At 42.5% G+C, this 64340-nt stretch overlaps 2 protein-coding genes across 2 annotated transcripts; one reads left to right on the top strand and one right to left on the bottom strand.

Moving 5' to 3' along the window:
- Window positions 1-6462: 6462 nt before the first annotated feature.
- LOC132898921 (retinol dehydrogenase 7-like) lies at window positions 6463-26675 on the bottom strand. Its single transcript, XM_060940590.1, has 5 exons — window positions 26650-26675; window positions 17568-17882; window positions 7321-7579; window positions 7022-7185; window positions 6463-6916 (listed from the first exon to the last, which is right to left on the bottom strand). The coding sequence occupies exons 2-5, from the start codon at window positions 17878-17880 to the stop codon at window positions 6693-6695; spliced, it is 960 nt and encodes a 319-aa protein (XP_060796573.1). The 5' UTR covers window positions 17881-17882; window positions 26650-26675; the 3' UTR covers window positions 6463-6692.
- Window positions 26676-29251: 2576 nt separating this feature from the next.
- Window positions 29252-63296, top strand: rsph3 (radial spoke head 3). The gene is made up of 8 exons (XM_060940679.1): window positions 29252-29367; window positions 29550-29634; window positions 42727-42868; window positions 48648-48793; window positions 57194-57397; window positions 57660-57822; window positions 58113-58199; window positions 63235-63296. The coding sequence occupies exons 1-8, from the start codon at window positions 29252-29254 to the stop codon at window positions 63294-63296; spliced, it is 1005 nt and encodes a 334-aa protein (XP_060796662.1).
- Window positions 63297-64340: the final 1044 nt, after the last annotated feature.

Raw genomic sequence — 64340 nt, 5'->3', positions numbered from 1 at the left:
AGGCTGCTCCAGCCACTGTGGGACTCCTCGATGATGCCCATTTCGAGCATGGCCTCGAGTTCTTCCTGAACCACCTTTTTCTTGTGTTCGGGCAGTCTGTAAGGGTGGCTGCGCACTACTACCCCCGGGGGTGTCTCAATGTGGTGTTCTATGAGGTGGGTGCGGCTGGGCAGGGGTGAGAACACGCCAGAAAATTTTGTTTGCAACTGGGCTACCTCGGTGAGCTGGGTCGGGGAGAGGTGGTCTCCACAGGGGACCAGAGCGGTGGGCGATGTCAATTTTCCCTTTTGAACCTCTGGCCCCAGCTCCACCTTCTCTGGAACCACCGACACCAATGCCACGGGGACCTCCTCGTTCCAAAGTTTTAACAGATTGAGGTGGTAAATCTGTAACGCCCCACCCCTGTCCGTTTGCCTCACCTCATAATCGACGCCCTCGACTCGCCGTGTGACCTCAAAGCAAGGGCGCAGATAGCACGGGGGACGGGGGGGACATGTCCCCCCCAGATTTATAGTGACCCCCATCTGTCCCCCCCACCCACCGTCCCTACGTAAGGCGCCACACATAGGTAGAAAAAGTGAGGATTAATGTTCCGTTAGTTAGACTAATTTACACTGCAGCACAAAGTTGAAATGGCAGCAGCAGCAGCCTTGTCAGTGATCAATCCACATTTTCCCCTTCTTGAATCGGTGTAGGCTGGAGCAGATCCTTGCAGAGTTGGGAAAGCAAGGTGTTCATTTTCCACGTAATTCTCGGTTAATAACACTGCACAGCTCATCCATTTGATAGCAGCAGTGTTTCTGCTGCGACTAATGGTGCGTTCAGTTGTACTCGTAAGTTGGAAGTTTGAAGTCGGAAAAGCATTGAAATCCAGCATCTCCCAGCATAAACGTTGGGGTTTTCGTTTCATTTCATTAACTGGCCATTTTTTTCGAATTCCATGTTCCATGATGTCCCAGTTTTTAAACTGGGAAGCGCTCAGTTCTAAGGTTATGTTGCTCGGAGCTCCAAGTTCCGACTTCCAATGTAAATGTAACGCACCATCTCGACCCCGGGGTCCTAAGGGGAGCTGGGGACTTTGCCTGTCGCGGTAACCATAGTGATCATAAACAACTGTCTAATGACCAAGCTGGTGATCTTTCTGCCACATTAAGCCAGAGAAGAGGGGGAAAAAAATCACAGCGTTTGTTTCAAGAACCAAAAGATGTAAATATCCTATGCCTGTTGCCTTTCCCAGATGTGACAAATACTTGTTTTGTAATGTTGAGTAGCTAGTCTGATAATAATAAGAAGGAATTTGGACTTACCTGAAGTAGGCTAAATGTAAACTAACAGCATTCTAGGCTGTAGGTGAATATCTTTTAATGTTGTTATTTTTATGTATAATGTTATTTTAGTAAGCAGCAACTGTTAACTGAAATTATGAGATTCAAGATGTTAACATTGTCCTCCTGGCCTGCAGGCAATCCCTGGTGGGGTCAACAATGAAAAAACAAAAAACAATTAGCTACAGCGTTTTTTCAAAAACCGAGCAATGTTGACCAGGTAGGCCTTTGTCTACCAATGTTCATTCAGTTAGAAAACTCACAATTCGAATGTATATTGAAGCTTCAGTACACACACACACACACATTATATATATATATATATATATATATGCATTTACACAAAATGGAATCATTTGCTGACAGCTCATTCCCCCATAGTTCAAAAATCCTATCTGCGCCCCTGCCTCAAAGGGTCTTTGCCACTTGGCAATGCATTTGGAGCTCGACGTGGGCAACAACACGAGTACTTTATCTCCTGGTGTGAATTCCCTAAGGCGCGTGCCCCTGTCGTACAGATGGAGTACATATATTTATTTTGGAAATTGATGTGTTTATGGGCGGCATGGTGGTGTAGTGGTTAGCGCTGTCACCTCGCAGCAAGAAGGTCCGGGTTCGAGCCCCGTGGCCGGTGAGGGCCTTTCTGTGTGGAGTTTGCATGTTCTCCCCGTGTCCGTGTGGGTTTCCTCCGGGTGCTCCGGTTTCCCCCACAGTCCAAAGACATGCAGGTTAGGCTAACTGGTGACTCTAAATTGACCGTAGGTGAGAATGTGAGTGTGAATGGTTGTCTGTGTCTATGTGTCAGCCCTGCGATGACCTGGCGACTTGTCCAGGGTGTACCCCGCCTTTCGCCCGTAGTCAGCTGGGATAGGCTCCAGCTTGCCCGCGACCCTGTAGAACAGGATAAAGCGGCTAGAGATAATGAGATGAGATGATGTGTTTATCCCAAGATATTCAGTGTAAACCCCAAAAACTGACTATGCTATGCTGTTTTATGAATGGAATGAAAGTTTGGTATATTTTCTGTTACGTTGTTAAGAAATAAAACATTTATAAACTTATTCCATGCCTTTGAGTTCTATTTCATTAAAAGCAGATGCAATGAAGGATGTATAAATGCCATATACAATAGTATATAAGCACTACATAAGTGAGATATGAACTATATAAGTGCTATAAAATAGCTACATAAGTGTAATAGAAACGCTATAGAAGTGCTACAGAAGTGCTATATTTACGGTGATGAAAGCGCTACAGTATGTCTGACTGCTACAAAAGCACTACACAAGTGCAACGTTTGAGCGCTGAAAGTGGTTACACCTGTAGCTATTCTATAGCGCTATAAAAGCACTCATGAAAAGTGCTTTTATCTTGAGTTGTAAGTAATGTTGTGCACAAAGAGAAGCAGCTCAATCACTTCCACTTGACCTACCTCCACAAACTCTTCCGTATCAAGTGGCAGGACAAAATCTGAGACACGGAGGTCCTAAAATGGGTTGGACTTCCCAGCATTAACACTCTTCTGCAGAAAGCCCAAGCTAGATGGACAGACCATGGTGTCAGGATGCCAGACAGTTGACTGCCCAAACAGTTGTTGTATGGAGAGCTGTGCAAAGGCAAACGCTCATCTGGGGGACAGAAGAAACACTTCAAGGACAATCTCAAAGTGTCCCTCAAAACTCTAGAAATTGATTTCAACTCCTGGGAGTCACTTGCTCAGGATCGTCCAGTGGCACACGTGCAGCAGAGATGAAATGTATCGTTAAGGCCCAGAAGATACGAGCTGCATGGAAGGCTCAAACTATTGCCACTCCTACTACAGCACCTACTCACCTTCAAAGCCCGGATTGGCCTCATCAGTCACCACCGGTCCCATAACTGCTACCCACCAAATTGAAGTCATGGTCATCTTAGACCCTGAAGGACAAACATCATCACTACCAAATGGTTTGCTGAACGTGATATTAATGTGGTTGATTGGCCAGCCAACTCACCTGACCTGAACCCCAGAGAGAATCTGTGGGGTGCTGTTGAGAGGAAGATGAGAAACACCTGACCCAAAAATACAGACAAGCTGAAGGCTGCCATCAAAGCAACCTGTGCTTCAAGAACATCTCAGCAATGCCACAGGCTGATTACCTCCATGCCACCCCCCAATGATGCAGTAATTCATGGTAAAGGAACCCCAACCAAGTATTGAGTGTATAAATTAACATACTTTTCAGAGGTTGGACATTTCTGTATTGTAAATCCTTTTTTGATTGAGCTTATGAAATATTCTAATCATTTGAGATACTGGATTTCTGATTTTCATGTGCAATAAGGCAATCATCAACATTAAAACAAAACAGGCTAGAAATATTTCACTTTGTGTACTGAATATAGAACATATGAAAGTTTATCTTTTTGAATTGAATTACTAAAAAAAACCAAACTTTTTCATGATGTTCTAATTGTTTGAGATGCACTAGTATTTCCCACACCCAAGCAGTGGAGATAGAGTGTATGTGAAGATGTTGGCATGTTGCATGCTTAAGCTTGTTTGCAATATGTTTGAGAGATATCAGGTTATAAAAAATTCCAGAGGATGCAGTTATACAGTGAAGCTATATTAAAGATTCTGGGTCATATCCAAAAAGATGCTGGACTGAGAGTGGGAAACAAACTTCCATCTAAGCGTGTGAAATATTAGGCACAGAAAATGAAAGTTGAATTAGCAGCACAGACCTTGAGTAGATCTGTTGCAAAGTCTTTGTAGTTTATCTGGTGATTTCCACTTCAAGGATGTCTTACCCACAGTGACGTTTATACAGGTATTTAATTTTATTTCTATTCATAGCTGAAGTGACCTTTTTAGTTGAAAGCAGTAACAATTTGTGAAAGAAAATGAAAGCTATTTAGGTGTACATTTGGCAGATACCTTAAACAGTGCTTAACCAGTTTAAACAGCCATCCATCTATCCATACTACTTATCCATTAGGGTCACAGGGGAAGCTGAGGCCCTGTCCACACGGCAACGGATTCAGGTGACTCCGATACAATTGCTTATTGTTTAGGCCTGGCATCCACACGGCACCAGCGTTTTGGGTGCCCAAAACGCAATCTTTTTGAGAACGGGTTCCAGAGTGGAAAGATCTGGCAACGTTGCCATTGCGAAGTCGTCTGGATGAGTAGAACGGATTTGTTTACGATGATGTCACAACCACATGACTGTGAGTGCTTCACACCGGGTAGAAGTGTAACGAACTCGATGTGAGTTGTCAACAAATCCTATAACTTGGTTCATGAAACGCACTTACAAAATATTTTCACTGTGAATATTTATTGTGTAATGGTGCAAAGTGAGAGAGAGAGAGAGAGAGAGAGAGAGAAAATAGCCCTTAGGGCAGAGTCAATCCCGCCAGCAAAAATAGGGAAAAAAAGGAGCGATCTCACCTCTTCAGATGTTGGTTTAAGTCCTACAATGCATTCCTCAAAAAGGGCGTAGAACAACAAATTAATCCATCAACGTGTAGCTTTCAATTTATTCCGGACCATTAAAGACGCCGCCTTCCGCGTAGAATCATACGTCATCCTCGCCGCCATATTGGATAGGTCAAAGTGGAGAATAAAGATGCCTCATTCATGTGCTGCATTTAACTGTACCAACAGGTTTACCGTCCAAACGAGATCACATGGGATTACCTTTCACAGGTGAGACTGGAAAAATACTTTTCATTGTATTTGGTCATTATAACGTAATTTTACGAACAGATTTTCCTGACTTTGTGGCTAATATGAAGTCTCGCGCATAATAGTTTATGCGCATGCGTCCTTACTTCTTCTATTGTTCTGGTGTCTCCGAAGGGACCGTCTTACAGCGCCCCTAGAGGTGTGGCATGTGTATTGCATCATTTTCAGCAAGCGTTGCGTTGCCATATGGACCTGATATTTTACTGATCGTTGCCCATTTGGATGCGATATATTTTTAAATAACATCTCGTTGCCGTTGTCGTGTGGATGTAGCCTGAAGCTAATCCCCTGGGCAGTTTGCCAATCCATTGCAGGGTTAACACTGAAACAACCAACCATTCACACCTATGGGCAATTTAGAGTAGCCAGTTGACCTAATCCTGTAAGAGGAAACCCACGCAGGCAGAGGCAGAACAGGCAAACCCCACACAGTAGGCCGTGAGGTTCAAACCCAGACTTTGCTTCTTGCTGCAAGGCAACAGTGCTAACCACTGCACCACTGTGTCACCCCCATTGAAACATCTCATCTCATCTCGTTATCTCTAGCCGCTTTATCCTGTTCTACAGGGTCGCAGGCAAGCTGGAGCCTATCCCAGCTGACTACGGGCGAAAGGCGGGGTACACCCTGGACAAGTCGCCAGGTCATCACAGGGCTGACACATAGACACAGACAACCATTCACACTCACATTCACACCTACGGTCAATTTAGAGTCACCAGTTAACCTAACCTGCATGTCTTTGGACTGTGGGGGAAACCGGAGCACCTGGAGGAAACCCACGCGGACACGGGGAGAACATGCAAACTCCGCACAGAAAGGCCCTCACCGGCCACAGGGCTCGAACCCGGACCTTCTTGCTGTGAGACGACAGCGCTAACCACTACACCACCGTGCTGCCCCCCCCATTGAAACATCTCATCTCCTCTCATTATCTCTACCCGCTTTATCCTTCTACAGGGTCGCGGGCAAGCTGGAGCCTATCCCAGCTGACTACGGGCGAAAGGCGGGGTACACCCTGGACAAGTCGCCAGGTCATCACAGGGCCGACACATAGACACAGACAACCATTCACACTCACATTCACACCTACGGTCAATTTAGAGTCACCAGTTAACCTAACCTGCATGTCTTTGGACTGTGGGGGAAACCGGAGCACCCGGAGGAAACCCACACGGACACGGGGAGAACATGCAAACTCCGCACAGAAAGGCCCTCACCGGCCACGGGGCTCGAACCCGGACCTTCTTGCTGTGAGGCGACAGCGCTAACCACTACATGCCGCCCCCCATTGAAACATGAGAAATTGAATTTTTTTTATACACACTTCTTTTTTTGTCCTTCAAACTTCAAGTATCACTCTAATGCATTTTTCAAGATCAAACAATTCACAAAATTTGTAAAGCTTATAAATGAAAAATCTTTATTTCAATCAGATGGTCGAGAAGTTCTTTGATGTGCTGAACAGCAGGAACCCCCATCCCCCAAAAGCAAGGGCCCTAAACTGGCAGGAGACTACAGTTCCTACTGGCGAGCAATGGCTACCTTACGAACCTGAAGACAGTATATAGTAGACAATATACTACTCTACAAATCCAGTGGGTCTTTACAGCTATTAATATTGATTAGCATCAGTCTAATCCACCATTTTGTCAGGTTTGACAGCGTATTTAAGGAACACGTAGTCAGAAATACAGGTGGGGGCATAAGAAAGTGGTAGCCAGATAAACTTGGCATCCCAGCCAGGGGAGTAACGGGTGCGAGGGTGCACGGCTGAGACAGCATGCTCCATACAGCTCACAACCTTCATCAAGTCATCGTCTGTTATCTTGGACAACTTCTCTCTCAGCACCATTTCCACTGGACAGCACAGAAAAAAACAAAACAGACGTGAATATTTAATTACACACAATGTAAAACCATCTCCTAGCTATTGAATACCAAACTTGTCACATGCAAATATACCTCTGCTTATGTAGTTGTCTCCATAGCTGTCTTTTAGCTCCTTTGGCAATCTTTCCCAAAGCATTTTAATATGTTTGAGTATCAGAACTGTGTCCGTCACACTGGTCTTAAAGAAACCTGGCTCAATACACAGGACTTTCACTCCGAATGGGTGCATACATAGCCTGAATAACAGAAAAAGTATTTGCATTCAGGAAAGTGGTCATAGGATCTCCATATAATAATGTTATTCAAAGCTTATTGCAAACAAAAAATGTTTTTCATGTACTTGAAAAATACCAAAGTCTCATTGTCCCTACCTGAGGCTGTCATTAAATGATTCCACACCATATTTGGACACACAATAAGGTCCTCCAAGTGGAGTGATCCTGCCAAACACACTAGCCACATTAACCACACGTCCCCTAGCTTTCTTAATGAGAGGAAGGACACTCAGGGTCACACCGATGATTCCGTCCAGGTTGACAGACAGCATGGACTTGTAGTCTTCCAGGGTCAACCAGTCACAGGGACCCGAGGGAACAGAGACCCCTGCATTATTGACCACAGCCCATAGACCTGCCAAACAAGGGAAAGTTTTAGTGCATTTATGGAAATTTTGCACTTTCACAGTAACAAGATCTTTCACAAGCTTCCTCATTTTCTTCATTTCATCTCTACAGATCATTTGTCACCTGATGACAAATGTGTTGCAGGACATGATTTCAGACTGCAAAACTTGTCTGACAACAGATAATTTAAAATCTTCCACTTGCAAGTAACATCACTGTCAGCTGGTCCGAAACAAGTTGATGTACAGTCATGTGAAAAAGAAAGTACACCCTCTTTCAAGTCTAGGTTTTAAGTGTCAGGACATAATAAAAAAAAATCATCTGGTCATTACCAGGTCTTAAAATTAGGTAACTACAACCTGAGATGACCAATAACACATGACCTGTCATTATTTATTCAGCACAAAGTAAGCCAAAAATGCAGTAGCAGTGTATGAAAAATTAAGTACACCCTTACTGCTTCCATAAAAATTATGAAGGCAGTTAGCAGCCAGGTGTTGCTGATCAAATGTATTTGATTAACTGATCATCAGCAAGTGTGGCCACCTCTTAAAAAGCAGAAGTTTTGGCAGTTTGCTGGTCTGGAGCACTCAGGTGTATGTTAACACAATGCCAAGGAGGAAAGACATCAGCAATGATCTTAGAGAAGCAATTGTTGCTGCACATCAATCTGGGAAGGGTTATAAGGCCATTTCCAAACAATTTGAAATCCATCATTCTACTGTGAGAAAGATTATTCAGAAGTGGAAAACATTCAAGACAGTTGCCAATCTTCCCAGGTGTGGACGTCCCAGGAAATTTACTCCAAGGTCAGACCGTGCAATGCTCAGAGAAATTGCAAAAAACCCAAGAACTGCATCTAGGACTCTACAGGCCACAGTTAGCATGTTAAATGTTAAAGTTCATGACAGTACAATTAGAAAAAGACTGCGCAAGTATGGCTTGTTTGGAAGGGTTGCCCGAAGAAAGCCTCTTCTATCTAAAAAGAACATGGCAGCATGGCTTAGGGTTGTAAAGATGCATCTGAACAAGCCACAAGCCATCTGGAACAATGTCCTTTGAACAGATGAGACCAAGGTGAAAATGTTTGGCCATAATGCACAGCACCATGTTTGGTGAAAACCAAACACAGCATATCAGCACAAACACCTACAACCATCAAGCATAGTGGTGGAGGGGTGATGATTTGGGCTTGTTTTGCAGCCACAGGGCCTGGGCACCCAGTGGCGCAAAAACGGGGTATGATCTATATGCGGTGCATATGGGCGCTCCGCCAGGGGGGGCGCCAAAACAAGGGAGGGACAAAAAATTATCATGCTATGTTTTAAAACTACTCTTGTGCTTTTAACTCTTGGCTATGCTCAAAATATTCTGCTTAAAATAGTAAAGAAACGTCCAACGTCCCTTTACTTTCCACAGCTTAGGCTACTCACCATGGAAAGGGGGGGAGGAGAGGAGAGGGGAGGGGGGCCGCTGCTGAGCACTCCATACAGTAGCTGTTGCCCATAGACTGGGTGATTGTTTAAGGCAGGATGGAGAAAGCGAAAAGGAGAAGGCATGTGAGGGGATGCGCCAAAAAATGTTGACGTGGATGAAAGACAGTAGCAGGTATGTCTGTGAAGATTCTCAATCATCCAGGTCATAGTAAACTGTGGGTGGTAGAAATGGGCAACTGGACTTGCTTGAAGATTCTTGAAAACGTTTCACCTTTCGTCCAAAAGGCTTCCTCAGTTCTGTCTGAGTAATAGGGAGTATCAGATATTTATCTTCTCCTAGATCAGATTCTGATTCTGATCCAGGAGAAGATAAATATCTGATACTCCCTATTAGTCAGAACTGAGGAAGCCTTTTGGACGAGAGGTGAAACGTTTTCAAGAATCTTCAAGCAAGTCCAGTTGCCCATTTCTACCACCCACAGTAGCAGGTATGGACTATGATGGAAACAGATCTTGTGTTCAGGGTCAGGGATTAGGCTATGAAGTTCACAGAAGACTAGATAGTGCTGTGCTGGCCTGGCTTGCTGAAATTGTATAGCGATTTAGCATATTGCATAGTTGAGCCTGATGCACACACAGGCTATGGGCAAGGATTTAGTACCCGTTTGTCAAATTGATTGAAGTGTGGTGCCTGCATGAATGCAACGATCGTTAATGTCGGTCGGACAAGCACCTGATTATGCAATCACCATTCATGGATAGCTAGCTAACTCTGGCTTGTGTAACAGAAAGTCAGATTAGTTCATTTCCATAATAAATTCAGATATGATAAATAGCATTTCTATCTTGGATTCACGAGTCCGACACCGTTGCAAGGTCATACTATTTTCACGCATTTGTGAATTCGGTGGACGTTTCTGTATCCACGTAAGGTCATAGCCTGGCTTCTGTAGAAGTCAGTGCTCCCTCTGCAGGGATATTGAGGACTGTTCTAAACACACATCTGAATCTCTGCGAGTTTTTATCTTAGAGACATATAACTGACACCATTAGAAACCTTGAAGCTTGTATTGCAAATATGTTTTCAAATATAGCCTGTATTAAAAAAGATGGCTCTTTGTAAATAACAGATTTCTTATGATTAGGCTACTAATGGTAAGACTGCATCAGAAATGTGTAATTCATATGTCTGCAAGGAAACTAAGGCTGGTTGTTTGACATGGGCTAGGGGACAAGAACAGAGACAAGACAGAGTAGCGGAGGAAGAGAGAGAGGATACAGAGGAGACTGAGATGAACATGGAGATACCAACTGGTAGAGAGGAGGAGAGCCATGATGACATCAGGTAGGCCTAATAAACGTTTTAGTGTTGCTTATTAGTTTAGGTCCACGCTAAATAAGACCTAATGCAGGGTGGTTGGAAGTTCTGTTGACTTTTTTACTATGTCCTTTTGGAAAATAATAGATCAGAGAGAGATGGAGAGGCACTTGAGACAGAGGAAGAGGTGGAGGTGGAACAAAGAGGTGAAGGAGTTGCAAATAGTAACAAAGTACTTTTAGTACAAAGCACAATTAGTTGCTGTTTAGTTTAGTACAAAGTAAAATTAGTTGCTATACTAACTTACCTTTTTGAAGTATTTGTACTTTACTGAAGTAGTAGCATTTTGGTACTTGAACTCTACTACATTTGGGTCAAAGATGAAATATCTTACTTTTTGTTTTACTCCATTTTCTTACTTTTTCCTTTTAACACCCTGACTGGTGTTCACGCCCCTGTGGGCACCTTGCAGTCATTGCATCAACCATGAACTCCTCTGTATACCAAAGTATTCTAGAGGCAAATGTGAGGCCATCTGTCCAACAGCTAAAGCCTGGGTCATGGAACAGGACAATGATTCCAAGCACACCAGCAAATCTACAGCAGAATGGCTGAAAAAGAAAATAATTAAGGTGTTGGAATGGCCAAGTCAAAGTCCAGTCCTCAACCCAATTGAAATGCTGTGGTGGGACCTTAAGAGAGCTGTGCATAAGCAAATGCCCTCAACATAAATTAACTGAAGCAATGTTGTAAAGAAGAGTGGGCCAAAATTCTTCCACAACGATATGAGACTGATAAAATCATACAGAAAACGATTTCTTCAAGTTAGTGGTGCAAAAGGTGGTTCTACAAGCTATTGAATCATGGGGTGTACTTACTTATTCACACATGGATTTTGCATATTCACTTAATTTATGTTAAATAAGTAATGACACGATGGAATCTGTTGTGTGTTGCTTTACGCCCGAGGATAGACTTGCATAATTTTAGGACCTGGCTCAGATGATTTTTTGTTATGTCTTGATTGGTGAAACCATGTAACTGGAAGAGGTTGTACTTTCTTTTTCACATGACTGTATTTATATCTATGTGTGTGTGTGTGTGTGTGTGTGTGTGTGAGAGACAGATGGGTAACAAATTAAAAGGAAACAAAATCTGTAGACATCTGTAAAATGTAGGCATGTGATGATTCACTCAATTCACAAATCAATTCGATTCATGACACTGGGTTTATGCTTCAATTTTCCCATGATATTTTGAAAATAAATAAATAAATAAATTTTATTATAAAAAGGGCAACATCTCATCTCATTATCTCTAGCCGCTTTATCCTGTTCTACAGGGTCGCAGGCAAGCTGGAGCCTATCCCAGCTGACTACGGGCAAAAGGCGGGGTACACCCTGGACAAGTCGCCAGGTCATCACAGGGCTGACACATAGACACAGACAACCATTCACACTCACATTCACACCTACGGTCAATTTAGAGTCACCGGTTAACCTAACCTGCATGTCTTTGGACTGTGGGGGAAACCGGAGCACCCGGAGGAAACCCACGCGGACACGGGGAGAACATGCAAACTCCGCACAGAAAGGCCCTCGCCGGCCACAAGGCTCGAACCCGGACCTTCTTGCTGTGAGGCGACAGCGCTAACCACTACACCACCGTGCCACCCCATATTCCTTTTATTAAAAATGAAAAAAGCCTTTTCTTAATAAACTTTTATGAACATCTTACCTGCATTTGCTTCTCTTTTCTTTTGCTTACAGCAGTCTGTAAAAAGACAGCTCCTCAATCGATTTGTACAGTCAATCGCACAACAGCTCTATCCCTTAGAGTTGGGGGGGGGGGGGGGGGGGGGGTTGGTATGTTTTCCATACATGTCAACCTTTGGTCAATCAAACCTGTATAACCAACCTCCAAAATCCTCATTTCCCTTATAAAATCCTTATAAGATGCAAATTAAAATAATTTACAGTGGTGCTTGAAAGTTTGTGAACCCTTTAGAATTTTCTATATTTCTGCATAAATATGACCTAAAACATCATCAGATTTTCACACAAGTCCTAAAAGTAGATAAAGAGAACCCAGTTAAACAAATGAGACAAAAATATTGTACTTGGTCATTTATTTATTGAGGAAAATGATCCAATATTACATATCTGTAAGTGGCAAAAGTATGTGAACCGCTAGGATTAGCAGTTAATTTAAAGGTGAAATTAGAGTCAGGTGTTTTCAATCAATGGGATGACAATCAGGTGTGAGTGGGCACCCTGTTTTATTTAAAGAACAGGGATCTATCAAAGTCTGATCTTCATAACACATGTTTGTGGAAGTGTATCATGGCACGAACAAAGGAGATTTCTGAGGACCTCAGAAAAAGCGTTGTTGATGCTCATCAGGCTGGAAAAGGTTACAAAACCATCTCTAAAGAGTTTGGACTCCACCAATCCACAGTCAGACAGATTGTGTACAAATGGAGGAAATTCAAGATCATTGTTACCCTCCCCAGGAGTGGTCGACCAACAAAGATCACTCCAAGAGCAAGGCGTGTAATAGTCGGCGAGGTCACAAAGGACCCCAGGATAACTTCTAAGCAACTGAAGGCCTCTCTCACATTGGCTAATGTTAATGTTCATGAGTCCACCATCAGGAGAACACTGAACAACAATGTTGTGCATGGCAGGGTTCCAAGGAGAAAGCCACTGCTCTCCAAAAAGAACATTGCTGCTCATCTACAGTTTGCAAAAGATCATGTGGACAAGCCAGAAGGTTACTGGAAAAATCTTTTGTGGATGGATGAGACCAAAATAGAACTTTTTGGTTTAAATGAGAAGCGTTATGTTTGGTGAAAGGAAAACACTGCACTCCAGCATAAGAACCTTATCCCATCTGTGAAACATGGTGGTGGTAGTATCATGGTTTGGGCCTGTTTTGCTGCATCTGGGCCAGGACGGTTTGCCATCATTGATGGAGCAATGAATTCCGAATTATACCAGCGAATTCTAAAGGAAAATGTCAGGACATCTATCCATGAACTGAATCTCAAGAGAAGGTGGGTCATGCAGCAAGACAACGACCCTAAGCACACAAGTCGTTCTACCAAAGAATGCTTAAAGAAGAATAAAGTTAATGTTTTGGAATGGCCAAGTCAAAGTCCTGACCTTAATCCAATGGAAATGTTTTGGAAGGACCTGAAGCGAGCAGTTCATGTGAGGAAACCCACCAACATCCCAGAGTTGAAGCTGTTCTGTACGGAGGAATGGGCTAAAATTCCTCCAAGCCGGTGTGCAGGACTGATCAACAGTTACCGCAAACGTTTAGCTACAGTTATTGCTGCACAAGGGGGTCACACCAGATACTGAAAGCAAAAGTTCACATATTTTTGCCACTCACAGATATGCAATATTGAATCATTTTCCTCAATAAATAAATGAGCAAGTATAATATTTTTGTCTCATTTGTTTAACTGGATTCTGTTTATCTACTTTTAGGACTTGTGTGAAAATCTGATGATGTTTTAGGTCATATTTATGCAGAAATATAGAAAATTCTAAAGGGTTCACAAACTTTCAAGCACCACTGTACCTAAAATTTGAATGATAAATAACAATGATATATCCCAGTTACTTTTTATTCAATTTTAATAACAATAAACCTTCAGAATGAATACAAAGCTCCAATGTTTGACAAAAACACAAAGTGTCACTCTAATGTTCGGAATTGTACTCCACGACAGCTTTTTTAGCACTCTGCACCAATACCTCACTAGGCTGCATATCACAGCAAGTGTCTGTGTTGATCTTACACTGCAGTAGGCCAGGTCAGTGTGTCTGCATTCAGGTTCTTTCTGCTCTGTGTGTATCTTCCTGACTTGAGAGAAAACTCTCTCACAGTCAGCATTACTGTGGGGTAAACAGAGCGCTGCCTAACTTGAACTAAAACGCCCACTACCTTGTGTTTTCTGTCTTTTCCAGTTGTTGGCATATCAGTTTTTGAGCGCGCAAATACTGTCATCAGTGGCTGATTTTGCCTTTGGCTTGCATTCCGCTGATGTACAGTGGTGCTTGAAAGTTTGTGAACCCTTTAGAATTTTCTATATTTCTGCATAAATATGACCTAAAACATCATCAGATTTTCACACAAGTCCCAAGAGTAGATAAAGAGAACCCAGTTAAACAAATGAGACAAAAATATTATACTTGGTAATTTATTTATTGAAGAAAATGATCCAATATTACATATCTGTGAGTGGCAAAAGTATGTGAACCTTTGCTTTCAGTATCTGGTGTGACCCCCTTGTGCAGCAATAACTGAAACTAAATGTTTCCGGTAACTGTTGATCAGTCCTGCACACCGGCTTGGAGGAATTTTAGCCCGTTCCTCCGTACAGAACAGCTTCAACTCTGGGATGTTGGTGGGTTTCCTCACATGAACTGCTCGCTTCAGGTCCTTCCGCAACATTTTGATTGGATTAAGGTCAGGACTTTGACTTGGCCATTCCAAAACATTAATTTTATTCTTCTTTAACCATTCTTTGGTAGAACGACTTGTGTGCTTAGGGTCGTTGTCTTGCTGCATGACCCACCTTCTCTTGAGATTCAGTTCATGGACAGATGTCCTGATATTTTCCTTTAGAATTCGCTGGTATAATTCAGAATTCATTGTTCCATCAATGATGGTAAGCCATCCTGGCCCAGATGCAGCAAAACAGGCCCAAACCATAATACTACCACCACCATGTTTCACAGATGGGACAAGGTTCTTATGCTGGAATGCAGTGTTTTCCTTCCTCCAAACATAACTTTAACCATTCTTTAACCATTCTTTGGTAGAACGACTTGTGTGCTTAGGGTCATTGTCTTGCTGCATGACCCACCTTCTCTTGAGATTCAGTTCATGGACAGATGTCCTGATATTTTCCTTTAGAATTCGCTGGTATAATTCAGAATTCATTGTTCCATCAATGATGGTAAGCCATCCTGGCCCAGATGCAGCAAAACAGGCCCAAACCATAATACTACCACCACCATGTTTCACAGATGGGACAAGGTTCTTATGCTGGAATGCAGTGTTTTCCTTCCTCCAAACATAACGCTTCTCATTTAAACCAAAAAGTTCTATTTTGGTCTCATCCGTCCACAAAACATTTTTCCAATAGCCTTCTGGCTTGTCCACGTGATCTTTAGCAAACTGCGGACGAGTAGCAATGTTCTTTTTGGAGAGCAGTGGCTTTCTCCTTGCAACCCTGCCATGCACATCATTGTTGTTCAGTGTTCTCCTGATGGTGGACTCATGAACATTAACATTAGCCAATGTGAGAGAGACCTTCAGTTGCTTACAAGTTACCCTGGAGTCTTTTGTGACCTCGCCGACTATTACACACCTTGCTCTTGGAGTGATCTTTGTTGGTCGACCACTCCTGGGGAGGGTAACAATGGTCTTAAATTTCCTCCATTTGTACACAATCTGTCTGACTGTGGATTGGTGGAGTCCAAACTCTTTAGAGATGGTTTTGTAACCTTTTCCAGCATGATGAGTATCAACAATGCTTTTTCTGAGATCCTCAGAAATCTCCTTTGTTCGTGCCATGATACACTTCCACAAACATGTGTTGTGAAGATCAGACTTTGATAGATCCCTGTTCTTTAAATAAAACAGGGTGCCCACTCACACCTGATTGTCGTCCCATTGATTGAAAACACCTGACTCTAATTTCACCTTCAAATTAACTGCTAATCCTAGAGGTTCACATACTTTTGCCACTCACAGATATGTAATATTGGATAATTTTTCTCAATAAATAAATGACCAAGTATAATATTTTTGTCTCATTTGTTTAACTGGGTTCTCTTTATCTACTTTTAGGACTTGTGTGAAAATCTGATGATGTTTTAAGTCATATTAATGAAGAAATATAGAAAATTCTAAAGGGTTCACAAACTTTCAAGCACCACTGTAGTTTTGATTTGAAATGTTCTACACTCCCAATGCTGCAACTTTGATGTCACGCACACACAGTGTGCAGTGTGCGTATTCTTCGTTTTTGGAGGGTGCCGGTTGGATTATGCCATTGAAAAGGTCCTTCCATTCAGGGAGAAACCTACTGCTGTGTTGTGTTTTGAATTTCTTTGCCGGAGTGCCCATTCAGAATCTTTTCAGTCGCTATTGAAAGTCGCTCAGGTGGAAATATGCTTTTCAAACAAAATGTTACTTCACGTTTGGCGGGATTCTCTCAATGCAGTGTGTGCATGATCAAAGTGGAACGAAGTCTCGCTACCACGAGATAATGCGCGATTTCATAAGACTCTTTACTGGCTGTCTGTGCTTTCTGTGGTGTACAGTACGTTTGTAAATGTTATGCACTCTTTTATCATCGTGGGAATTGATTATAGCTCTAAATAAATATTGAAGTTTTTTTAAAGAATCCGTATAACTTTATTTGCACGCCCATATACTACGTTTATTGAATCAAATCCGTATAAAATGCGGACATTCCGTAAAGGTTGACATGTATGGTTTTCGCAGAGCTGTATTAGCACTGTGTTACTTCTGCCTAGGGTGAAGTTATTTGTATTCTTGACATTGATTCTACAAGCCCTTGGAATTGTACTGTAAAGACAAATACCATTCTTCCAAAAGATTGCTGCTTTGATGATGGTATTGAAGAGCACTGTCTAACATATCTGTCCAGATCCCCTATAGGTGTTCAAATGGCTTTTGATCTGGTAATGGTGATGGCATTAACATTATATACATTCTATCATTTTCATATTCAACAAACCATTCAGTGACATTATCATTCTGGAAGAGAACATGGACAAAGGTCATCAGAAAAACTGTGTATTGAATTGCAGTTACTCTTCCCTCTAGGGGGAGCGGTAGACCCAGACCATGCCAACAAAATGTCCCCAAAGCAAAACAGAGCCATCGGTTTTTCCTCTAAATTGTCACCCATGTATGTATGCATGTATGTGTGTCTATTAGTCGAAAGGAACAATGTCTAGTATCAACTGTAAGACAAATCTAGACACAATAACTTATAGTTTATATTACAGTGTAAATTGTAATAAAATGGAAAGATGTTTAAATGTTCCACTTCAGACTATCAGTGTATATACAGTATATGTAGCACTTATAGAACATTAAAATTGAATTTGGAAACAGTGCCATGTTAACTTCAGTAGTAATGAAATGATGATAATGAAGCGCTCCATAGGTTTTGTGTGTGTTTTTCCCACCTTTCTGCCCGACTCGCTCCTTGATAAAGGCTGCAGCCTTATCAATGCTTTCCTGCTTTCTGACATCCAGATGGACTGTAGACATTCTGCTTGAGCAGCACTTTTTCAGCTCCTCTTCCCCCTTCTCTGTAAAACATGCTGCCACCACACAGAAGCCGCACTTGTCCAGATGGCGTGCGAGAAGGTTTCCAAAGCCAGAGTCACAGCCAGTGATGTACACGTACTTGCTCCCTTTGTCTGGAACTCTCTCCAGCTCACGGAACCAGCGCACCACATAGTACAGGACCACCAAAGCCAATACGTACATCCACATGGCTGCACAGAACAGAGCAGTTAACACAGGCGTGTCATCAGTGATCACATGAGAACCTGATCCAATTTCCTAAGACTGTGTGCTGGTACTGTATGATATAGAGTACCAGTTAAAAGTTTGTACACCCCTTCATAGGTTTTCCTGTATTTTTACTATTTTCTACATTGTAGAACAATACTGAAGATATCAAAACTATGAAATAACATATGGAACATATATGGAATTATAAAATGTATGTTTAAAAAAATACATTTCATATTTTAGATTCTTCAAAGTAGCCAGTGACGCTTTACACACTATTGGCATTATCTTAACCAGCTTCATGAGGTAGTCACCTGGAATGCTTTTCAATTAACAGGTGCCTCGTTACAAGTTAATAAGTGCAGTTTCTTGCCTTCTTAATGTGGTTGAGATCAAATAGTAAATAGTAAATAATAAAAATACAGTAAATAGCCCTATTCCACAACTGTAGTAATCCATATTATGTCAAGAACCGCTCAACTAAGTAAAGAGAAACAACACACAGTGGTGCTTGAAAGTTTGTGAACCCTTTAGAATTTTCTATATTTCTGCATAAATATGACCTAAAACATCATCAGATTTTCACACAAGTCCTAAAATTAGATAAAGAGAACCCAGTTAAACAAATGAGACAAAAAATATTATACTTGGTCATTTATTTATTGAGGAAAATGATCCAATATTACATACCTGTAAGTGGCAAAAGTATGTGAACCTCTAGGATTAGCAGTTAATTTGAAGGTGAAATGAGAGTCAGGTGTTTTCAATCAATGGGATGACAATCAGGTGTGAGTGGGCACCCTGTTTTATTTAAAGAACAGGGATCTATCTAAGACTGATCTTCACAGCATGTTTGTGGAAGTGTATCATGGCACGAACAAAGGAGATTTCTGAGGACCTCAGAAAAAGCATTGTCAATGCTCATCAGGCTGGAAAAGGTTACAAAACCATCTCTAAAGAGTTTGGACTCCACCAATCCACAATCAGACAAATTGTGTACAAATGGAGGAAATTCAAGACCATTGTTACCTTCCCCAGGAGTGGTCGACCAACAAAGATCAATCCAAGAGCAAGACGTGTAATAGTCGGTGAGGTCACAAAGGACCCCAGGGTAACTTCTAAGCAACTGAAGGCCTCTCTCACATTGACAAATGTTAATGTTCTTGAGTCCACCATCAGGAGAACACTGAACAACAATGGTGTGCATGGCAGGGTTGCAAGGAGAAAGCCACTGCTTTTCCAAAAAGAACATTGCTGCTCATCTGCAGTTTGCTAAAGTTCTCGTGGACAAGCCAGAAGGCTTTTGGAAAAAAGTTTTGTGGATGGATGAGACCAAAATAGAACTTTTTGGTTTAAATGAGAAGCATTATGTTTGGAGAAAGGAAAACATTGCATTCCAGCATAAGAACCTTGTCCTATCTGTGAAACATGGTGGTGGTAGTATCATTGTTTGGGCCTGTTTTGCTGCATCTGGGCCAGGACGGCTTGCTATCATTGATGGAACAATGAATTCTGAATTATACCAGCGAATTCTAAAGGAAAATGTCAGGACATCTGTCCATGAACTGAATCTCAAGAGAAGGTGGGTCATGCAGCAAGACAACGACCCTAAGCACACAAGTTGTTCTACCAAAGAATGGTTAAAGAAGAATAAAGTTAATGTTTTGGAATGGCCAAGTCAAAGTCCTGACCTTAATCCAATCGAAATGTTGTGGAAGGACCTGAAGCAAGCAATTCATGTGAGGAAACCCACCAACATCCCAGAGTTGAAGCTGTTCTGTACGGAGGAACGGGCTAAAATTCCTCCAAGCTTGTGTGCAGGACTTATCAACAGTTACTGGAAATGTTTAGTTGCACTTATTTAGTCGACCACTGTGCTATCAATCTCATCCCTGTGTACAGACCAATGCTTAAAAAGGGGAAAATTAAAACTAGAGAGATTGAGTCCTGGGATGATGAGTCTGTTCTGAAATTACAAGGTTGCTTTGACTGCACCGATTGGTCTGTCTTTATTGACTCTGCCTCAGATATTGATGAGCTTGTTGACACTGTATGTTCTTATACGTCTTTTTGTGTGGATTCTGTTATTCCTAAAAAGCATGTTAAAGTGTATGCAAACAATAAGCCATGGGTCACTAGCTCATTGAAACAAGTGCTAATGAAAAAACATCAGGCTTTTCAAAAAGGGGATACGTGTGGAATCAGGGAGGCAACAAAGGAGGTCAGGGCAGAAATTAAGAGGGCTAAATTGCAATATAAAAATAAAATGGAGGAAAGACTAGGCAGTAACAACTTGAGGGCAGCATGGGATGGTGTGAAAAAAATGATAGGTTTGCAAAAAGCACAAAAGAACTCAGTTCAATTGCCAATGTATAAAAATGATAGTGACTTATCTGAAGCATTGAACACCTTTTTTTCACGTTTTGACACTCATGACTTTTCAACTAAATTAAATAATTTAACAGAGGAACTGGCTCAGGTAGAGTGCACTCCTTTTTTTGTTGCAAAGGAGGAGGTCAGGTCTATATTTAAAAGATCTAAAGTAAATAAGAGTCCAGGTCCAGATGGGATTAGTGGGAAACTGTTAAAGTGCTGCTCAGAGCAGCTCTGTGGTGTATTTGCGGACATTTTTGAGATCTCCTTGAACCAGAGAAGGGTCCCAATGGCTTGGAAGGAGTCTATCATAGTTCCAGTGGCAAAGGGTAACTCTGCAGTCACATTAAATGACTTCAGACCAGTGGCACTGACCTCACTGGTCATGAAGTCATTCGAAAGGATTGTCAAGCGACTCCTACTATGCAGGGTGGGTGGAGCCCTGGACCCCGGGCAATTTGCATACAGGGCTAGAAGGGGGGTAGAGGATGCCCAGATTACACTTTTAGATCTCCTTTACAGACATTTAGAGGGTCCTGGTACGCATGCCAGGCTCTTGTTTTTGGATTTCTCCTCGGCTTTTAATACAATCCAGCCTTATGTTTTAGTTAGTAAATTACTTGCAGACTTTAATATTGAAAGTGATCTTGTGAGTTGGATAATGGACTTTTTAACAAACAGAACACAGAGAGTTAAGGTAAATGGTTGTCTCTCTGAAAGGCGTGTCTCTTCTACTGGCTCCCCTCAGGGTTGTGTACTTTCACCTTTACTATACATCCTCTACACTAACGATTGTAGGAGCCAGTATAGTAATAGACATATCCTGAAATATGCTGATGATACAGTCATTGTCAGTTTACTGCAGAAACATGAATCCCAGCATGGGCCTGTGGTCGACAAGTTTGTTAGTTGGTGTGACAGGTCTTTTCTCCAGCTCAACACCTCTAAAACTAAGGATATGCTGATAGATTTTAGGAAAAAACAACCTGCTTCTCCTCAATAAAAGGTAGCAGTATAGAGGTGGTAGAGCAGTATAAATATTTGGGTACTGTGATAGACAGTAAACTCAAATTTGATGTAAATACAGAGACTATCTGCAAAAAGGGTCAACAACGATTGTACTTCCTAAGGAAGCTTAACTCTTTTAATGTTGATAAGGTTATTTTGTCTTTGTTTTATAAATCTTTTATTGAATCTGTTCTTACTTTTGCTTTCATTGCCTGGTATGGGGGTATTAGCCTGAAGGAGAAAAATAACATCAACCATATTGTGAAGGTGGCTGATAAGATAATAGGCTGTCCACAGGCTTCCTTAACAAATATTTATGAGAGGCAGGTTATGAGGAAGGCAGATGACATACTGGATTGTGTAAATCATCCCCTTCATTGTTCTTTTGAGGTTCTCCCTTCAGGCAGGAGATTCAGAGTCCCTGGTTTTAAGTCTAACAGGACAAAGAACTCCTTTGTACCAAGTGCGATTAGGTTGCTAAATTTGCACAATCCTTGCACTTAGATGAGAAGCTGTTTACAGCATTTTTAACTTGTAGTCTGTGTTATTTATTTGTATGTGTATGTGTTGTTATCTGTTGTGCTATCTGTATGTTTACCTGTTGCAAGACAAGTTTCCCCTCCTTAGGGGACAATAAACTTAAACTGAACTGACTGAACTGAACTTATTGCTGCACAAAGGGGTCACACCAGATACTGAATGCAAAGGTTCACATCCTTTTGCCACTCACAGATATGTAATATTGGATCATTTTCCTCAATAAATAAATGACCAAGTACAATATTTTTGTCTCATTTGTTTAACTGGGTTCTCTTTATCTACTTTTAGGACTTGTGTGAAAATCTGATGATGTTTTAGGTCATATTTATGCAGAAATATAGAAAATTCTAAAGGGTTCACAAACTTTCAAGCACCACTGTACATCACTAACACATTAAGTGACTTTTAATTAATAAAAATAAAGATGAAAGTAAAACTAGGCCAGGGCAGCATGGTGGTGCAGGGGTTAGTACTGTTACCTCACAGCAAGAAGGTTCTGGGTTCAAACCTTGCAGCCAACTGGGGCCTTTCTGTGCAGAGTTTGCCCTGCATGGGTTTAGAGTAGTGGTTCTCAATGGGTTTTGCTTGAGGACCCACATTTTATGTTGGACATCAAGTCGCAACCCAACATGACACTAAAGTTATTTATCATATGGAAGTAAAGAAAGAAATGCATATTAATTTTTAATAATAACATTATTAAGACGACTAATAATTATCCATTGCATAGGCCTAATATATGGATTTAGGCACTACCTAAAAGTGGAGCTCCCATCTGTTTCTGGGTTGTAGAATTTTCTTAGCCTAGTAAACTAGACCCACCCGCTTAGCGGCCAAAAATATTTTTGCCTAGCGAGTGGGTCTAGCCTCACACCATATAAACAAAAACACCCCGGGCATCAAATCGTGCCCGCCAATCACAACGCAAGGTTTTTGTTTGGATTCTTTGGGCGGGCTTTTGCAGGAGTAACGACAAGGCTGCGCGACGCTGGAGAAAGCACAGCAGGAAAGATGGCTACGGGCTAGTGAACAGCGCGCGTTTGACTCCGCTTTGGAATCAGTTTTAGAAGACTTGGAGTTTTCGTTGAAACATGAGCAGGAAGAGGCTCTCCGCTCATTCCTTTTCAAGAAGGACGTTTTCGCTGTTTTGCCGACAGGCTATGGCAAAAGTCTGATCTACCAGCTGGCTTCGCTCGTAGCCAAAAGGATGGGGCTAGTTTGTGCAGTACGAAGAATTAATAAACAGCTTTGAAACATTACTTTTTGATTGTTTCTTATTTTCCTGTTATTTTAAATTTAAGGGAAATTATTACACCAAACACCACTCAATAAAAACTCTCAAAAACAGTTTAAGCAAACCCTTGAAAAACACTTGGGGAAAAAAATGAGTGTATGTGGTACAGACTCCAAACTTGTGGTCATTATCTCCAAACTTCTTAATATCTAGAACCTGTTTATTAATTAATACGCATTTTGAAAAATTATTTATTTCAAGGTCTCCCCCACTGCTTTCTGTCGCTCTGACTACGTCACAGTCACTGTTGCGCTGATTGGTCAGAGACACAGAGACAGTTTGAAAGACAGCGGTTTGTTCCTCCCACCCCCTTCGGAAATTTCTACGGATCGAGGCCAGACTAAATATTCACATTTAGTCTGGCTTGCCAGGCTAGAATTTTCTTATATCATAGCCAGTCTCTTTTGTTGTATTTCTTTACTGGATAGCACTGGCCACTAGGCGGTGTGTATGACTGGTAATTACTAACACTGGCCACTAGGCGGTGTGTATGACTGGTAATTACTAACACTGGCCACTAGGCGGTGTGTCATCTCATCTCATCTCATCTCATTATCTGTAGCCGCTTTATCCTGTTCTACAGGGTCGCAGGCAAGCTGGAGCCTATCCCAGCTGACTACGGGCGAGAGGCGGGGTACACCCTGGACAAGTTGCCAGGTCATCACAGGGCTGACACATAGACAACCATTCACACTCACAAAAAAATCGACTCGATGGGTTTACCATTTTTTCTTAGGTATGGTGCTCCACTGGAGCTCCGCTAATAAAATGGATAATACTAATTTACTACCTCAGATAACAGGAAATAAATCAACTTACATATAGTTAAGGTTGTACCTCACAAACATACAGTAGAAAATATTTTATTAAATGCTTTTATTTAATGTTCACAACATTAATATGAAGATGGAGCACTATATAAACGTATACACATAATCCTGAGTAAGTGAAATTGACCTAGCCTAATAAATAAAACAAACAAATACTAAATAACAAATTGCACACTTAATATGAAAATTGCAGAGCTATTAAGCACAAACATAATGAGATTTCAGCTCTGTTCCTGTTAAATCATAGCTTGTGCTAATCAATGGGAAACCTGAGGATGTGATTTCATTTTGATAATTGCCTCCAAATCAGGGTGACCTGATCAGATACATCTGTTGATTCATTTAGTTTGAGTGCATAATAGTCACTTGCTGTAATGTGTGTTCAGCTTTGCTGCTTTTTTGTCTCCTTATATTCTCTTCCATAAGGTGTCACTGGAAATCAAAGATAATCTACTGATTTTCGCAGAGTATCTGGGGAAGCCATGGCCAGAAGGTTGCTGGTTCAGTTCGCTGAATCAGCAGGAATGGCTGAAGTGCCTTTGAGCAAGGCACCTAACCCCCAACTGCTCCCCAGGGTATTGCTTGCTCCTGAACAGTGCACACATTTTTGTTAATTTGCTTAGATGTATCCAGATCTTCTTGGCTTCTTTTGAAAGAAAAAAAAAATCAACAGTCTTGTCTTGATGGCTATGTCTCTAAATGTCCTACTTTATACATTTCGATGGTTTCATGCTTTCAACACACTGCCACTATGCAAAAACCAGGCAGATCATATTTTCTTTTACCTTGCATTTTTTTTTTGTAGGAAGAGGGAATTTCACTACATGGAGACCAAGAAGTAACTTGCCTCGTAGCTCAGAAACTAGAACCACTCCAACAGGGATAACTGACCCACACGGTGACATGAAATCATTGATGTGACGTGCAAATGAGTGAGAGAAAACCAGTCGCGCAAATGTCATCATTCTGATTGTTTGTGATAAAAATATTTGTCTGGCATGCTTGAAACTGGTACAGGCTGGTCTGATTGCTACTTCTTTTGGTTAAGTTACATCCTTGAAATTCTAATTTAATTTATTTGTTACACAGGACACATAGTTTGTGACAGGGGAAGAATACAGGAAAAAGTCCCAATTAATTTTCAACCCCTTTGACATAGATTTTTACACCCGATGGTCTCCCCCCAATCTATCTGGACTTGAGACCGGCACTAAGTATGCACTGGCTTGTGCAATCTTGGTGGCTGGGTATTTGAACTGTGGGGGAAACTGGAGCACCCAGAGGAAACCCATGCAGACATTGGGAGAACATGCAAACTCCACACAGAAAGGCCCCCATCGGCAATGGGGTTTGAACCCGGAAGCTTCTTGCTGCGAGGTGACAGTGATAACCACTGCACTACCATAACACCCATAATCTTCATTGCTCGGACATTCTGCTCTCTGCTTAATGAAGGTGATGTTGACCAGTAATGTCTTCTTTTCATAAGACTATGATCCTGACGGGTGACGTAATGGAACATAATGTGTCTCTTCTTTCATACAGTAGTCAAGTTTAAACCAGTGATGTAATGCTTCATCAGCCATTTATGTTTCATAGATAGATAGATAGATAGATAGATAGATAGATAGATAGATAGATAGCTTAGCTTTGCCAATCACACAGCTACAACACACTAATGTGAATATATACTCATGTTTGTCCTACACTAAACTGAGAAACATCTCTGAGCTGCTGTGTCTGTTTGTTCCCGGATATCCGTGAGGCAGAATCTCTTAGGTGGCAGAGCTCCACTAGATCATCCTTTACCAATTCATCCTCTTTTATGTGGGCGCCCCATGCAAAATACCGCCTATACATGAACCCGCCACTAGAGGGCGCAGTACAGTGCTACTTTCTGTAAAGACAATATAAACTGCAGAAGACTCTGAAGGAAAACTAATAACGTTTTACACTTAAGCCCTGGAGATCCAGAGGTGATTCTAGAGTCTGTTGTGGCCCCAAGCAAAAATTTCCAGGGGGCCCTTCTGACCAGTGTTCATCACCGATATGTTATAAATAATCTGACACTAACGAAAAATGTATGAAACCAAAGTTTTTTAAATTCCAAATGTGAAAATACAATGGTAAAGAACAATAAAAACAATAAAAAACAAAATAAATAAGCCCTCGGGCCCCAACTCTCGGAGGGCCCCTGGGCCAGGGGGCCCCAAGCAGTTGCCTGACTTGCCTGTTCACAAGTTGCGCATCTGTGGAGATCATCCACACAGAGACTAAGGGGTGACAAAATGCACCCATGACACTTTCCATCCTCACAATCAGGATTATTGAAGAACATAATTTTAATCTGGTGGTTGAAGATGAAAAAGTAATTTGTATATTAACCTGAAATACAGTTGGTTACAAGTGTAACTGCATGCACACTTCTGTCATGTTAAAAGACTCATAACTACACACACACACACACACACACACACACACACACACACACACACACACACACACAGAGCAACAGGGATTTACAGCAAATTACTCTAACAACAAATGATCATTAAATAAACATCTCACTTTTCTGTGTTTACCTTTAGTCACGTGTACAGTCATGTAGAATTAATTAAATAACATCACAACATGTGTTTCTCTACAGAATTCAGCCTATATAAATTATTCCCCCCCTTATTTCACTACAACACAAGTACATACCTGCTGTGCCTTCAGAAGTGTCGGTGAAACCCTTCACAGTGCTGTGGAGGAACACTAGAGGCTTGTCTGAACAATAGGCAGGGCCAAACTTCCACAGCCAATCAGCGAGAAGCTACTTGTCACATGTTCAGTATCAAAGCATTTCATTAATATCTAAGGTTAATGTTAAATACCAAGCAGGTATTTAACCCAAACCAGTCACAGTAATAGTGAATTACAGACAATACAGTTGTTGTTTTAGTGAAAAATTAGTGAGGTGCTAAAGTAGTACCAAAAATGCACCATTAAACATTGAACATCTGTAAGCAGTGTACAGTATGTGTGTCCATATTTCCTGTCAATTTTTTAAATAAGCATATAATTATGTCCTGGATTTTTGATAGTTCCTTCATAAGCAAACAAACAAACACCTTCAGGAACCATTTTTCCTCAGAGTGCTTAAAATAAATCTTTCATTTTGAACATTTCCATATCTTAAAAGTTCTTTATAGTTACACACATGTTCAGTTCTCACGGATTTCTTCTTTACTATCCAGAACTCATGTAATTATCCCAGTTACTCCAGAAGAATTCTCTATTATCATATTCATTGTTCCTCAGGGTGTTGTTGAACTTATGAGAGACACTAATGAATCAAATGCTCAGATGTATAGATGTATAGAAGACATTTACAACAGCAGTTAGCACTGTTGCCTCACAGCGCAAAGGTTCCGGGTTTGAACCTCACAGCCGATGGAGGCCTTTCTGTGTGGAGTTTGCATGCTCTTCCTGTGTCTCTGTGTTTCCTCTGGGTGCTCTGGTTCTCCCAAAGACATGCTTTACTGGTTAACTGGTTACTCTAATTCGCCGATGTGTGTGAATGGTTGGGTGTGAACTGCTCTACTGAGCGAGCTAACCAATCTGCAGTAAACATACTGCAGATTTAGCTGCTATATGAGAAAATGAAGACATTTTCTTATAATATAACTTATTGGGAGAGTTCTGTTACAAATGTAAAATGGAAAAAGTTTCATCCCTTTAAACCATGGTTGTCAAAATGGAATTAAAAAGGAGTTTGATGCAAGCTTTACTATTGTGGAAAATTCTACATTCACCAATCAGAATATTTGTAATGATTTATCTCTATTTATTGAGAAGAGATGCAGAGCATGTTGGAAGGAGAATGTTGAGGATGGAGCTGCCAGGCACACGAAAACGAGGAAGGCCAAAGAGGAGATACATGGATGTGGTGAGAGAGGACATGAAAGTGGCAGGTGTGGTAGAGAAGGAGCAACCTGGGGGAGCAGTTAGGGGTTAGATGCATTGCTCAAGGGCACTTCAGCCATTCCTGCTGGTCCAGGGAATCGAATCGGCAACCTTTTGGTACCGAAAAGTTGCTTCTCTAACCATTAGGCCATGGCTTCCATTCCTTTCATCTTCTCCTACTTTTTCATTATTATTATTTGATTGTTTGTAGCACATAAAGCATGTAGCATATATAGCATACTTTTTCATTATTATTATTATTATCTCATCTCATTATCTCTAGCCGCTTTATCCTTCTACAGGGTCGCAGGCAAGCTGGAGTCTATCCCAGCTGACTACAGGCGAAAGGTGGGGTACACCCTGGACAAGTCACCAGGTCATCACAGGGCTGACACATAGACACAGACAACCATTCACACCTACGGTCAATTTAGAGTCACCATTTAACCTAACCTGCATGTCTTTGGACTGTGGGGGAAACCGGAGCACCCGGAGGAAACCCACGCGGACACGGGGAGAACATGCAAACTCCGCACAGAAAGGCCCTCGCCAGCCCCGGGGCTCGAACCCAGGACCTTCTTGCTGTGAGGCGACAGCGCTAACCACTACACCACCGTGCCGCCCTATATTATTATTAATATTATTATTATTTGTTTGTAGCATATAAAGCAAGTAGCATATATAGCATACTTTTTCATAATAATAATAATTAGTAGTAGTAGTTTGTTTTTTGTAGCATATAAAGCATGTAGCATATGTAGCATGTAGCATACTTTTTCATAATAATAATAAATAATAATAATTATTATTATTATTATTATTTTGTTTGTTTTTGTAGCATATAAAGCATGTGGCATATATAGCATACTTTTTCATTATTATTATTATTATTATTATTTGTTTGTAGCATATAAAGCATGTAGCATATATAGCATACTTTTTCATAATAATAATAATAATAAATAATAATAATTATTATTATTATTATTATTATGTTTGTTTTTTGTAGCATATAAAGCATGTAGCATATATAGCATACTTTTTCATTATTATTATTATTATTGTTTGTTTGTTTGTTTGTTTGTTTTGTTTGTAGCATATAAATAATAAAAAATAATAGCAACAACATATTATAGGCGTTGATATCATGATTATAATATAAAATTATATCTTCGAGATGGAACAAGTGAATAATTTTGACAGGCTTAATCTCAGAGCCCTAAACACATCAGCCCTAGTTACTGTTGCTAGGGCAACTTTCATAAACACTAACAGACGTCTTAGCATCTTAGCGCTGCGGCTTCTCAGTGTTCTCATCTGCTTTTCACCATCTAACACGGTATCATCTCATATTATTATGATTGCTTCGGTGTTGCAGGCTAAAAGAGGGCCTCCCAATGGATGTTACACGTTTTCCAGTCGTCCCCACGCCGCTCTCAGCCTCCTCAGGCACACGGATCCTGCCATGCTGGAGTAAGAAGCCCATCTGGGTGACTGAGCTGAGTGCACTCAGTGTTTGTCGATGCCCTCTGGAGCATGTGTATAGGGTTATACAGAGACAACTGACTCTGAATGCGCTTAGCTAAGTGATAGATGTCTAACTGGTTTATGTTTTTGAAACTAATGGTTATCACTTATTTTTTCACGTGATACAGAAATGAAGGACGACCAGGCTATGGAAACATTATGTATGATCGACGTGTTGTTAGAGGAAATACCTATGCACAACATCTGCCAGTCGTGAGTATTTATACACACAGGAATCAGACTAGTGTCAGAAATGTTTACTATGGAGTCACATTACTGCCATGAAAGAAAAAAAACGAACCCCCCATCAGCATCTTGTGTGGACTTGATTCACAGGACTTGGACTTGGGTTACAAATTTCCTGACTTTTAACTCCACATAATCTGAGAAGACTTGTGCCTCGAGGTTGACTCATGACTTCACTCTGACTCAAGCCCAGAGGTGGACAGTAACGAAGTGCATTTACAACCCTGATTCCAAAAAAGTTGGGACAAAGTACAAATTGTAAATAAAAACGGAATGCAATAATTTACAAATCTCAAAAACTGATATTGTATTCACAATAGAACATAGACAACATATCAAATGTTGAAAGTGAGACATTTTGAAATTTCATGCCAAATATTGGCTCATTTGAAATTTCATGACAGCAACACATCTCAAAAAAGTTGGGACAGGGGCAATAAGAGGCTGGAAAAGTTAAAGGTACAAAAAAGGAACAGCTGGAGGACCAGATTGCAACTCATTAGGTCAATTGGCAATAGGTCATTAACATGACTGGGTATAAAAAGAGCATCTTGGAGTGGCAGCAGCTCTCAGAAGTAAAGATGGGAAGAGGATCACCAATCCCCCTAATTCTGCGCTGACAAATAGTGGAGCAATATCAGAAAGGAGTTCGACAGTGTAAAATTGCAAAGAGTTTGAACATATCATCATCTACAGTGCATAATATCATCAAAAGATTCAGAGAATCTGGAAGAATCTCTGTGCGTAAGGGTCAAGGCCGGAAAACCATACTGGGTGCCCGTGATCTTCGGGCCCTTAGACGGCACTGCATCACATACAGGCATGCTTCTGTATTGGAAATCACAAAATGGGCTCAGGAATATTTCCAGAGAACATTATCTGTGAACACAATTCACCGTGCCATCCGCCGTTGCCAGCTAAAATTCTATAGTTCAAAGAAGAAGCCGTATCTAATCATGATCCAGAAGCGCAGACGTCTTCTCTGGGCCAAGGCTCATTTAAAATGGACTGTGGCAAAGTGGAAAACTGTTCTGTGGTCAGACAAATCAAAATTTGAAGTTCTTTATGGAAATCAGGGACGCCGTGTCATTCGGACTAAAGAGGAGAAGGACAACCCAAGTTGTTATCAGCGCTCAGTTCAGAAGCCTGCGTCTCTGATGGTATGGGGTTGCATTAGTGCGTGTGGCATGGGCAGCTTACACATCTGAAAAGACACCATCAATGCTGAAAGGTATATCCAGGTTCTAGAGCAACATATGCTCCCATCCAGACGACGTCTCTTTCAGGGAAGACCTTGCATTTTCCAACATGACAATGCCAAACCACATACTGCATCAATTACAGCATCATGGCTGCGTAGAAGAAGGGTCCGGGTACTGAACTGGCCAGCCTGCAGTCCAGATCTTTCACCCATAGAAAACATTTGGCGCATCATAAAACGGAAGATACGACAAAAAAGACCTAAGACAGTTGAGCAACTAGAATCCTACATTAGACAAGAATGGGTTAACATTCCTATCCCTAAACTTGAGCAACTTGTCTCCTCAGTCCCCAGACATTTACAGACTGTTGTAAAGAGAAAAGGGGATGTCTCACAGTGGTAAACATGGCCTTGTCCCAACTTTTTTGAGATGTGTTGTTGTCATGAAATTTAAAATCACCTAATTTTTCTCTTTAAATGATACATTTTCTCAGTTTAAACATTTGATATGTCATCCATGTTCTATTCTGAATAAAATATGGAATTTTGAAACTTCCACATCATTGCATTCCGTTTTTATTTACAATTTGTTCTTTGTCCCAACTTTTTTGGAATCGGGGTTGTGCTTGAGTACTGTACTTATGTACTCTTTTTGAGTATCTGTATTTTACTTGAGTATTAATTTTTTGGCAGCTTATGACTTTAACTTCACTACATTTGAAAGACAAATATTGTACTTTTCACTCCACTACGTTTCTATCAAGGTCCTCGTTCCTATGAAGCGGCTTTGAAAGTGGATTCTTTTCTTTTCTAAAACGTGATTGGTTTTTTTGCAGGTGACACTGAAAGCCGATCAGTAATCACGAGGGTCACATCACGTCCATAGACTGTATAAAATCAAGTTCAGTGATTTCTCTGCAGCATTATTTAACATGATCAGTTGATGGCAGAATGGAAGGAGGCGGTTCTTCTGGGGAATGCATTCACCCACAGTTCTATAGCTAGAACCCATGTTTCAGTTTTCTGAAAGGAGTTGTTTCGTTTTAAACGTTTGCTTTGTTTGCTGAAAACGGAGCACATCACAGCCTACAAAGACTTGCCGTCCAACCTGGGGAAGCATATTGAGGTCTGTAAACGTTTTATTCCAAGAGAAAGCTTGCATTGAAGTTGTATATGCTTTTAGAGTTAGCGATAACATTGCAATAGCTATGCAGTCTGGTTAGTCAAATGACTTTCTATGGATTTGCCCGCCAAATTGCCATCGCCTTATCCACGGCTAACATTAACACATAGCTAGTTAACTTGGACACTGTTAGTTAGCATGTAAAAATAGAGTTACACTAACATAAATAACATTAACTTATCTGAAGTGCTTTCAGAAATGTTTTAGCATAATTTTGCCAAATAAACAAAATGTAGAAATCTTTCTTTTCTAGTAACATTAGCTACCCAATATGATTTCAAGTTTGAAAAGATTTTGCTAGCATGTCAGGTGGAGCTTCACTGACTAGCTAGCTTAAAGTGCATAAAACCAATTTCGGGGGGGGGTTTATATGAAAGTATGTCCCTTTACACACTCATCCAGAAGGGTAATTTTGCACAAGGCCATCTGTCTACAGCAGAAAAAAATAAAATAACAAAATACATCTGGAAAAATCCCAAGGGAGTCTGAAGCCAGATTCATGACGTCACCTGCGGAACCTCCAGCAGGCTGCGAGAGCTTGCACGGTTTCAGTGCACAGCCTGTGTAGACCAAGTTTAGCAGCTAGCGATTTTGCATTGAAATATGGAATTGTCACCTGAGCGCAATGTTACTTCACCTTTGGATGAAGAATATAATGAGATGTCAGAATTGGGGCTTCATCTGTTTGGATTTGATGATGATTCAAGTAGTGAAGACGACAGAGACAACACCGGGGATCAAGGGCGTAAAAACGGTGTTGATATTGGTGGGGACATAATTTGGCCAAGCGCCCCAGTGCGCCATGGTTGTCGCACGAAATGTGGCCTACACTGTACAAATGATTGGTTGTCCATTCCTTTGTGTTATTTTGATTTTTAGCACCAGGTACACTTAGTCTTAGACTTAGGCTAACATCTGCATGTATACGGGCAATACATTATCACACAGAGAAAGTGGACATTGAAGTTGCTGTGAATTTCGCTGTAGTGGATGACCTACCCAAAATACAACAACACAATCAATCAAAATTATGTGCTGCTGCTTCATTTTCACACAACTTTTACTATTTTCACACATTTGAAACATCATGTGCTTCCTTTTGAGTTACTGCAATTTCAGAATCTGGAAGTAATGTAGGTATGGGTGGTAGAAGTGTGAAGAGTTTTGGTAGTTGTAGTGCATTTTGCAAAAATGTTTATTCATTAAGTTGAAAGGGTTAAGTGAGAATTGTTTCACATTTTTACATTTTCACATTTTATTGCAGAGGTTACATACATAGGCATATACACATGCATATATACATATGCATATACATGCAAACAATGAGCAAGAAAAAAGTAAATATAAGTAAACATTTAGCATTACCTACAAGCATTTATTAGTGTGTGTGTGTGTGAGAGAGAGAGAGAGAGAGAGAGAGAGAGAGAGAGATTGCAAACAGAAACTACTTGCTGTTACAGTAAATATAAGTAAACATTTAGCATCACCTACAAGCATTTATTTGTGTGTGTGTGTGTGTGTGTGTGTGTGTGTGTGTGTGTGTGAGAGAGAGAGGTTCTCTAACAAGGCTATTTTGTTTTGAATAGTTTACCGTTGACTGGGTAAAATAATGACTTATGTCCTCCTTACGTTTTCTTTTATTGCCCGACATCACTGCCTGTGTGCTGTTTTGCTGTAGCAGCGAGCTGGATGCTGATTTTACCGCTTGCTACTGCTTACAGCCAATGACAACAAAAAACCATATCAACGTCAAGGCAACGGGAGGTGGGCCAGTCAAAGCTTCATAAAGCTTTTTTGCCTGTCCCCACCAATAGTCAGCCGTCTTTGAGAGGTCTGTTCACAACTGAAAATCAGCTGGAAGTGATACCGCGTTTGGTGTTTTTAATCAGCGTTTCCTGCATCGCGGCTTCTCCATTCAAAAATGGTATGGACATTTTAAACTCAGCTGAATATTGGTATGGACGCGTCCATACCGTCCATACGCATTTTTACGCCCATGCCGGGGATGTAAATAATACGGTCGTTTTCTCATAAACAAACCAGCGTTGATGTAGGATTCAGAAGGAGGCGTCCCGCACGTGACATCATGAAAATCAATGTTTGCCGGGAAATCCAAACGGCAAGTTTTTTCAGAGACGGACCAATTCGCCTCAAATGGCTTGATTTCAACTGAATTTTTCTGGTATTGTGCAAGGTAAAAAAATTGCACAAGATGCAAAATGTGACACATATTTGACCAAAGTTTAATATAAAATAGGAGAGTTACATTGATCTTGCTCCTGAATTTACCCTTGATATACACTTTAACCTTAAACCACCATGATTCCACAGGCAAATTCATATGTGCCTGAATATATACACTTGCACACACGCACACGTGAGACCTGTGAGATGGACAGTATTGTACTAGTCAGTCACAACAAATTGCTGGAATTTTTTGTTTTGATGTCAGATGATGGTCTTGCACTTTTTTTTTTTTTGTCTTGCTTAAAGCAGTGTTGCTGTTGGGCAATTATTAAGCTCGAGGCGTGGACCTGGGTTTTAATCAGGTTGGACTGTCCTTTTTATTTTCTGAGCAAGCTACATTTACAACTATTCCACTGTCTTTCCTGATTAACATATTGTGGCAGCGGGGGCGTGGTCAAGCGCCGGTCTGTGACCAGAGGGCAGAGTCAGGGAAGGTAAGTGGCAGAATCACTGCACCTGATGTCAATTAACCTGTGTTTGTGTGTCTTCCCAGTGACCGCGCCCTATATAAGGAGAGAGAGAGCAGAGGAAGAGAGCTCTCTCCCCAACCAGACGACTTGTGTGTGTGGCTAGGAGAGTTAAATTCCACTGAAAAGTGAAAATAAAAGAGTTTTGTGAACTCAGTTCTGGCCTGCCATCCTTCTGTGCTCCACCCACCCATACGAAGTGCTACAGTGGTGCTGAAACCCAGGACGGAGCACAGAGAAGAACAGCACCATGGAGTCCTCCTCCTTCGCGGACCTGATCCACGCCCTCACCACGGCCCAGCAGAGTCAGCTAATCGCCCTCCAGAAGGAGCAGGAGCAAAGGTTCGAGGCCCTGGTGCTGGCGCAGCAGGAAGATCGACAGGCGTTCCAGCACCTCCTCGCATCGGCGGGGTCCACCACCTCCACCGCCGCGGGCCCTTTCCACCTCACCCTAACGGAGATGGGCCCGCATGACGACTCTGAGGCTTTCCTCACACTCTTTGAGCAGGCAGCAGAGGCCTCAGGCTGGCCGGTGGAACAGCGCGCGGCGCACCTCCTCCCCCTGCTAACGGGCGAGGCGCAGCTGGCCGCGCTACAGCTCCCCGCCGACAGCCAGCTGGTCTACGCGGACCTCCGCTGGGCCGTCCTCCAGCGTGTGGGGCGCACCCCCGAACAACACCGACAGCGCTTCCGCGCTCTGCGCCTGAAGGAAGTCGGCCGGCCGTTCGCGTTTGGCCAGCAACTCTGGGACGCCTGCTGACGATGGCTGAGGGCTGTCAACCGCGACGCCAAGGGAATCGTCGATCAGGTGGTACTGGAACAGTTCATCGCCCGACTACCCAAAGGGACCGTGGAGTGGGTCCAGTGCCATCGCCTGGCGTCGCTGGATCAGGCCATCGAGCTGGCGGAGGACTGTTTGGCGGCTGTTACGACGGCAGGACAGCAGATCTCCTCTTCTCCCCTCTGCTCTCTCTCTCTCTCCCCCTCCCCTTCCGTGTCTCGTCCTCGCCCCGTTCCCCCACCACGGAGGCGGGGGCCGGATCCACCCCAGCCGGCCCGCCGCACCCGCGGTGCCCTCCCGTTTCCCACTTCTGTGTCTGTCTCTTCCCCCCCTCAGGTGAGTGAGCCCCAGAGCGCCGGTGCAGAGAGAAAGCCCGGGTCAGTTTGCTGGCGCTGCGGGGAGCCGGGCCACCTCCAGCAGCAGTGCTCGGCAATGGAAGTGGGCGTGGTGGTTCAGATCCCCGATGCGCCAGGAGCCGCCCTCAATTGGGCCAGAGCGTATCGCATACCGGTGAGTGTCCAAGGGGATACATATCAGGCGTTGGTGGACTCGGGCTGTAATCAGACCTCAATCCTGGTATAATCATACCTGGTGCAAGACGAAGCATTGGGGGGAGCACAGTTGGTGAAGGTGTTGTGTGTGCACGGGGATGTTCACAACTACCCTTTAGTGTCGGTCCACATTCTTTTTTGAGGGGAAAAATTTAGTGTAAAGGCGGCGGTTAATCCTCGCCTTACCCACTTGATAATTTTGGGGACTGATTGGCCGGGATTTCGGGAGTTAATGAGGCATTTAGTGAAGAGTGGGTCCTACCGTAGTTCAGCAGGGGGAGGTCCCGCTGTGGCATTGGCGGGAGCAGCTGTCACAGAGCCGTCTACGTCATCACCGCGTCAGAGGGAGGAGCCGCAGGCTCCTCCTCCGTCTCTCAGGGAATCCCTTGCGGATTTCCTGTTAGAACAGTCACGAGATGAGACTCTGCGGCATGCGTTTGACCAAGTGAGAGTAATCGATAGTCAAACGCTCCAGCCAAATGCCACCCTGTCCTTCCCCTATTTCTCCATTATGAGGGATAGATTATACCGAGTGATGCAGGACACTCAGACTAAGGAGCCGATTACACAGCTTTTGATTCCAAAGAGCTGCCGGGAATTAGTATTCCCGGCGGCTCACTTTAATCCCATGGTTGGACACTTGGGGCAGGATAAGACACTAGCCCGAATAATGGCCCGGTTCTATTGGCCAGGGATTCACGGCAATGTCCGTAGGTGGTGTACGGCATGCCGCGAATGCCAGTTAGTAAATCCAGCGCCCATTCCAAAAGCGCCTTTGCGCCCTCTCCCATTAATCGAGACCCCGTTCAAAAGAATTGGGATGGATCTCGTCAGGCCATTAGATCGATCAACACAAGGGTACCGCTTTATTTTAGTTCTGGTGGACTATGCAACGCGATACCCGGAAGCAGTGCCTCTTCACAATGTCTCAGCACGTAGTATTGTGGAGGCGCTCTTCCACGTCATCTCCCAAGTCGGAATCCCCAAAGAGATTCTGACTGATCAAGGCACCTCGTTTATGTCATGCACACTGAGCGAACTGTATGGGTTATTGGGAATTAAGCTGATCCGCACCAGCGTTTATCACCCACAAACGGACAGTTTAGTCAAACAGTTCAATCGCACACTCAAGAATATAATTAAAAAATTTGTTCGCGAGGACGCACATAATTGGGATAAATGGCTCGAACCCTTGTTATTTACAGTGCGAGAGGTCCCACAAGCCTCCATGGGGTTCTCCCCGTTCGAATTATTATATGGGCGTAAGCCACGCGGCATCCTAGATGTACTGCGAGAAAATTGGGAGGAGGGACCTTCCCCGAGCAAAAATGAAATTCAAAACGTTATTGACCTGCGCGCAAAACTCCACACACTCACACACCTAACCCAGGAGAATTTGCGGCAGGCCCAAGAACGGCAAACCCGCCTATACGACAGGGGTACGCGCCTTAGGGAGTTCGCACCAGGAGATAAAGTACTCGTACTGTTGCCCACATCGAGCTCCAAATTGACCGCCAAGTAGCAAGGACCCTTTGAGGTCACACGGCGAGTTGGGGACGTCGACTATGAGGTGAGGCGAACGGACAGGGATGGGACGCTACAGATTTACCACCTCAATCTGCTCAAACTCTGGAATGAGGAGGTCCCCATGGCGTTGGTGTTGGTGGTTCCGGAGAAGGCGGAGCTGGGGACGGAGGTTCAAAAGGGAACATTGACATCGCATACCTCTCCGGTCTCCTGTGGAGACCACCTCTCCCCGACCCAACTTGCGGAGGTTGCCCAGTTGCAGACCGAATTTTCGGAAGTGTTCTCGCCCCTGCCCGGCTGCACCGACCTCATAGAACACCACATCGAGACGCCCCCGGGGGTGGTAGTGCACAGCTGCCCTTACAGGCTACCTGAACACAAGAAAAAAGTGGTTCGGGAAGAACTCGAGGCCATGCTCGAAATGGGCATTGTCAAGGAGTCCCACAGTGACTGGAGCAGCCCGGTGGTCTTGGTGCCCAAGGCCGAGGGGTCGGTCCGGTTCTGTGTAGACTATAGAAAAGTCAACGCGGTGTCTAAATTCGATGCGTACCCAATGCCTCGTATTGATGAGTTGCTGGATCGACTAAGCACGGCTCGCTTTTACTCGACACTGTATTTGACAAAGGGTTATTGGCAGATCCCCTTGACTCCACTATCCCGAGAAAAAACGACCTTTTCCACACCGTTTGGCTTACACCAATTTGTTACACTTCCTTTTGGGCTGTTTGGGGCGCCCGCTACATTCCAGCGGCTTATGGACAGGGTCCTCCGCCCCCACGCCACCTACGCAGCTGCATACTTAGATGACATAATAATCTATAATAATGACTGGCTGCGGCATCTGCAACACCTGAGGGCCGTCCTTAGGTTGCTGAGGCGAACGGGTCTAACAGCCAACCCGAAGAAGTGTGTGATTGGGCAGGTGGAAGTACGGTATCTGGGCTTCCACTTGGGCAATGGGCAGGTGCGTCCCCAAATTAACAAGACAGCAGCTATTGCGGCCTGCCCGAGGCCCAAGACCAAAAAGGGGGTGAGACAGTTCCTGGGGCTGGCTGGCTACTATCGTAGGTTTATACCTAATTATTCGGACGTCGCCAGCCTGCTGACTGATCTCACTAAAAAGGGGGCACCAGATCCGGTCCAGTGGATGGAGCAATGCCAGCGGGCTTTCTCTGAGGTGAAAGCTGCACTGTGTGGGGGGCCACTGTTACACTCCCCTGACTTTTCTCTCCCCTTTATGTTACAGATGGATGCGTCGGACAGAGGGCTGGGGGCTGTTTTGTCCCAGGAGGTGGAGGGGAAGGACCATCCAGTGCTGTATATCAGCAGGAAGCTGTCGGTGCGTGAGGGGCGCTACAGCACCATCGAGAAAGAGTGCCTTGCCATCAAGTGGGCGGTCCTCGCCCTCTGCTACTACCTGCTGGGACGCCCTTTCACCCTCTGTTCGGACCACGCGCCCCTCCAGTGGCTCCACCGCATGAAGGATGCCAACGTGCGTATCACCCGTTGGTATCTGGCACTCCAGCCCTTTAACTTCAAGGTGATCCACAGGCCGGGGACGCAGATGGTTGTGGCGGACTTTCACTCCCATCGGGGGGGGGGTCAGCTGCAAGCCGGATGGCTGCCCGGCCTGACTCAGGCGGAGGGGGTATGTGGCAGCGGGGGCGTGGTCAAGCACCGGTCTGTGACCGGAGGGCGGAGTGAGGGAAGGTAAGTGGCAGAATCACTACACCTCATGTCAATTAACCCTTGTTTGTGTGTCTTCCCAGTGACCGCACCCTATATAAGGAGAGAGAGAGAGCAGAGGAAGAGAGCTCTCTCCCCAACCAGACGACTTGTGTGTGTGCATGCGTGTGTGGCTGGGAGAGTTAAATTCCACTGAAAAGTGAAAATAAAAGAGTTTTGTGAACTCAGTTCTGGCCTGCCATCCTTCTGTGCTCCACCCACCCATACGAAGTGCTACACATATGCATGCATGTTTGCACACACTGCCAGAGCTGGGTCAGAACACTACCATGCTGCTTTGTGGGGGTGGGGAGGAGTGTTACAATTAAAAAAAAAAAAAGAAGAAGAAGACAATAACAATGCCTCTTGTTCAGTTGTGTTTCATTTTGTAATGTTCTACCAGGTTTTTATTCTACAGGTTCTACAAGCTAGTCAGTAAATCCAGTCAGTTACTTCAGAGGCATTAGGTTTTGTAAGTATCGTGGCAATAATACAACAACGCGTTGACAGAAAATGTATTTTTAAAAGCAAGCACTTCAGTACTTTAACTTAAAGGTCTCATTGCATCATTTTTTCATTTATTGTGCGGTGGTCTTGAATATGAATGAATGCCCTGTGAGCCAGTTTTGTTGAAAAAAATACTGTGGTTCTCCTGTTTCAGGCTGTTCTAGTTTGGTGGAGGAGTGGGTGGCGGGAGAACGGCAGGATTTCAGCTCTTACTCATTAATATTCATGACATGTAAACGTGTTACCTCTGATTGGCTAACAGCACTGTGACACTACCTCCAGTGGGTCAGAACAAGCAGATGTGGGTGTCTTTGTAAAAACTGTTTTGATTGGCTATTATGGTCTCGACATCGATGTTTTGACCAATAACAATGTAGATAACACAAATTTTACATCACATTCAACGAAATTTAAATGAGACTAAAGATGGCGACTTACAAATAATGTGTAAACATCGTTGGAGTTAATAAAGTTTGAACAGCATGAAGGAACATACCCCAACCCCCCGAAATTAATAAAAAAAAATTCTCAACGGATTTGGCATAATATAAAAAGGTCGTTTTTTACTCAGAAAAAGTGGAAATCCACCGAAAAGCGGAAAACTCTCATCCCTGCCTAGCTTGTGACCATGTCATGCATGCTAACGTGGAGAATATGAACATGCTATTTTGTAACAAAAACCTTCAGACAAAAAGTTCATGTTTTACTTACAGCTTGTGAGCTGGTGGCCGATCGTCTTGACGGTACAGATCCAGGGATTAAATGCAACCTCGAAGCAAAACCACTACTGAAGGCACCGAAGTTTGAAAAGTCACTGTGGTTGAAATGATCAGAACACAGTACTAACGTTGCATTATACTTCACTGGTGGTGTTCCAAATATAAATTCCAACCATTTCTTCTTCACCTCTTCTATCTTGGGCAAGAAATGCAACGTTGATGTGTTACTGCCACAAATAACACAGGCACGAACTTGTTCAGACATGTTTTCAACTTGCTGTTAGGTCCTCTTCGTTAGCTACTGACGAGATGGGCTCTGCTATCTCTCCTCGCGCTTAAATCCGAACTTTCTTCCCGTGGGCAGTCGCAAGCCAAGGTGGGCGAGGTCATGAATACTAATTTTCGAAGTGACATAAGTTCGTATGGCTTTTTCTGTTTCGCTCGTTTTTCTGACTATTTTCTTTCATAAGCTAATACAGGGAATGGGAGTGGAATTACATTTTCACATGCAGCATGCATATGCAACTCGGCGTGAACTATGGTATTTCAAAAAGAGCCAGTATTAAACGTTTTTGGTGGAAGGGCACTTTTAAGTAAAAATTTGACTGTACAACTTTCACTTGTATTGGAGTAACATTTGACTAGTGGGATCTGTACTTTGACTTAAGTAGGATACTTTGTTCACCTCTGCTCAAGCCCTTTTGACCTGATATAGTGTAACAAATATTATTTTCCCCAACAAACAATTCATTTTCAGCCAATCAGCGTCAATCTTAATTTCCAAGGTCAGCTCCAGTCAGACAGCCAATTAACTTCTACTAGAAAATAACTCATTCCTCATTCCCTATTGACAGAGGTACTTTGCAGTAGCCATGCTCCCGAAGGTAGTAGTTTTGACCTACAATGACTGTGTTCCTTGCAACAACAAAAGACCTAAAACATGTCAAACCTGTTGTTCAAGAATATCAGACACAAAAACAACAACTTCAAGTTTTGTTCGGCATTTGAAGTGGCACAAAGCAAATCCCAAAGCAAAGCCAAAGTGAACTGAAATAGGTACTAAGGGTACCCGAGTGAAAATAGACTACACCTCATCTCATGTGAAATTGGAACTGAAATATTCAGTTGTTAAATAGTCAAAACTATGTGTTAAAACACTGATATGTTTCCAGTGAGTTATAAAGTCTGTCTAGAAAATGATGAACACCAATTTTAAAAAGCCTGCATGATCTGAGTAAATTATTACTCTGGCTTTAAATTTTCTAATGAACATAGTAAAACTTGTTTAGGACTTGAAAATTAATGTTAAGGACTTAATGTTAATGTAACTTGACTTGGACTTGTCAGTATTGACTTGGGACTTAAATGCCAAGACATGTGACCTGCAAAGCAATGACTTGGTCCCACCTCGGTCGATACTACAAGAAAACCTCACGTTATTTATGAGAAAGGAATCTTCTCAGTACAAGAAAAGCATTTCATTATTTGTATAAAAGTACATACATGTGTGATAAAACAACACAATTGATCTTACTTTTACAATATATCCAACATGGTTACCAACAAATAAATTTTACTTGATACTTGGTGAAAACCACAAAGATTTTAATATCACTGAACAGTGTAGATGCTATTGAGAATAGTACACACACATTATGAAGATGGATTTTCAAATCCCAGTGCTAATACAGATGCGACACATTGTTCAGAACATTTAGACATTGATTGTTTCCCAACAGATCAACTTGTATGACTTCATGGGAAACTTACAGTGTATTAAATTACTTCAGTCTGGGTATTTTATTAAAAAATTCTGAATCTTTGTAATCCTTGCAGGAATCATCCTTGACGCAGGCTGTACTTTGGCTCTAGCAATCATAATCAACAAAAAAAAAAGTCTGACTAAGTTTTGCATCTGTATGAATGCTGAATTTGGAAATACTTCCTTTGTTTATGTTGTTTTATATCATATTTATCTCACAATAATGAAGTATTGTCTTATAACCATGCTTTCTTGTACCAAGATGTTTTATCGTAATAATGAGATATTTTTTTCTTGCATGGTAACACTGTGTTTCTGTAGTTTTCAGTCAGATGACAGCAGTTAACATGGGACTCAGTATAATATATTGTGCTGTATGTGGTTAATAGACATCTCAGCCTGACCGAGTTGAGATCCAACAGCAGCAAGAAGCAATACGACGAGTCAGAGCAAGAAAGGGGACAAAAGACAAGTTTCAGACCAGAAGTTCTGATCAACTTGAGGAGAGAAAGCACATCGATGTTCAGACTGGTAACTAGTCATGAATCTCATTTTTAAAACTTTTCCAATAGTTTTCTGCTTGTAAATATTTTTAAGCAAAATATGTCAGTCTTATACACCAATCAGCCATAACATGAAAATCACTGATAGATGAAGTGAATAACATTGATTATCTCATTACAGTGGCACCTGTTAAGGGATGGGATCAATGTGTTGGAAGCAGGAAAAATGGGCAAGTGTAAGGATCTGAGTGACTTTGACAAGGGCCAAATTATGATGGCTAGATGACTGGGTCTGAGCATCTCCAAAATGGCACATCTCGTGGGGTGTTCCCGGTATGTCGTGGTTAGTACCTACCAAAACTGGTCCAAGGAAGGACAACCAGTGAACCGGTGACAGGGTCATAGGTGTCGAAGGCTAGCTCATGTGGTCCAATCCCACAGAAGAGCTACCATAGCACGAACTGCTGAAAAAGTTAACGCTGACACTTTTCTGCTTTAGCCAGCATTAACTTTTTCAGCAGTTAGAGGTTTTAATGTTATGACTGATCGGTGTATAGTGATAGTACATTAAAGCTGCCTTTGAATGATTAGATTTCTTGGGCACTACTGTCTCTTGTCTTCTCATTTGCACTAACTGATTCCACTGTTGTATTAACAGTTTCTTTTATTACTTCAAGCTAGAACTTTGCTTATAGCAAGGGGTCTCAGAGATTTTGCAGACACGGACCTCATTATCTGTCAAACACTACTAATGACTAGTCAAATATGTTAATAGCTCTAAAAACCTCAATAAATATAATAAATTAATGTAATGGTGGGGTGTGATTTCCACCACTGTAACAAATTAGAAAATGTAGAAACCCTAGCTATGCTTTATGGATCCGACATTGATAACTATATGCTAATAGAAATCTAGCAAACAGCTTTAACAGCCAGTCTAGCTAAAGTGGTTGTATTAATCTTCTCTAAAACATAATGTAAAAATCCAGTTAGGAATTTAGGGTGTTGGACATAGACTTAGGAATAATTTGAGATACATACGTAAAATTGGGTTTCCACTGTCTTCTTTTCCCCATAGCCAGCAAGGGCTGTAAGGGCATCACTGATGACATTTTAACAGTCCATCATTGGTGTGTCTAGGGCATTTAAACTTGGCGGAGCCCATCCCTCTCCAAACCTGATAGCTTGATCAGTGAACAATTTAAAGTAGCCAGTTAACCTAACTGCATGTCTTTGGATGGTGGAGGAAACTAGGGCACCTGGAGGAAACCCATGCAGATACGGGAAGAACATGCAAACTCCACACAGAAAGGCCCCCATTGGCTGTGAGGTTCAAACCCAGAACCTTCTTGCTGTGAGGCAACAGTACTGACTACTGCACCACCATGCTAACCATTTTCGTTGTAAATTTTATTTTTATTTTATTTTATTTTTTACATTTTGCTACTTGCAGAAAGGCTGAGTGGTGCAGCTGGATTAAGGAGGAGATATGAATTTTTCTTAGTTAATTCAGGAAAATAATGTGAAGTCATTATTTGAATGGAAATGACAGAACATTAAAAAAGGCAGTGTTTGGTAATTTAATGTGACTGGGGGCTGTTGTCTATCAGATACAGGTTTACTGTAGCGTGCGTGCACTGTAGTTTCTAGTCTATAGATTCTGTTCATTATATTCTTGTCACCTGCATCAGGTAGCGAGAATAAAATCAGGGATGTTTTTACAATATACAGGAAAGTCTTGATGAAATTGTCTGGAATGCAACTTTTTCAGTAGCAGGCTCGTGCAGGAAGTGACAGCACTACGGAAAGCAATTTTACTGCATAAAGTCAATGTCATTTACATGAGCCAGGTTACTTTTCTGCCACTTGGCATGCATGTCACTTACAGAGAGGAAGACAAAGAAATTACAGCATGCTAAACCGTGTGGTCCAGGTCAATAATCTAAACAGTACACACTTGCAGCAGTGCACATCCTTGTATTGTTTAAATTTAAACTGTGATTGTTCTAAAGCCCATGGAGCATGGGAGTGAAAATCTTGTTGGATTAACAAACTTTATTAATCATTTATGGGGTACATGGTACAGCAGTGTTGTGCAAACTTACACTTCACAAGAACTAGTTCAAAGTTCAATTCACAGAGATTAATGTGAACTAGTTCATAATTTTGAATTTTGAACAAGTTCACAGTCCCAAAAATGAACTAGTTCATGCTCATGTCTTCTGAGTTTTTAATGAGCTGGTCTGACCAAAGAGAACATTTTGATTAGCAATCAAAATATCACATTTCATTAATCTGCGTTAGGATCACCTAACATTAGAAAGCTCTTGGTATCTACACTCACTGGCCACTTTATTAGGAACACCCATCCACCTGCTGTTGTATGCAGTTCTCTAATCAGCCAATCCTTGACAGCAGCACAATGTATAAAATCATGCAGATACAAATCAAGAGCTTCAGTTAATGTTCACGTCAAACATCAGAATGGGAAAAATTGTGATCTCTGTGGCATGGGTGTTGGTTTGAGCCAGATGGACTGGTTTGAGCATTTCAGAAACTGCTGATCTCCTGGGGTTTTCACACACAACAGTCTCTAGAGTTTACACAGAATGGTGCGAAAAACAAAAAAACATTGAGTGAGTGACAGTTCTGTGGGTGGAAACGTCTTGTTGATAAGAGAGGTCAGAGGAAAATGACCAGATTGGTTCGAGCTGCCAGGAAGGATATAGTAACTCATATAATTGCTCTTTACAACTGTGGTGAGCAGAAAAGCATCTCGGCATGCAACAGCAGAAGAACACATTGGGTTCCACTCCTGCAGTCAAGAACAGGAATTTTAGACTCAAGAACAAGTTCCTGTTAAAGTGGCCAGTGAGTGTACTTTATTTATATAAACAAATCAGTAGTGTCATGACCAGCACGATCAAAGTGCATTGCTGTAGGACAACACTGGTCAAGACAAGGTGCAATCCTGTTTCACGAGACATCATAATCCATCGTATTTCATATCACAATATGAAAGTTGAATTTTTTGCTTATTATCCCTACTTCTGGTGCATGAGCATTGTTAACTCATCTCATCTCATTATCTGTAGCCGCTTTATCCTTCTACAGGGTCGCAGGCAAGCTGGAGCCTATCCCAGCTGACTACGGGCGAAAGGCGGGGTACACCCTGGACAAGTCGCCAGATCATCACAGGGCTGACACATAGACACAGACAACCATTCACACTCACACCTACGGTCAATTTAGAGTCACCAGTTAACCTAACCTGCATGTCTTTGGACTGTGGGGGAAACCGGAGCACCCGGAGGAAACCCACGCGGACACGGGGAGAACATGCAAACTCCACACAGAAAGGCCCCGGGGCTCGAACCCAGGACCTTCTTGCTGTGAGGCGACAGCGCTAACCACTACACCACCATGCCGCCCACATTGTTAACTTTCACTAGAAAAGAAAGAAAGCACAACTTTATTCATCACACACTTGTGAAATTTCCTCTCTGCATTTAACCCATCTGAAGCAGTGAACACACACATACCCAGAGCAGTGGGCAGCCATGCTAACAGCGCCCGGGGACCAGTTGGGAGTTAGGTGCCTCACTCAAGGGCACCTCAGCCCAAGGCCATCCCATATTAACCTAAAGGCCCGGTCCCACTGCACTTACGGATGCAAAGAGGATGTAAAACGTAAAAAAATTTTTGCCATCCGTTGGAAAACACTATGCATCCGTTGTGTACTCATTGCATACGTGCTTCATACGCTCTATCCATCGAGCATCCGTCCACTGTGATTTCATCCGCGCAAAAAGTTTTGAGCTGCACAAAACTTTTAGAACGGATGAACTTTCCGCCGTGTACGATGTAAATCCGCGACATATACGAGCAACAAACGTTCTATGACCGTTATCATCCGTTAAACGTCTGCTGTATCCTCTCTGCATCCTCTGGGCATCCTCGCAACTCACATCCGCTGCAGCTGAAAACGGAAAGAGGGAGGAAAGATAAGGTACATGAAACGTCTATTCATCGTTAGTAGCACGGAAATAGAAAGGATGTAAGCGTATGCATCTCGTATATAAAGTATTCAAAACGGACAAAGTGTTTATATCTGGGATGTATCTCGTATATTTAGGATGTCTGGAGTATGTCTAGAGTATGTAGAAGGACACCTAGCGGACAATCGATATTTTGTATAAAAAAGGGGAGAAAATCATCTAGTAGTAGAGATGTATCGATGTAGCCGCCAGCACGTCTTTCCGCTTTATGCTGACGGCGTGCGTGCTGCATCCCTTTATATCCGCGGAGCAGACGCAATTCATACCCCCCGCATGTGCAGTGAACGGTCTGCATCCGATATACATCCGCGCAACATCCCCTTTGTTTCCGTTAGGCGTACGTGATGCATCCCCTTCATCCGCTATGCATCCGCTCTTTCTGCTATGTGTCCGCTTCTCAGTTATCACCGGTAACCCCTTCAGAGCTGTCATCCACTTCCATCCACTTTCATCCGCTAGGCTTCCTATGAACATGCTTTTAACATCCCCGCTATATACTACCCACGTCCGTTCTTTTCCGTTCTGTTTTCGCAAATTTTCGCCAATTTTGTCCATTTCTGGAGCGGATGAAAATGGATAGAGCCACCCCCGAAATTTTGCTCATCCGCTGTGTCCTTTTTGCATACGTTTTGTGTCCATCGGCCAGTGGGACCGGGCCTTAACCTGCATGTCTTTGGATTGTGGGGGAAACCGGAGCACCCGGAGGAAACCCACGCAGACACGGGGAGAACACGCAGACTCCACACAGAAAGGCCCTCGCTGGCCACTGGGTTCAAATCCAGAACCTTCTTGCTGTGAGGCGACCGTGCTAACCATTACACCACCATGGCGCCCATGCCATCAGTCACACCCAGAGTGACTGACACTCATTACATTGCAGGCATTTAGCAGACACTGTTATCCAGAGCAATGTACAACAAGACCCTGACATACCCACAGCAGATAGGTGCCTTGCTCAAGGCACTTCAGCCATTCCTGGGATTCCAGGGAACTGAACCAGCAACCTTTCAGTCCCAAAGCTGCTTCTCTAACCTTTAGGCCATGGCTTGTATGCTCATGTACACATTCATTAATTGCAAACTAATTTGTTCAGTTCACAAAAAATACAACAAACGTTCAACGAACAGTGCTCACTTAGTGCAGTCATGCACAACACTGATTAACAGCATATATAGTGTGTATTCTGAAGCTATTCTGGAATTCAAGTTAACTTCTCAAACATTCAGTAAAATGATCAGCCAGATTTTTCCTATATTCTCTAATGTAAAGCTGATCCAGATTACGTTCCATGGTTTGTTGAACAGATGTGGGACCACATGGAGCTAGGGCAGGCCAAAATAAACCTTTAATTCATGTTGGTCAAAAGTCACACACAAATATGAGCCCATGTCTGCTCAACAAATGGATCATTTGTTGAGCGGACATGGGCTCACATGGGGTCAGAGTTAACCATTAAACTTTTAAGGTATATTGGTCAAAAGGTAGAATAAATCAGAAATAAAGCAAGAATTCCTGAAGAAGCTGGATCAAATGTCATGAAAATGTCATATTTTAAGCTGTTTATGCAACAATACAGCAGATGCAAATCAAGCCTGTGGGCTGTCTTTTGAAACTAAAGAGAAAACTAGTTGCAGATTCTGTGTAAATATTTAAAATATGTGAAGTTTAGTCGACCACTTTCTTTGATCAGGTGTTTTTCAATAAACATATGCTATCTGTGCAATTGGCTAATTCTGATTTGTGTCCTAGAATTATACTTGGAGGAGCTGAGTGATCATTTTGAGAATACCAGCGTGGAATGCCAGACAGATGCTTTTCTAGACAAGCCAGCCACACCTCTCTTTATTCCTGCCAAGTCTGGCAAAGATGCAGCGACACAGATAGAAGAAGGAGAGGTACAGATATCTTATTCATTATTAATCAACATGGTGTATGGTTTTCTGCTTAATAGTTATGGCCACTTTTAAACAGATTTGTATATTTCCACATTACTTCCAAAAAGGGAAATAAGTGCTGTGCTATTGTCTAAGAAAGAAAGAAAGCACAACTTTATTCATCACACACTTGTGAAATTCCTCTCTGCATTTAACCCATCTGAAGCAGTGAACACACACGTGAGCAATGAGCACACACACATACCATGCTAACAGCGCCCAGGGAGCAGTTGGGAGATAGGTGCCTCGCTCAAGGGCACCCATATTAACCTAACCGCATGTCTTTGAACTGTGGGGGAAACCGGAGCAAACCCGCACAGACACGGGGAGAACATGCAAACTCCACACAGAAAGGCCCCCGCCGGCTGCTGGGCTCAAACCCAGGACCTTCTTGCTGTGAGGTGACAGTGCTAACCACTACACCACCGTGCCGCCCGTTCTTCTGACATTAGCAGGGTAATTGAAAGTACATGATGGAAATATACAAAATAAAGAAATGAAATAGGGCGGCACGGTGGTGTAGTGGTTAGCGCTGTCGCCTCACAGCAAGAAGGTCCTGGGTTCGAGCCCCGGGGCCGGCGAGGGCCTTTCTGTGTGGAGTTTGCATGTTCTCCCCATGTCCGCGTGGGTTTCCTCCGGGTGCTCCGGTTTCCCCCACAGTCCAAAGACATGCAGGTTAGGTTAACTGGTGACTCTAAATTGACCGTAGGTGTGAATGTGAGTGTGAATGGTTGTCTGTGTCTATGTGTCAGCCCTGTGATGACCTGGCGACTTGTCCAGGGTGTACCCCGCCTCTCGCCCATAGTCAGCTGGGATAGGCTCCAGCTTGCCTGCGACCCTGTAGAAGGATAAAGCGGCTAGAGATAATGAGATGAGATGAGAAGAAATGAAATAAGCCTATATGCAAACATAAGGAAATTGATTATGATGTACACATCCATAAATTATTACCTCGCCCGGGACAGAGTCCACCAGGGGGCGAGGTATTGCTTTCAGTGGGGTTTCTTTGTTTTTTGTTAGCAACATTACAGGGAAATGGCTGGACCCATCTTCATGAAACTTTCAGGATAGATGGACATTGGTCTCAAATAGAATCTCCAACATTTTGAGGGTCTTCCGGTCAAGGTCAAGGTCACCAAAAAGGTCAAAATCGTTTTTGGTGCAAATGGTGTCCCAATGTCCCGAATGTGTCCCAGATCACTCCCTACTCACTACATAGAGGACTATATAGTCAGGTCGCCATTTTGTAGTGCTGTCTGAATGTATAGTGAGCATTATTACACCTACAGTGGTGCTTGAAAGTTTGTGAACCCTTTAGAATTTCCTATATTTCTGCATAAATATGACCTAAAACATCATCATATTTTCACACAAGTCCTAAAAGTAGATAAAGAGAACCCAGTTAAACAAATGAGACAAAAATATTATACTTGCTCATTTATTTATTGAGGAAAATGATCCAATATTACATATCTGTGGGTGGCAAAAGTATGTGAACCTCTAGGATAAGCAGTTAATTTGAAGGTGAAATTAGAGTCAGGGGTTTTCATTCAATGGGATGACAATCAGGTGTGAGTGGGCACCCTGTTTTATTTAAAGAACAGGGATCTATCAAAGTCTGATCTTCACAACACATGTTTGTGGAAGTGTATCATGACACGAACAAAGGAGATTTCTGAGGACCTCAGAAAAAGCGTTGTTGATGCTCATCAGGCTGGAAAAGGTTACAAAACCATCTCTAAAGAGTTTGGACTCCACCAATCCACAGTCAGACAGATTGTGTACAAATGGAGGAAATTCAAGACCATTGTTACCCTCCCCAGGAGTGGTCGACCAACAAAGATCACTCCATGAGCAAGGTGTGTAATAGTCGGCGAGGTCACAAAGGACCCCAGGGTAACTTCTAAGCAACTGAAGACCTCTCTCACATTAACATTAGCCAATGTTCATGAGTCCACCATCAGGAGAACACTGAACAACAATGGTGTGCATGGCAGGGTTGCAAGGAGAAAGCCACTGCTCTCCAAAAAGAACATTGCTGCTCATCTGCAGTTTGCTAAAGATCATGTGGACAAGCCAGAAGGCTATTGGAAAATGTTTTGTGGACAAATGAGATCAAAATAGAACTTTTTGGTTTCAATGAGAAGCGTTATGTTTGGAGAAAGGAAAGCACTGCATTCCAACATAAGAACCTTATCCCTTCTGTGAAACATGGTGGTGGTAGTATCATGATTTGGACCTGTTTTGCTGCATCTGGGCCAGGACGGCTTGCCATCATTGTTGGAACAAGGAATTCTGAATTATACCAGCAAATTCTAAAGGAAAATATCAGGACATCTGTCCATGAACTAAATCTCAAGAGAAGTTGAGTCATGCAGCAAGACAGCAACCCTAAGCATACAAGTCGTTCTACCAAAGAATGGTTAAAGAAGAATAAAGTGAATGTTTTGGAATGGCCAAGTCAAAGTCCTGACCTTAATCCAATGGAAATGTTGTGGAAGGACCTGAAGCGAGCAGTTCATGTGAGGAAACCCACCAACATCCCAGAGTTGAAGCTGTTCTGTATGGAGGAATGGGCTAAAATTCCTCCAAGCCGATGTGCAGGACTGATCAACAGTTACCACAAATGTTTAGTTGCAGTTATTGCTGCACAAGGGGGTCACACCAGATACTGAACGCAAAGGTTCACATCCTTTTGCCACTCACAGATATGTAATATTGGATCATTTTCCTCAATAAATAAATGACCAAGTATAATATTTTTATCTCATTTGTTTAACTGGGTTCTCTTTATCTACTTTTAGGACTTGTGTGAAAATCCGATGATGTTTTAGGTCATATTTATGCAGAAATATAGAAAATTCTAAAGGGTTCACAAACTTTCAAGCACCACTGTATATAATGCACTCAAAGTATCTCACAATGCATCATGAAAAGTAGTGCCATGGCAAAGGAGAAAAAAAAGGCCGTTGCAAAGAAGTTGCTTTATCATTTAATCAATGAGCTCACTATGTGGTCCTCTATATAGTAACTCATCTCATCTCATTATCTCTAGCCACTTTATCCTGTTCTACAGGGTCGCAGGCAAGCTGGAGCCTATCCCAGCTGACTACGGGCGAAAGGCGGGGTACACCCTGGACAAGTCGCCAGGTCATCACAGGGCTGACACATAGACACAGACAACCATTCACACTCACATTCACACCTACGGTCAATTTAGAGCCACCAGTTAACCTAACCTGCATGTCTTTGGACTGTGGGGGAAACCGGAGCACCCGGAGGAAACCCACGTGGACACGGGGAGAACATGCAAACTCCACACAGAAAGGCCCTCGCCGGCCACGGGGCTCGAACCCGGACCTTCTTGCTGTGAGGCGACCGTGCTAACCACTACACCACCGTGCCGCCCTATAGTAACTCTATGTAGTAATATATCGTATATATAGTAATATATAGTATATAGTGAGTAGGGCGTAGTGAACGAGAGTGATTTAGGACACAGCATTTGTAACCAATCGGCACTTTTCCTGATTAAGTTCAATTACCCGTTCTATATCTTGATAAACTTCAGAACTAGGAACTAAATAAGAGAAACCTTGTTATAACTTCATAGTATGGGAAGATAATCAACAGTTAAAAGAAACTCACCTCATTCTTACCCACACAGACACGGGTAGAACATGCAAACTCCACACAGAAAGGCCCTCGTCAGCCACCGGGCTCAAACCCAGAACCTTCTTGCTGTGAGGCGACCGTGCTAACCACTTACACCACGTGCCACCCAAGACTGATTATCATGGTCTGATTATGAGGTGGTGGATATAGGGGCAATTAACATTATAGTTAATACATGCCTAGTTGTGCATGTGACACCTAATTCTGGGCAAGGCTTTGAGTGCAAAGCAAGAGAATAACAAATAGAAATTAAGTGTAAAAAAAGTGCAGGGCAACTTGCAGGCTTTTTTGTTTTGAGATTCAAATGCATATTAAAATTGAAGCATCATTGTTGGGCGTGATGCACCATTCACACAGACAAAAATACTTCAGAAATGCATATGATTTGAATTCACATTAACCCTCATAGGAAAAACTGTTCTTAGTCATTTGTCCACCACAGGGACAACTTCAGGACAGGCAACTTTGCAGTTTTTCATATACTCCTATAGGTACAATTACATACAAATTTTACAAAATAAGCAGTACAATAAGACATTGCAAATGTCGCTACAAAATGTAGGAGTTGTATCTAATTGTAGGAATATCAGTCTACAACCCCGATTCCAAAAAAGTTGGGACAAAGTACAAATTGTAAATAAAAACAGAATGCAATGATGTGGAAGTTTCAAAATTCCATATTTTATTCAGAATAGAACATAGATGACATATCAAATGTTTAAACTGAGAAAATGTATCATTTAAAGAGAAAAATTAGGTGATTTTAAATTTCATGACAACAACACGTCTCAAAAATTTGGGACAAGGCCATGTTTACCACTGTGAGACATCCCCTTTTCTCTTTACAACAGTCTGTAAACGTCTGGGGACTGAGGAGACAAGTTGCTCAAGTTTAGGGATAGGAATGTTAACCCATTCTTGTCTAATGTAGGATTCTAGTTGCTCAACTGTCTTAGGTCTTTTTTGTCGTATCTTCCGTTTTATGATGCACCAAATGTTTTCTATGGGTGAAAGATCTGGACTGCAGGCTGGCCAGTTCAGTACCCGGACCCTTCTTCTACGCAGCCATGATGCTGTAATTGATGCAGTATTTGGTTTGGCATTGTCATGTTGGAAAATGCAAGGTCTTCCCTGAAAGAGACATCATCATGGAAGCATATGTTGCTCTAGAACCTGGATATACCTTTCAGCATTGATGGTGTCTTTTCAGATGTGTAAGCTGCCCATGCCACACGCACTAATGCAACCCCATACCATCAGAGATGCAGGCTTCTGAACTGAGCGCTGATAACAACTTGGGTTGTCCTTCTCCTCTTTAGTCTGAATGACACGGCGTCCCTGATTTCCATAAAGAACTTCAAATTTTGATTTGTCTGACCACAGAACGGTTAGCGCTGTCGCCTCACAGCAAGAAGGTCCTGGGTTCGAGCCCCGGGGCCGGCGAGGGCCTTTCTGTGCGGAGTTTGCATGTTCTCCCCGTGTCCGCGTGGGTTTCCTCCGGGTGCTCCGGTTTCCCCCACAGTCCAAAGACATGCAGGTTAGGTTAACTGGTGACTCTAAATTGACCGTAGGTGTGAATGTGAGTGTGAATGGTTGTCTGTGTCTATGTGTCAGCCCTGTGATGACCTGGCGACTTGTCCAGGGTGTACCCCGCCTTTCGCCCGTAGTCAGCTGGGATAGGCTCCAGCTTGCCTACGACCCTGTAGAAGGATAAAGCGGCTTGAGAAGATGAGATGAGATGAGATGACCACAGAACAGTTTTCCACTTTGCCAGTCCATTTTAAATGAGCCTTGGCCCAGAGAAAACGTCTGCGCTTCTGGATCATGTTTAGATACGTCTTCTTCTTTGAACTATAGAGTTTTAGCTGGCAACGGCAGATGGCACGGTGAATTGTGTTCACGGATAATGTTCTCTGGAAATATTCCTGAGCCCATTTCGTGATTTCCAATACAGAAGCATGCCTGTATGTGATGCAGTGCCGTCTAAGGGCCCGAAGATCACGGGCACCCAGTATGGTTTTCCGGCCTTGACCCTTACGCACAGAGATTCTTCCAGATTCTCTGAATCTTTTGATCTTTTGACCACCGTGCCGCCCTATAGTAACTCTATGTAGTAATATATCGTATATATAGTATATAGTAATATATAGTATATAGTGAGTAGGGCGTAGTGAACGAGAGTGATTTAGGACACAGCATTTGTAACCAATCAGCACTTTTCCTGATTAAGTTCAATTACCCGTTCTATATCTTGATAAACTTCAGAACTAGGAACTAAATAAGAGAAACCTTGTTATAACTTCATAGTATGGGAAGATAATCAACAGTTAAAAGAAACTCACCTCATTCTTACCCACACAGACACGGGTAGAACATGCAAGCTCCACACAGAAAGGCCCTCGTCAGCCACCGGGCTCAAACCCAGAACCTTCTTGCTGTGAGGCGACCATGCTAACCACTTACACCACGTGCCACCCAAGACTGATTATCATGGTCTGATTATGAGGTGGTGGATATAGGGGCAATTAACATTATAGTTAATGCATTCCTAGTTGTGCATGTCTAAGTGTGACACCTAATTCTGGGCAAGGCTTTGAGTGCAAAGCAAGAGAATAACAAATAGAAATTAAGTGTAAAAAAAGTGCAGGGTAACTTGCAGGCTTTTTTGTTTTGAGATTCAAATGCATATTAAAATTGAAGCATCATTGTTGGGCGTGATGCACCATTCACACAGACAAAAATACTTCAGAAATGCATATGATTTGAATTCACATTAACCCTCATAGGAAAAACTGTTCTTAGTCATTTGTCCACCACAGGGACAACTTCAGGACAGGCAACTTTGCAGTTTTTCATATACTCCTATAGGTACAATTACATACAAATTTTACAAAATAAGCAGTACAATAAGACATTGCAAATGTCGCTACAAAATGTAGGAGTTGTATCTAATTGTAGGAATATCAGTCTACAACCCCGATTCCAAAAAAGTTGGGACAAAGTACAAATTGTAAATAAAAACGGAATGCAATGATGTGGAAGTTTCAAAATTCCATATTTTATTCAGAATAGAACATAGATGACATTATCAAATGTTTAAACTGAGAAAATGTATCATTTAAAGGGAAAAATTAGGTGATTTTAAATTTCATGACAACAACACATCTCAAAAAAGTTGGGACAAGGCCATGTTTACCCCTGTGAGACATCCCCTTTTCTCTTTACAACTGTCTGTAAACGTCTAGGGACTGAGGAGACAAGTTGCTCAAGTTTAGGGATAGGAATGTTAACCCATTCTTGTCTAATGTAGGATTCTAGTTGCTCAACTGTCTTAGGTCTTTTTTGTCGTATCTTCCGTTTTATGATGCGCCAAATGTTTTCTATGGGTGAAAGATCTGGACTGCAGGCTGGCCAGTTCAGTACCCGGACCCTTCTTCTACGCAGCCATGATGCTGTAATTGATGCAGTATTTGGTTTGGCATTGTCATGTTGGAAAATGCAAGGTCTTCCCTGAAAGAGACATCATCATGGAAGCATATGTTGCTCTAGAACCTGGATATACCTTTCAGCATTGATGGTGTCTTTCCAGATGTGTAAGCTGCCCATGCCACACGCACTAATGCAACCCCATACCATCAGAGATGCAGGCTTCTGAACTGAGCGCTGATAACAACTTGGGTCGTCCTTCTCCTCTTTAGTCCGAATGACACGGCGTCCCTGATTTCCATAAAGAACTTCAAATTTTGATTCATCTGACCACAGAACAGTTTTCCACTTTGCCACAGTCCATTTTAAATGAGCCTTGGCCCAGAGAAGACGTCTGCGCTTCTGGATCATGTTTAGATACGGCTTCTTCTTTGAACTATAGAGTTTTAGCTGGCAACGGCGGATGGCACGGTGAATTGTGTTCACGGATAATGTTCTCTGGAAATATTCCTGAGCCCATTTCGTGATTTCCAATACAGAAGCATGCCTGTATGTGATGCAGTGCTGTCTAAGGGCCCGAAGATCACAGGCACCCAGTATAGTTTTCCGGCCTTGACCCTTACGCACAGAGATTCTTCCAGATTCTCTGAATCTTTTGATGATATTATGCACTGTAGATGATGATATGTTCAAACTCTTTGCAATTTTACACTGTTGAACTCCTTTCTGATATTGCTCCACTATTTGTCGGCGCAGAATTAGGGGGATTGGTGATCCTCTTCCCATCTTTACTTCTGAGAGCCGCTGCCACTCCAAGATGCTCTTTTTATACCCAATCATGTTAATGACCTATTGCCAATTGACCTAATGAGTTGCAATTTGGTCCTCCAGCTGTTCCTTTTTTGTACCTTTAACTTTTCCAGCCTCTTATTGCCCCTGTCCCAACTTTTTTGAGATGTGTTGCTGTCATGAAATTTCAAATGAGCCATTATTTGGCATGAAATTTCAAAATGTCTCACTTTCGACATTTGATATGTTGTCTATGTTCTATTGTGAATACAATATCAGTTTTTGAGATTTGTAAATTATTGCATTCCATTTTTATTTACAATTTGTACTTTGTCCCAACTTTTTGGGAATCGGGGTTGTAATTTTGGATCATTGTCAGGCTAGCCGTCTTTTTTTTTTCTTTTTACAGTGATTCAGAAAGGATTCAATATGATAAGAGTCTAATAATGTTGGTGTCTTTCTTGGTTACAGTTGTTTGACTTTGATCTGGAGGTGCAACCAGTGTTGCAGGTGTTAGTGGGAAAGACCATGGAGCAGGCTTTGCTGGAAGTACTGGAGGAGGAAGAGCTGGCTTGGTTGAGGGCTCAACAGCGTGCTTTCCAGGAATTGCGTAATGCTGAATTAGTGGAAGTTCAGCGAATGGAGGAGCAGGAGAGGCGCCACAGGGAGGAGAAGGTATAATCAACTGCATCATGTCCAGCTAGAATTCTCATGTTGCCCATTTCCCATTCCCAGAAATGATGTGGTCAATCTTCAGCCATTCTAGATAGATAATAAATAAGAAATTGAATTTATATGGTTTAAATGTATCTAGTATAACACCAATTTTCAGTGTTTCGATACATAGGTATACTGTATGTTGTTCAGAACAAGGTTGATATGGCATCTTGACATCTCTACAAATTGAACACAAATTTGACCTGTATTCCAAATGCAGGAACGGCGAATTAAGCAGCAAAGGTTGATCTTGAAGAAGGAAAGAGAAACCGCAGAGAAAATTGCTGCAAGGACATTCACTCAGCATTATCTTGCTGACCTGATTCCCTCAGTCTATGCAAATCTGAGAGACCATGGATATTTCTATGACCCAATGCACAGAGGTGTGTTTCTAGTTCATTGTAATACAAGTAAAATTGTATATTAATCTGAGCTGATTCAGGATCTAACATTGAATCTCCCTGCCTATCTACTTCACACCCAAATGCTTTGTTCTTTGTGTATGTACATATACATTGGCTATCACCAAACCACACCTTTTAATAATGTTTTCATTCTTACAATTCAAAGAAAAATACGACAAGGTTTATTGTGCCAGTGCTGCCATCTCATGCGACACACATCTCATTTTCGATCTAGGCATCCTTTAATGCACTAATTTTCCATACAACAGATGTTGAGACTGGATTCCTACCCTGGCTGAATGCAGAAGTCATCAACACTTTGGAAAAGCAACATGCTGTACGAACAGTGCTTGATAGTGAGTATGCATTTACCACTGTAGCTGGTATATTCTGCACAAATTCTATTCTATATTAAATGTGAAATTTCCCTTACATACTGGCTTCCTCTAAAATGGACTAAAGTATTTTTTTTCCTCATCAATCTGCAAACACCTCCAAACCCCTACACATATACAGTACATGGGTGGCATGGTGGTGCAGTGGTTAGCACTGTCGCCTCATGGCAAGAAGGTTCTGGTTTTGAACCTTGCGGCCAACTGGGGTCTTTCTGTGTAGAGTTTGCATGTTTTCCCAATGCCTGCATGGGTTTTTTCTGGGTTCTCTGGTTTCCTCCTCCAATCTAGTGGCGACTCTAAATTGCCCACTGGTGTGAACATGAGTGTGAATGGTTGTTCATGACTATGTTAGCCCTGTGATAGATTGGCAACCTGCCTAGGGTGTACCCTACCACTCATCTGAAGTCAGATGGGATTGGGTCCAGCTTTCCCCACAACTCTGACTGATAATGTTGGGCACGGTGGTGTAGTGGTTAGCACTGTCACCTCACAGCAAGAAGGTTCTGGGTTCAAGCCCAGTGGCCAATAGGGGCCTTTCTGTGTGGAGTTTGCATGTTCTCCCTGTGTCTGTGTGGGTTTCCTCCAGGTGTTCTGGTTTCCCCCCACAGTCCAAAGACATGCAGGTTAGGCTAATTGGTGGTTCTAAATTGACCGTAGATATGAGTGTGAATTGGTTGTCTCTATGTGTCAGCCCTGCGATGATTTGACAACTTGTCCAGGGTGTACCCCGCCTCTTGCCCATAGTCAGCTGGCATAGGCTCCAGCTTGCCTGCAAACCTGCACAGGATAAGCAGTTATGGATGATGGATGGATGTTAGTGTTGGCACTGTACCTACATTCTCAGAAAATAAAATATATTTTTGTACCTTTAGGGGTACCCTCTAGGGTACTTATTTGTACTCTTTATATACTGCTTGGGAACATATAAGTACCTTTTCGGCCCTAAAAAGGTATACTAATTTACCTTGAGGTCCAATAATGAGCCCTAGGGGATACGTTAGTGACGACTGTACCTTGGGGGACAGAAATGAACTCCTACTATACCCCTGTTTCTGACAGTGTATGGTATAGATTCTATGCAGAAGCATAAACCCACCTTAAATACTCTCAAGTGACATTAGCACCAATGTGGTAGATTAGATTAGATAGAACTTTATTGATCCCTTTGGGAGGGTTCCCTCAGGGAAATTAAGATTCCAGCAGCATCATTACAGGATAAATAGAGAATAGAAAATAGAGAAAAAACTTCTAGATAAATTAAATTAAGTATTTACATATACAAATATCTCATCTCATCATCTCATCATCTCTAGCCACTTTATCCTGTTCTACAGGGTCGCAGGCAAGCTGGAGCCTATCCCAGCTGACTACGGGCGAAAGGCGGGGTACACCCTGGACAAGTTGCCAGGTCATCACAAGGCTATATACAAATATAAAAAAAGAATAAGATATGGGGAAGGGGGGGAAGGGGGACCAGCAGGAGAGGTATTGCACATTATATTGCACATTGTCCAGTGTTGCTTATTGTTAGGCTAGGCTAGGCTACTGCTCCTTCCCATCCTCTGTCCTTCTGTTACCCCTCCTCCCCTCCAGAGAGGAGTTGTACAGTCTGATGACGTGAGGGACAAAGGAGTTTTTAAGTCTGTTCGTCCTGCACTTGGGAAGGAGCATTCTGTTACTGAACAGACTCCTCTGGTTGCTGATGACTGTGTGCAGAGGGTGACTGGCATCGTCCATGATGCTCAGTAGTTTGTCCATAGTCCTCTTCTCTGCCACCGTCACCAGAGAGTCCAGCTTCATGCCGACCACAGAGCCAGCCCGCCTGATTAGTTTGTCCAGCCTGGATGTGTCCTTCTTGGATGTGCTGCACCCCCAGCACACCTCAGTGTAAAACAGGACACTGGCGACCACAGACTGATAGAACATCCACAGGAGTTTTCTCCAGATGTTAAAGGACCGCAGCCTCCTAAGGAAGTATAGCCTGCTCTGTCCCTTCCTGTATAAGTGATTGGTGTTGCAAGTCCTGTCCAGCTTGCTGTCCAGCCACAGCCAGAGGTACTTGTAGGAATCCACAGCCTCCACCTCGACTCCCTCGATCAGAACTGGTTGTGACCTTGGTCTGGACCTCCCAAAGTCAATGACCAGCTCCTTGGTCTTCGAGGTGTTGAGCTGCAGATGGTTCCTGTTGCACTACACAGCAAAGTCTCTCACCAGGCTCCTATACTCCTCCTCTCTGTCGTCACTGATACACCCAACGATGGCTGTGCCATCGGCAAATTTCTGAATGTGACACAGCTCCGAGTTGTAGCAGAAGTCCGCGGTGTACAGGGTGAAGAGAAGAGGGGCCCAACACCGTGCCCTGGGGTGCTCTGGTGCTGCTAATCACAGTGTCAGACGTGATGTCCTTCAGCCTGACGTACTGTGGCCTGTCAGTGAGGTAGCTGGAGATCCAGGCGACCAGGCAGGGGTCCACTCCCATCCTGTTCAGTTTGTCCTGAAGCAAAAGGGGCTGAATGGTGTTGAAGGCACTCGAGAAGTCAAAAAAGGGTTAGGGTTAGCTAGACTGTGGCCAAAGGAAATGTCAGTTGGACAAAACTCTAGAGATTTGTGTGGAGAGAGGAGATCCTACCAGTAGGTCAACCAACAAATCCAGTCTTTGACTCTTTAAGAAACTTGGCTTAGTTGTAGTAGACCAGGAACTGATGGTCTGTCTGCAAAGTTCTCTCTAACAGAGTTGATACATTTTCTCATTCCTCCAAACAATCTCCGCTCTCCAGAAGAATATAGTTTCTCCCTCTCTGAGAACCTTCTGATTGCATGGCATACACAGAACAATTTGCCATCCTAATTCTACAGCAGTATGGCTTATAAGCCAGCCCCTGATACATTTGTCTATAACACATGTGGCCCAGATGGATAAAAGAATTGCCTGACAGCATAAAGCATGTTTTAGCAGTCTGTAGGCCTCCTTTCAAGCCTGTATTGTCTGAATGCTGTATGTGCACAACTTTCTATATTTTGGGTCTTGGTGCAGCCCCTTTTTTTCAGCCACATTGTCTTTGTGCAGTCCTCAGCCTGTACCCCCTTATCTGATATGACTGTCAGGAAACAGGTTTCAGATGAATGTAAATGCAGGTTAGATGTTTTTTAAAAATGTTGGCAAACGGGTCTAAAACATGAAGCAAGCACTTGGTCAAAAACAGGCACATTTCAGGCAATCAGCAAACATTACAAGGGCAGAAAAATCATGAAACAGAACCAGATTTTTTTTTTTTAATTGTAACATCAAGAAAGCACCACACAGACTTGATAATTTCAGGCAATAAGACACTGCATGTTACGTCCCCTGAAATCCTTTAATACTGTGCTATGGTGATAATGTGAAACGAGCACCAGGTGTGCATGGCTAAAAATCCAGAACCAATGGTTAAGAATCCAGAAAATCCACCCCTACCCTGTGTTTTTGTGGGTGTTACAGTCCATGGTGGCTATGTTTGTAAGCTGCAGTGTGTTCTGGGAAGTGGAGTTCAGAGGAGATTCCAGTGTAGACATGACAATGAAGAAGAAGCCTTTGTTTGTCATATATAGTCAAGCACAGTAAAATTCCTCCTCTGCATTTAACCCATCTGAAGCAGTGAACATATGCATGCACAAAGAAGTGAGCAATGAGCACACACACATACCCAGAGCAGTGGGCAGGGAGCAGTTGGGGGTTAGGTGCCTTGCTCAAGGGCACTTCAGCCATGATACAGAGGGAGGCGAAAGTGCTGTTCATTCACTCAACTCCCCTCACATTTTTCCTACCGGTCCTGGGAATTGAACCAGTGACCCTTTGGGCCCAAGGCTGCTTCTCTGATCTTAAGGCCATCACTGTCCCAATGACCCTTAGTGACAAATTTGCTCAACCCTATTAATGTTGTACTCAGGGGTTAAAGTAGACTTTAGAAGATGGTGGACCTCTGAGAGTGCTTGGGGAGTTTCAGTTAGATCTCTTGCCAATGATCAGTGAGATGACCTGTATTAATATTCTCATCTCATCTCATTATCTGTAGCCGCTTTATCCTGTTCTACAGGGTCGCAGGCAAGCTGGAGCCTATCCCAGCTGTATTAATATTAACATACATAATTTACATTTTATCAGTTAGCACATACCTATTAGGATGATATGGAAGGCAAATTTTAATTGGTTTATTTAGCTAGTGGTTTTTCTATATGTACCATCAAATCTGTTTTTGTGAGACCAAATTACATTATCAGCTAGCTAGCTCGCTAAACTAATAGGCATTTTCAAACATCTGTTTTTTGCAGCTGGAAATAGCCTTCACAGGGTAACTTTACTTCTACTAGAACAACAATATTAGCTACGTCGAAGAGTACCACTACTGACAATGCTGAATGTAGCTCACGGTACTGTTCCCAGCTGCTTTTATTGGGACAGTGTCCAGATGCAGCTTCAAAAGCTGTGTGCATTTTGAGAAGCAAGTGCTTGGTAGTGAAAGGAATTGATGCCAAGCAAACCAGAAAAGTTTAACCTTAAGTTTGTGTGGTTTTCTGGGTTTTTTTTTTGAGAACATAGCGATATATATATATATTTTTTAATAGATTTGTTGTAAGTTTTTGGATAAATCTATCAGTAGTTGTATGTATAGTATGCACAACCATGTCATGATTTGAGTAGAATAATAAGGAATGTCAAAGTTATCAAAGTTAATGATTGGTAAAGTTGGAGCTGGACCAAGGAACAGCACAGGAAGCTTCTCTTGACTTTATGTTTTGGTATTACCTACATAATATTTTGTTATCTTTTTCCATATTTGTGTGACGGGTGAAGATGTTGTTTTGAATGGTTTCTACATACTTGCTCTTTTGAAGTTCCAATCTAAATGACCTTACTGTAGTACATCCTGGGTATCAGACAGAAATTAACTAGGCAACTGTGAATGAACTTTTTCCGAATGTATGATGTCACATCTCACTCTTTTCTTTTCTGTTATAGTGCTCATCCAAGACGTGGCCAACCACACACAGGAAGTCTTTCAGAGTGACAGCTGCAAATGATTGTGCATGTGTCAGCTGCAAATTCTTTATGGGTAAACTCCCATTGTACTCTTAGTTTCCTAAATATATTAATATAATTGGTTAAAATGGTGGCACAGTGGCAATGCTAACCATCTTACAGCAAGGAAATTCTTGGTGGAACATGCTGGTTGACCAGGGCCTTTCTGTGTGTAGTTTGTATCTGCTCCTCATGCCTGCATGGGGTTTGTCCCACAGTCCAAAGACATGTGGATTAGGACAACTGGCTATTCTAAATTTCCCATAGGTGTGAATGTTAGTGTGCATGGCTGTCTGTCTTTGTATTAGCCCTCTGTTAGACTGGCGACCTATCCAAGGTGTACCCCACCTCTCACCCAATGTCAGCTGGGATTGGCTGTAGCCCACCTGTGACCCGCAGTGGATGGATGAATGAATAATTGGTTAAAATATAAAGTGCCACTATATTAAAATTTATTGGGGTTTTTTCCACAATCATGCTTGGATCTTATTGTTAATACAGTAGGGCATTAATTAAAACTACACATACACAAATCTAAAAAAATGCTAAGAGCAAAAAATACAATCTGCAAAATATAAATAGAAGCACATTGTGGTTCACTGCAACATTATACACTGGCAGTGGTACTTAGCCCAGAAAACACTGGTCCTCACAATTTAATAAAATAAATGGGTCATGCAGAGAAGTATGAAAGTGTTATCCATGAAAGTTATATATATATATATATATATATATATATATATATATATATATATATACACATCACATCTCACACACACACACACACACAGTGGTGTTTGAAAGTTTGTGAACCCTTTAGATTTTCACACAAGTCCTAAAAGTAGATAAAGAGAACCCAGTTAAACAAATAAGACAAAAATATTATACTTGGTCATTTATTTATTTATTGAGGAAAATGATCCAATATTACATATCTGTGAGTGGCAAAAGTATGTGAACCTTTGCTTTCAGTATCTGGTGTGACCCCCTTGTGCAGCAATAACTGCAACTAAACGTTTCCGGTAACTGTTGATCAGTCCTGCACA

Source organism: Neoarius graeffei, chromosome 15 (genome assembly GCF_027579695.1).
Source record: "Neoarius graeffei isolate fNeoGra1 chromosome 15, fNeoGra1.pri, whole genome shotgun sequence".
Classification (NCBI taxonomy): domain Eukaryota; kingdom Metazoa; phylum Chordata; class Actinopteri; order Siluriformes; family Ariidae; genus Neoarius; species Neoarius graeffei.
Note: the sequence above shows the minus strand (reverse complement) of the source record. Positions and strands in the feature narration are given on the sequence as shown.

Excerpts from the sequence above, each read along its gene's own strand:
- LOC132898921 (XM_060940590.1), bottom strand. The coding sequence starts at position 17,880 with ATGTGGATGTACGTATTGGCTTTGGTGGTCCTGTACTATGTGGTGCGC. Across the intron at positions 7,580-17,567 it reads GGAGCGAGTCGGGCAGAAAG|GTCTATGGGCTGTGGTCAAT; the intron begins GTGGGAAAAACA and ends CTTGTTTGGCAG. Across the intron at positions 6,917-7,021 it reads AGACAACTACATAAGCAGAG|TGGAAATGGTGCTGAGAGAG; the intron begins GTATATTTGCAT and ends TGTGCTGTCCAG.
- rsph3 (XM_060940679.1), top strand. The coding sequence starts at position 29,252 with ATGATTGCTTCGGTGTTGCAGGCTAAAAGAGGGCCTCCCAATGGATGT. Across the intron at positions 29,635-42,726 it reads ATGCACAACATCTGCCAGTC|ACATCTCAGCCTGACCGAGT; the intron begins GTGAGTATTTAT and ends TGTGGTTAATAG. Across the intron at positions 42,869-48,647 it reads GCACATCGATGTTCAGACTG|AATTATACTTGGAGGAGCTG; the intron begins GTAACTAGTCAT and ends TTTGTGTCCTAG.